The sequence below is a fragment of the Leptonychotes weddellii genome, chromosome 9 (assembly GCF_054177405.1).
Source record: "Leptonychotes weddellii isolate Sample4059 chromosome 9, ASM5417740v2, whole genome shotgun sequence".
NCBI lineage: Eukaryota > Metazoa > Chordata > Mammalia > Carnivora > Phocidae > Leptonychotes > Leptonychotes weddellii.
The window spans coordinates 122,010,115-122,077,259 of NC_138377.1; the positions used below are offsets into that span (position 1 = coordinate 122,010,115).

General features: G+C 58.6%; 3 protein-coding genes and 1 long non-coding RNA gene across 10 annotated transcripts in view; 1 reads left to right on the top strand and 3 right to left on the bottom strand.

Moving 5' to 3' along the window:
* The window catches only part of LOC115938728 (uncharacterized), a 5,993-nt gene extending 4,200 nt beyond the window's left edge, over window positions 1-1,793 (top strand). The window contains exons 2-3 of the long non-coding RNA XR_014148823.1: window positions 976-1,211; window positions 1,442-1,793. This is a non-coding gene — a long non-coding RNA (uncharacterized LOC115938728). The remainder of the gene's footprint in view (window positions 1-975; window positions 1,212-1,441) is intronic.
* Window positions 1,205-19,851, bottom strand: MAN2A2 (mannosidase alpha class 2A member 2). 4 transcript variants are annotated; one of them, XM_081831703.1, is made up of 24 exons: window positions 19,682-19,851; window positions 19,202-19,404; window positions 18,230-18,377; window positions 17,418-17,675; window positions 17,202-17,346; window positions 16,911-17,082; window positions 16,362-16,489; window positions 15,975-16,148; window positions 15,368-15,554; window positions 13,142-13,319; window positions 12,416-12,618; window positions 12,009-12,191; window positions 11,718-11,832; window positions 11,419-11,486; window positions 11,091-11,256; window positions 10,276-10,512; window positions 9,925-10,047; window positions 9,491-9,605; window positions 9,106-9,239; window positions 8,814-8,955; window positions 6,626-6,759; window positions 4,652-4,846; window positions 4,379-4,489; window positions 1,205-4,009 (listed from the first exon to the last, which is right to left on the bottom strand). In XM_081831703.1, exons 3-24 carry the CDS (start codon window positions 18,359-18,361, stop codon window positions 3,857-3,859), a joined length of 3,453 nt encoding a protein of 1,150 aa, XP_081687829.1. In that variant the 5' UTR covers window positions 18,362-18,377; window positions 19,202-19,404; window positions 19,682-19,851; the 3' UTR covers window positions 1,205-3,856. The 4 variants fall into 4 exon arrangements, with proteins under 4 accessions (XP_081687829.1, XP_081687831.1, XP_081687830.1 ...); XM_081831705.1 differs by lacking the exon at window positions 19,202-19,404; XM_081831704.1 differs by lacking the exon at window positions 19,682-19,851 and having other exon boundaries at window positions 19,202-19,575.
* Window positions 19,852-29,841: 9,990 nt separating this feature from the next.
* Window positions 29,842-39,542, bottom strand: FES (FES proto-oncogene, tyrosine kinase). Of its 2 annotated transcripts, none has more exons than XM_081831707.1 (19): window positions 39,297-39,542; window positions 38,600-38,815; window positions 38,231-38,404; window positions 36,809-36,905; window positions 36,512-36,686; window positions 34,989-35,126; window positions 34,795-34,914; window positions 34,579-34,701; window positions 34,261-34,447; window positions 34,056-34,139; window positions 33,237-33,446; window positions 32,788-32,910; window positions 32,320-32,373; window positions 31,735-31,853; window positions 31,369-31,463; window positions 31,164-31,287; window positions 30,792-30,949; window positions 30,573-30,695; window positions 29,842-30,182 (listed from the first exon to the last, which is right to left on the bottom strand). In XM_081831707.1, the coding sequence occupies exons 2-19, from the start codon at window positions 38,804-38,806 to the stop codon at window positions 30,040-30,042; spliced, it is 2,454 nt and encodes an 817-aa protein (XP_081687833.1). In that variant the 5' UTR covers window positions 38,807-38,815; window positions 39,297-39,542; the 3' UTR covers window positions 29,842-30,039. The 2 variants fall into 2 exon arrangements, with proteins under 2 accessions (XP_081687833.1, XP_081687832.1); XM_081831706.1 differs by having other exon boundaries at window positions 36,503-36,686; window positions 39,297-39,540.
* A 750-nt stretch (window positions 39,543-40,292) lies between these two features.
* FURIN (furin, paired basic amino acid cleaving enzyme) lies at window positions 40,293-51,938 on the bottom strand. 3 transcript variants are annotated; one of them, XM_081831710.1, is made up of 16 exons: window positions 51,695-51,938; window positions 47,765-48,098; window positions 47,266-47,364; window positions 47,051-47,146; window positions 46,575-46,703; window positions 46,387-46,463; window positions 46,027-46,115; window positions 45,341-45,513; window positions 44,711-44,923; window positions 44,119-44,219; window positions 43,933-44,036; window positions 43,726-43,843; window positions 43,448-43,627; window positions 42,907-43,031; window positions 42,683-42,789; window positions 40,293-42,476 (listed from the first exon to the last, which is right to left on the bottom strand). In XM_081831710.1, exons 2-16 carry the CDS (start codon window positions 47,936-47,938, stop codon window positions 42,027-42,029), a joined length of 2,235 nt encoding a protein of 744 aa, XP_081687836.1. In that variant the 5' UTR covers window positions 47,939-48,098; window positions 51,695-51,938; the 3' UTR covers window positions 40,293-42,026. The 3 variants fall into 3 exon arrangements, with proteins under 3 accessions (XP_081687836.1, XP_081687834.1, XP_081687835.1); XM_081831708.1 differs by having other exon boundaries at window positions 42,679-42,789; window positions 51,695-51,935; XM_081831709.1 differs by lacking the exon at window positions 51,695-51,938 and adding an exon at window positions 51,137-51,278 and having other exon boundaries at window positions 42,679-42,789.
* Window positions 51,939-67,145: the final 15,207 nt, after the last annotated feature.

The following is a 67,145-nucleotide window of genomic DNA, read 5'->3' on the forward strand; positions in this document are numbered from 1 at the left end:
GGAGAGCTCCTCGAGGCTTCCACACTCCGTGCTGGGTTTTAAATCTTCAACTCTCTCATGTTCCAAGGGCTGGGAAGTCCTCATCTCCCACCCCTCCAGGTCTCCTGTGCCCACAGAGTTCACTTTCAGTTCAGGCTTATCCTCAGTTCGGGGAGGGTCCAAAGTCAGGACCCAGACTGGACAGAGACTCTCTGCAGATCCACTTAGTCCTGGTAACCGTTAAGAAGTTCTGAATTGATTTCCCACAGACCCTAAGTAAAATCAGGGTTTGTTTTGAAGGATCTGGCCTCCTCCTCCCTCACCTGTTCTTGCTATGAGAACTGCCCCTCGAAGTGTTTATGTGTACACAGTTTTGTTAGTGAAAAACAGAGATCTCGATTTTGGGCGGTGAGCCTCGTTCCCCCCACCCGGACTGTGCTTCTCCCCCTCCATGAGGGCGTGAGGGCAGGTAGCCGACTGCTGTGATGGTGGGGGAGGCAGGTGAGCTTCCGCTGAGAGACGCTGTTCTTTCTATGGGTCTCTCTGCCCACTCCCCAGGGAAGCTGAGTCAGAGCACAGTCCGTGCCTGGCTCGGCCTGCACAGGAGGACATGGTTCTTGGTTTCAGTCTGCCTTCCCAGAGTTCCTTTCTTTGCGGAAATGGGGTAGTTCTAAGTGGCTGGAGGGGTGCAGGGAGGAAGAGAATTCTAGTGCCAGGGGTTAAAGTTGCCTCTGTGTCCTGTCCTCGTTCTAATTATGATTATAACCCTCAGAACGGAGGCCTCAGTGCCAGGGCTCCGTGGTAAAGGGCTGCTGCTTGCCTTAAAATCATAGGCCCATTTCCAAACTACTGTATGCAAAAGAATCGCCTGGAAGCTTGTTAAAAATGCAGATTCTTTGACTGCTACCCCCAGAAATGGGTTCAGTAGATGGTGCCCCGGAATTGGCTTTCCCTCCCACACACAACTGGAAGGTCTGTCTCTGGTTCTCGTTATAGGGCTGTCTCAACGAGGCTCGGTCTCTGCTCCATGGGCCCCTCATCCCCACATCCAGGCTGAGGGGCAGCCCTCACCAGGACAGGCCAAAAAGCTGGGCCTGGAACACACACTCCTGGTGATTCTGGACCACATCTTGAACACCGCTGCCTGGAGTAGTTTTAAAAGGCCAGTGTGCAGGATTAAACATTGTTCCTGGCAGATGAATAATTCCATGGTACATCTAAGACCTCCAAAGGTAAGAGCCTTTATTCTGCTCATTTCCGGGGGGGGGGCGGTTCACAGAGTCTCCCTTATCATTTGATTACAAGTCACGTGATACTAGCAAATACCACCTACTGTGATATAACTGCTTAGCGTCCTTTACTAATAAGATTACAGTTCCTATTTATTAAGCTCCTCTAGGTACCGGGCACTCTGTGCTGAGCACCTCACATTGGTAATCTTATTTCTTCCACAACGATTTAGACGGGCTTCCATGTGCCCTGGCCCGACGCTGGCAACAACAGCCCTGGATGATCTGGAAGAACTCTTGTTCGGGGAGTGACTGAGCAGGCCCGGGGGACCCTCTCCAAGGACCCCAAAGCAAGCTTTTCTCCTGGAGTAATTAACTCATCAATATTGGAAGTGCAGCAAACATTTTCTCCCAATCGGTCATTTGTGTTGTAACCATGATGTTTTCCATCATACACAAACTTTCAATATTTTGGGGTGGTAAAATCTGTTTATCTTTTCCCTTATTAGATCTTTTAGGTTTCGTGTTATGTTTAAAACAGAGCCTCCCACACCAGAGATATAATAATCTCCTGTATTTCCTTCAGTAATTTTGTAGTTGGAACTTTTTTGGTTTCTTCCCTCGAACTAATTTTTGTAGCAACTGTGAGTTACAGATCTAACTCTTACTTTGAGGACCAGTTGTCTTAAACCCCAATTTATTAAACAATCCATCTTTTTCCCCCACTTCAAATACTCCTTTTATCCTACTAAGTTCCTGTCTGCCTGGGGGTCTGCTTCTGGACTCTGCCTTTTGTTCCATGAGCCTGTCTGTCCGAGCCCACCCCAGGTCACAGGGGCCACGCCTGGGCAGTCCTTTACCCCCTCAGCGCTCCCCGCCCCTGACTCACCAGCATCAGAATTTAATATTCTCACATATTTACTCTTCCACATGAACTTGAGAACTTATCAAATTCCCAAAGTATCCAACCATGCTGGAATACACTGAATTTATGGGTTGATTCAGAGAGAACTGAGATCTTTCCAGGAGCATCATGTCTACCGTCTGTGTCCGCTTACAGAATGATCTTAGTAGGTCTCCCGCTGACTCTCTTAGATTTTTTTTTTTTTAAAGATTTTATTTATTTATTTGAGAGAGAGAGACTGAGAGAGAGAGAGCAGGAGAGGGGGGAGGGTCGGGAGGGTCAGAGGGAGAAGCAGACTCCCTGCGGAGCAGGGAGCCCGATGCGGGACTCGATCCAGGGACTCCAGGATCATGACCTGAGCCGAAGGCAGTCGCTCAACCAACTGAGCCACCCAGGCGCCCTGACTCTCTTAGATTTTATAGGTCGGCCGTGCTACCGTCTGCAAATAATGACAGTTGTAACTTCCTCTCCTTCCCCTGCTCTCCTGCGGGGGTGACAGTGCCAGGACACTGCTAACGAGTGCCCTAGTTTCCGACTTGTATGGGAATGCTTGTGGTTCTTTAGAATGTCATTAACTGCTGGTTTGTGATAGAGATTTTTTATCTAGATGAGGACGTCTCTTTGTAATCTTAGCTTACTAAGATTTTTAATAAGGGATAGATCTTAAACTTTACCAAATATCGTTTCAGCGTCTATAGAGACGATCAGAAACTTTTCTCTATTAATCGAAGCTGAAATGAAGGCTGATGAGCAGCCGTACTCCCTAATGTACGCTATGTATCCCCAGTCCCCGTGCCAGGAGTCAAACACTTCTGTAGAAGGATGAACCCCCCCACGTAGGGATGGGGCTGAAAGCCTTCTCAAATTGCTCGCACTTACGGGCGCTTGGAGGCTCCACTTTCTCTCCAGGGAAAGGAGGTGTACCAGACCAAATGCCCCCAGGATGGGAAGGAGCTCCCGAGGACAGTGGTGTCCAGAGTTCGGGAACCAAAGAGGGGTCAGGGAGGATGGAGGACCCCCACGTCCCTGCCACCATCCCACACATCAACACACACAGACCAAGTGCCCGCGATGAGGTGGGGGGGAGGTCTGGTATCTGAAGCATCCTCTGAGCTCTGGCCATGACATGGTCTCTCGCGAGTCCTTCCTGCCACCCCACAGCCCCGAGCCGGGGAGGCCAGGGAGCTCTTAGGGCGGAACCGTCACAGAAAGCAGGGATTCCTCTGCTGCCCCAGTGCTAACTCTGGGTCCCCATCCCCCTCCTCCCAGCTGTCACTCAGCTCCTGCTGGTCACATCCGGACAAGCAGTCCCTCCGTAACCGGAGGGTCCCCCTAGAGCCAGGTCCTGCCTCCAGTGACCCCGGCGCTGGGCTGCTACCCACTCAGCCTCCCCTACCTGTTCTGACCCTGCTTCTCCTCCATCCCATTATGGGACAATGATGGGTGCTTGAGCCTGTGCCCAACTGGGCGCCACTCATAACCCAAAGCTGAGGCCGGCACCGCGCACTCTGACCCAGGGCCCTCTTGTCACGATCTCACTAGTGTCTGCCCTGTCTACCCGACACGGGGCTTGGGGCTGCCACCGGACACAGAAGCAACGATAAACAGAAAATGAGGGCGGAGCCCAGCGTGTCACAGTTCTGAGAGGTAGATCGGGACAGGATACCCATCCGGTTTGTCCCACCCGACCTCGTGTAAGAGGCAGTCTCTGTGGATGAACTTTCTCTTCAGGCCACAGGAAGCCCTAGCCCAAGCGGAGGCGGAAGGTGGCGATCTCCATGGGCTCCAGATAGACGTCAGTGCTGTTGGAGGGTGAGGCCAGAGGGTACAGTAACGTCAGGGAGGTCGGCTGCAGGAAACCCACGTCCAGGCCGTGGAAGAGGCTCCCCAGGGCCGCCTGTGGAGAGGAACACGGTACGGGGCTGTGCTGGGCGCTCTTCCTCTGTACGCCCGGTCACCTCTTGAAGAACCTCACGGAGGCGACATGGTGCCTCCCTGCACGTGGGTCCTTTAGGACCACGTCTGGGTCCACGCTGGAGTTTCCCACCTCGTCTGACAGCGGCCTCTGCTCATGGAGCACACGTCTCCGGCTGTATGCCCTGCCCCAGAACGTGCCCCCACCAGGCCTCGCTTGCTTTTCTCTCGTCAACAGCTTCTCCCTTTCTCTCCAAAACGCCCTGGAGGGACCCCCACCCCCAGTCCCACCCTCACTGCCCCCCTCACGGCAGCCTTCCCATTTTCCTGCCCATACCTGGGCCGTGCTCACCTTGCCTTGGCTTGTGGTGCAGTTGAAGCCCAAGTTCTTGGCCTCAAGGCCACAGTCGAACCCCTTGCGGTGTAAGATGAGCGCAGTTTCCGCCGAAGGCAAGGCGTCATCCTGGGTGACAGACACACAAGGGGCGGTGGGGGGGCCGGGGCCACTCAGGGCTCACAGGTGGAAGAGCACCGCTATCCAGCAGCAGTACTGGGCCCAGGAGGAGTCCGGGTGCGGAAAGGCTGGAGCCTGGCCCTGGGGTGCGGAGCGGAGCGGGACACTCACCTCGGCCTGCAGCGTACGCAGGTTGAGTAGGTGGAAGTCACAGGGCAGAGAGGAGGCCAGGGGATGAAAGGAGCGCAGACTGGGGCCCGGGAGCTGCCTCTTGGCTACGGGCAGGGCAAGCACTGGGGTGTTCAGGTACATGGAGGTCAGGTGGCTGAGGAGGGACGGGTAGCTGGTGGAGCGGCCATCCTGGACCTGCAAGGTTGGCCCGAGATGCGGGGGAGGGGGAGGGTAAGCGCGTGCCCGGGTCCGTTCCTCTGGAAAGAGCTTCCCCGATGTGTCTGGGAGGCTCCAGGACCCTTCACACACACGTGGCCACTTTCCATCTCACACAACTTAGGACTATTTACGACTTTTGAGGGTTTTTGCTTCTAGGACATTACCACAAGCACACACCCCATACTCTGAACACCATCTCCCGTCTCGCAGATTCTCGGAGGGAGGAGAATGGGAGTCAGACAGACGTGTGCTTCACACGGATGCAGGGGGTACTCAGAGTGATCCTGCGGTTCCACGTAAGGCCCCATGTCCGCAGCACCGGCCGTGGTCCTCGGGCCCAGGGGTCCCCACAGTTGTGTCCACCGAGGACTGCTGTTTAGGGGGCTGACCTGGACTTTCTCTCAGATCGCCACTTGTCCATATTCCGGACTTCTGTCCCTACCACCACCCTCCTTCCAATCGCCCAGAATCTCTCACTTCCCCCTCCCCTGACCTCTGTCCCCCGCTCAGCCGTGTCCTCACCTCCACCCACAACCTCTCCCTCCTGTGGCTCACTTCGAGCCACTGACATTTCCTGCTTTAAACCATCACCGGCCTCCAATCTCCCTGAAGATCCACCCTGCTCCTGCTGTTAGGGCGACATGCTCAGGGCAGAGCCTTCCTGCTCTGGTCCCTCCCTGGCCTCCAACATAAAGTCCAGAAAGTCTCCCACCAGCTGTTCCAGGCCCACTGCAGTCTGCCCCAAACAACCCCCGACTTCATGCTAGCCCAGCCACGGCCACTAGAACTTTCTGCAAAGACAGAAACACTATACCTGTGCTGGACGGTAGAGTGGCTGCTAGCCACTTGTGGCCGTGGGACACTTGAAACGTGGCTGGTACGAATGAAGAACTGAATTTGGTACTGTATTTAGTTTCGATTCATTTAAATATCCACACGTGGCTAGAAGCTACCACACTGGACAAGCAGCTCTAGTCTAGCTGAGCGAACTCACTGCTGTTCCCCGTTCACACCGTCTCTCTTGCCTTCCGCCCGTGCCTCGGTTCATGGGATTAGATCAGACCCCGATTCACCACAGCTGTGCTTGGCCGACCCGTCCTCCAGAAGCGGTCCTCTGTCCCCCAGCTCACGGCATTCTCTCCCTCCTCAGCACCAGGGGGCATATTTCTACCTTAGTTCTACACACACAGCTTGGCACCCCCCTTCCCCCGAGCGAAGTCCTAGAGAGCAGGGTGAGTAACGCAGATGTTTGTGTCCCTCTCAGGCCCAAAGCACAACAAGTGATCAGGATCTCCTTGGCGAGTGAGGACTGAGCCGCAGACTCAGGGGACTGAGTGGCAGGCCCTGTCATCCGCAGGCTCTGACGCCAGTTACGACTCGCTAACGCTAGTTCCACACCCCATCGCTGGCCCTTACCTCGAGGTTACCGCTCCTGCTGCTCTGAAAGACCAAGTCCCTAAACATGGCTGCCAGTTTGGAGAAAAAGCCAGGCTGGTGGGGGCAAAGAAAGCCATGAGATGAATGCGGCCGGAGCAGAGAGAGTTAGAGGACGCGGTGGGGGTGGGGGGGCACAGAGGATGGCGGGAGAGGCTGTGGGAGACGGAGGTGCCAGGCTGAGATGGAGCAGCAGAGCGTGAGACTCACTCCCCACACCCCCGGAAAAGCCCTACACTCACTACCCCTCGCCCGCCTCTAGCTCTGCCGCCCAAGGGACCAGCCTGACCTGGCTCCTGGGGAGGGAGGCCCAGAATTTACCTCACTGCCCAGGGTTCGCCGCTCCAACAGGAGGCGGAAATGGTTGCAGGTTCTCTTGTTGTCCTTGAGCCCTTGGCCCAGACCCCGGTTGTCATCCTGCATCAGCCGTCGGTCCAGGATCACCTCCAGCTGGCCTGGGGACGTTAACTGTGAGCCCCGGGCCTGCGACCCCCATCCCCAAGCAGATGTCGGGCTTTGGAAGAAGAATCCCCACCACAGGCCCCGAGGGAAACGCCCGGTGAGCTCGCCGGAAGCAGTCACTCGGGAGAGGACACACCCTGGGATCTAGGCTGGAAGGGGGCTGAGTGAAGGGCCAGAGTCACAGATGAGCGAGCAAGAGGCCCAGAGCGGGCAGGCGCGCGCTGTGCCTCAGGACTGGGGCAGGGCCGGGAGCTCAGGCTGGGGACCACATCTGGACTGGCCACTTGCACGAAGTAAGCAAGCGAACACAGAACTGCTCTGGGAGGCCCAGCGCTTGCTGCAGAAGCCTGAGGCCACGCAGCTCGGGCAGACTTTGCTGTGACTAGAACATGCCCGGCCGCCCCTGCTCTACGCTGGGACGGACTCCAGCTCGGCCGCCGCATCCGTCACAAGGGGAGCGCAGACGGCAGGCAGATGGCAGATCAGACACAAGCTCACATTAGGTATCACTGAGCGGTGCCCGGCGGGGAAGAGATGGCAGATGATCGCCTAGGGTTTCTTTGTAAAATATGCTTGGGGAAGGGGCTCACCGCAAAGCTGACATATGTCGGGGTGAGGATTTTTCCCAGCACCTGTTTTTTTAAGAATCTCTTGAGGAAGTCTACTCAGGTGGCCCTATCCCTCTCCCCAGCCGGATTCTGACTTCTGTAGTTCCTAAGTGTTTCTACCCTGAGCAACCTTTTTTTGGAAAGATATCCGGAAGTCCTAAAATGACCCCAGGAGTATAAAACAATAATCCTGGGGCGCCCAGGTGGCTCAGTCGGTTAAGTGTCTGCCTTTGGCTCAGGCCGTGATCTTGTCCTGGGATCGAGCCCCATGTCGGGCTCCCTACTCAGCTGGGGGGTGGGGTCTGCGTCTCCCTCTCCCTCTGCCCCCTGCTCGTGCTGTCTTGCTCTCTCTCTCTCAAGTAAATGAATACAATCTTTAAAAAACAAAACAAAACAACAAGCAATAATCTGAGCACCCTGTTTCCCTAAAGGGCAGAGAGAACCAAGGGGGCGGGGGGACACCGGGCTCAGCTAGCAGCCAATGGCACAGACAGCCGGGCAAAGTCTGACAGCAGGGCGATCCTGGGCGAAGGGGCAGCAGAGACACACTCCTTCAGCAGGGGGTCAGGCCTCCAGTGTCCCGGCCACCGGCCACCGGCCCCCAGCACAGCCTGAACCAAGTGCTCTCAGCTCAGCCCTGCACAAAGGCTCCAACCCAGACGTGGAAGATCTGAAGGCCTCAGAGGCCAAGTGCAAACTGCTCCCTTTACCCTGAGGACACGGAGCCACCTCAGCTTGCCCAGCATGCCCAGCTCCAGCCCAGTACTCCTCATGGCTTTGTTTCAGTTAAGAACGCCATTCTCTCTTTCAATGACCGTTAGTAGGGAAACACTATATGTTTTTCTCCTTTGCTAAATCTTTTTTAATTAAAAAAAAAAAATTTTTTTTTTTTTTTAGAGCAAGAGAGCAAGAGGTGGGGGAGAGGGAGAGAGAGAATCTCAAGCAGGCTCCATGCCCAGCGTGGAGCCCAACATGGGGCTCAATCTCACAACCCCGAGATCACAACCTGAGCCGAAATCAAGAGTCAGACGCTTAACCGAATGAACCACCCAGGCACCCCTGTTAAATATTTCATTATAACGTCAGACGCACTTCTCCGACCGTCCCTACTTCCATCCCTGGCCAGGGGAAGGGGGCTGCACAGCTCAGTTAAGAATCACTGTTCAATACCCTGGTGCTTCTTAAAGGGACCCAACAGGACCCCCACCCCCAGGTCACCTCCATGGCTGCCTCCACTAGGGGACAGGGTGACAGCACGCGTCTGCCTTCCTGCCATGCCGTGTGTGACTGACAGGTGCTGTTAACGTTCTCCAAGCATGGAGGTGACGTGGACTGGAAAGGGGTGGGGCCTGCTGAGAGGAGAGGCCCTGGGACACAGATGGGCTTCTGTCTCGTCCTTCACCCTCCCCATAGCCCCCTAGCTGTCGCTCCCCACTCACCATCGTGCAGGCTGGAGACCCCCAGGGCCTGGGAAGTGTGTAGCGTGAGGCGGTTGTGTGCGTCCTGGATGTAGGCCATGACTGGCATGGGGTAGAAGTTGGCCTGCAGGGGCAGCTTCTTCAGGTAGCGCCGGGGCTGCACCTGGGACAGGAAAGCCAGCAGATCAAGGGTGTCCGCGCACCATTTGGGCCCCAGGGGTTCCCAGTCTGAAGGAGTCCCTGATCACTCTCGCCTCGGACTCCTCTTCCCCCATCAGGGCACACTGATGATTCCCAGGGCCCCGGGAATCACCTGAAAGCCATTGAGGTCCGTGAAAAAGGCACCCTGGCTGTCAATGTCCGTGTGGATGCGCAGGGCCAGCTCCTTGTTGACGTAGTCGCGGATGTCCACCAGGGATGACATGTCCAGAGACAGCCCCTCCACCCCTGGGCAGAAGGACAAAGGGAGAGCATGGAGAGGCCTGAGAGATGGGCTGGGGGAGGCCGCGCACAACCCCCCAGCAACTCCCAGCATTTCTGGAGGGCCTTCACTGCAAGAGAATTAACGTCCTCCCCGTCTCAGATGATCCGTTTGCTGGGAACAGACACATGAGCAGAGAACGGGCAGAAGGAAGAGCGTGGCATAGCCCCGTGCAGCCCTGACCTTTATTCTGACCTTCCTCATCGAGCAGGCTCACCTGGCAGATTATAAAGCCGGACCACCTGGCGGACATGCTCGTAGTAGGCAACCACCTCGGAGAAGAAAGGGCCTTCGGTGACACGCAGCACGGGGGGATCCTTGGGGACGTAGGGCTGGGGACAGAGCAGGCGGCAGCTGAAGCCATAGCACGGAAGGCGGAGTGGGGAGGTACCGGCCCAGCGTTGGCAGAAATACCTGTTCCCAGCAGGCTCCAGCCGGAGACCCCAGGCTGAGCTGGCCCGAGGCCCCAGCTGACGCTCCTCAGCCTACCCCACCTCCCAGAGGCAGCGCGGGCAGAGCCCCCGGCAGGCAGGGATGGCCCTGGGAGAAGGCCCGTGCCCTCCCCCCTGCCTCAGTTCACAGGGCTCCTCGGACCCTCCGTTAGCGGGCCCCCCCAGGGCCTGCTGAGTTTTTGAGGAGTCTTTACGGTACCTGGGCCTCCCCATCAGGCAGGAAGAGGTAGGCTCCACTCTTGTCTTTGGACCCACGGGTGCCATAGATGAGGAACTCCACGTCCACCCGCTGCTCCTGCTCCTCGTCCACCCTTCGGATGCTCTGCCAAAAAACACAGCCCTGACCCCTGGCCCCACACCAGCATGTCAGGCCTGCCCCCTGGGAGGGCACGGACGAACTCCCCCAAGGAGCCAGCCCAGCTTCCCCATGCTGTGCCCCCCGGGAGCCAAGACGGCCCACTCCGCAGCCCCCCCCCGCCAGTCAGGCGGCAGCTCAGCTCCGGCCCACCGCCAGGCACGCCCTCCCCAGCCCCCTGCCCAGGCCCTTTACCTTGAGGAGCCCGGTGAGGCCTGAGAACCAGACCTGCATGTAGCGGTTGCTGAGGGCGAAGTCACTGGCGCCCGAGTCGATGATGCGCAGAGGGAACGCGTCCTGCCTGCTGACGGACAGCTGCCGGCCATGCAAGTAGATGCGCACGGAGGACGGCAGGGTGCGGTGCCCGTCCAGGCCCAGCTGCAGCTGCAGCACGCCGAGGCCCAGGGCCGGCAGGCGCATGGGCACAGACACCTGCCGCGGGAGGGGCGAGGGAGGGAGGGGTGAGGGAGGGAGGGCCGAGGGAGGGAGGGAGGGGTGAGGCAGCGCGGCCCACGTGGCGTGGGCATCCATTCTGGACGCGGGCCTGGGATCTAGGCCTGGGGCATTCACTTCCTCACTGAGAAAGTCCGAGCAAATGCTGATACCTCCTGGGGCCTCGGTACGCACCCCCCCGCCCCGCCTCTGAAAGTGGAGGTGACATCGCTTGCCTCTGGTCACTTTCAGGAGTCTCACCTGATACCTGAGCAACTACGAAGCGGGAAGCGCACGTTAAACTTTCTGTAAACACTTGCTGAACGAAGGAATGGCAGGGCAACCTAGCCCCCATTTCTAGTATTCTCCACGTCCACCCGCTGCTCCTACCAAACTTCGCCTTCCTTTCGAGGACAGACTCAAGTCCCAGGAGTGACTGTCCTCTGGGCAACCCCCTCCCCAGGACCCCTGTCCCCAAGCTGGGCAGAAGTGGGAGGGTGGGAGGCTGGTGTCACAGGCAGAGAGAGGCCCCGGGTCAGCACCGAGGGCTGGGGCCCACCCTGGGGGCCCCTGCTCACCTGGTAGACATCAGCGACCATGTTGGTGGCAGAGCTCCAGTGTGCGCTGATCTGCACCGCCAGGGGCTGACCCTCCTCTGAAAGGACACGCACCCGGGGCGAGCTGACCAGCAGGGACACCACGCTGAGCCGCTCCTGTTCCAGGGGGTTGAAGAGCACCACATACCTGCGGGGAGAGGCAGGCTCACCTCGGAGGCCACTGCTCCCGGGCACCCACGGGAGTGGTGGCACCCACACCGAGTCCTGCGGTGCTTGGGCAGGTGTGGGTGGGAGATGGTGCTGGGAGCCAGAGTGGCTTCGCCTCCGCGCCTGGCCTGGTCTGGCTCACCTGGGTGAGGAATCCAGCTGGATCACTGTGCGCTCCGGCAGGGCATCGTGATTTAAGCGGGTGTCATCCTGGGGTTAAATGGGTGGGAAGGAAGAACCGTCCTGCGGTTGGCCTAGCTCAGAGCCTTGCCTCCTCCCCAGCCCCTGCCTGTCCTGGCTGTGGACCACCAGCCGCACTGGGCACCGATCTTTCACTCCAGGGCAGGCGGGAAAAGGAGAGCAACACCCTCATACCGCAGCTCTTGGATGGGACTGCACGCTCCCGAGAGCGCCCCGAGCGGATCGAGAAGCGGGTCTCACCATTTGGAGGAAGGGTGCCTCGGCATCGAAGTGGTAGGTCTCTTTGTCCCCCAGCACCAGATAGTGAGCTGCATTGATGATGACCTGCTTCAGGTTGACAAGGGAGCGCAGGAGCCTGGGGGCGGGAGAGGGGGCAGGGGGTGGGCATGGAGAAGACAGCCACCGACAGACCGTCCGCCTCTCCAGCAGGAAGAGCCCTCAGCAGGCCTGCCCGCTGACTGCCCAGCTCGGCCTTTCTTTAGGACAGCGGGCCGGGGCGTGGTATCCGACGCGGAGGAGGACAGCCCCCACCTGACGCCGTAGTCTGCCACGACGGCCTCCTTGGCCGTGCCGGTGATGGCATCGTGGTGCTGGAAGAGGCCCAGAGTGCGCCGGGCTTCCGTCAGGAGGGCGAAGTTGGAGAGCGGGTACCGGCTAGCCAGTCCGGAGCGGCGGGCGTGAGCGACAGCGAGGCTGTACAGTATCTCTGCCCCCCTGCCCAGAGAGGGGTCAGTCAGCCTCCCGCCCACACGACTCCCAGGCCGGCCGCGCTCAGCAAGCCCCGCCCCCGCTCAGCAAGCCCCGCCCCCTTCTTTCCACCACGTCTCTGCCTGCCTTGTCGCCAAGCCCTTCCGGTGCATTCTGAGCCGATCCAGCTCCTCCTTAAACCCCAAAGGCTTATTCTCCTCCCTCCGGCCTGGAAGGGGGTTGAGTCTCACCGCAGGTGGGCTTCCAGGACCCGGTCCAGGCTCTTGTAGAAGGGCCGGGAAGTGTAATAGCCGGTCCAGTAATGGTCCTCCCGGTCCGCATAGGAGAAGAAATCCCCGCTCAGCACGGGGAACCCTGGAGGCCGGGCCCCTGGCTCCACCCCGGTCCTCTTGTACAGAGCGTCAAAATAGTCAGAGAGGGTGCCAAACTGGGCCTGTGGAGACCCCCCAAACCCGCTCCCATCAGTTCCAGAGTTTCTAGGACTTGTGGCCCCGAGTGCTGCAGCTGAGCGCCAGGAGTAGGGACTCTGCCTACGCACAGGCAGTCATGGCACGTCCTACCCTGCTGGCCCACACGCAGACGCGGGGGGACCAGGAAGGAATTCTGACATAAAAGGGAGACCCTTGGGGCGCCTGGGTGGCTCAGTCGGTTAAGCGTCTGCCTTCAGCTCAGGTCATGATCTCTGAGTCCTGGGATCGAGCCCCGCATCGGGCTCCCTGCTCTGCAGGAAGCCTGCTTCTCCCTCTGCCCCTCACCCTGCTTGTGTTCCCTCTCTCGCTGTCTCTCTCTCTGTCAATTAAATAAATGAATAAAATCTTTAAAAAAAAAAAAAAAGGGAGACCCTTGCCCAAGAGTCGGGCACAAACCCCTGCCCTGGAGCTGGTAACCTGCCAGGCCAGGCTGCAGCACTGCAGAGGGACCCCCCACCCACCCCCCAGCTCGGCGACCCCTCCCACCTGCACGTGGAGATCGGGCTTGCTGTTGAGGAAGTCAAAGAGCCGCTGGTAGTTGAAGAACTGGGCATCCCACTCCTGGGGCTTGTCGTATCGGAAGTCGTCGCCCAGCGGCACCAGGAGGACATTGCTTCGGAACAGCCGGGACTTCTTCCGGTACTGGTCCAGGAGCAGCGTGGCCCTGCGGGGGTGGGGGGAGAGGGCCCGGGCCCAAGTGGAGTCTGGGCGGAAGAGGAACCGAGCAGAGCCAGCCGCAGAGGGCCCCTGAACACACCCAGCGAGGAGTCACGGGGCCTGCGGCGGGCATCTCCCGGAGTGGGAAACCTGTTCCCGGGAGCCCCGTGTTCTCTGGACGGTTCTGACAACAGGGGAGGTCTTCCTAGGCTGGGCTGCAGTTTCCGGCTACAGGTCCCGGACTCCAGGGCCGCCCCTGGACACCACGCAGAACGCAGCACTCCCCTCCCCTGGGGTTCTCCTTCAGACGTATGCAAGACGTCCTCTGTGCCTCCCCTTCCGGCTCCGCAAGCCCAGCTCCTCCGTCGCCTGGGTCCCTCCATCTCCAGCGGTTCCCCAGCACCCTGTGCCTGTGTCCCTCAGAGCGCAGGGCCCGGCACTGGATGCAGGCGTCCAGGTGGGCCACCGCTGTGGGGGCGCATCAACGGGGGCGTCTCTGGCAGCCCTACGGTCACCCCCGGGGCTGACGTCAGCCAGCGTGCATGTTTCCCATGCCTGCGGTTCAAGTTCCTTCTCATCCTGAACTTTTCTATGCTGTTTTCTGAGGCTAAGAGGGGAACCTTACGTTTATATCTAGTAAATCTCATCTGGTTAGATTCGACCCACATCACACACAACCTGTTGAGATCTTGGAGGATCCTGATCCTGACACTCCAGCTTCACTTTGCCCACCAGGGAGCAAACACAGCACAACACCAAAGAGCCTAGAATCAGAGCCAGACTATGCCAGCTCCACACGGACTAGGCTGAGTGACCCTGGGCAAGTTACTTAACCTCTCTGGGCCTCAGTTTTTATAAAATGAGAATGTCAGTACCTACCATCATGATGTTATGAAAATTAAAACAGACTAAGCGATTTAATATATATTAAACACTTAGAACTGTGCCTGACTCATAGCAGAAACTATAAACACACATTCATCGTTTTCTTTTTCAGTCAAGTTACTCGTAAAATCAATAAAAAAAACAGAGCCTTGCAGCCTCTCATTAAAGCCCCTTTCTCTTTTCAGACCAACCTAGTAATTGGCACATCGCGGGTACCATGGTTCAACCAGCCACTGATCTACTTAACTGTGCTGATCCAGCTGGTACTTTCCTACTTTGCTCTCGAGAGAGGACTCCTTGAACACCATTTTCCCCTAATTTCTCAGCCTATTAAGCCTTTCAAAGGAGAAAACGTAGTTACTCTCGTGACTTGCTCTCCGCAAACCTGGGCTGGGATCTGCAGGTCACAGATGCGCTTTGGGAAATACCAGGCCTTAACAGCCCTAGATCCCTGCTTAGAATCGGCATTCAGATTTCTGGGTTTCAGAAACAAAAGACCACTTTTTTTCCCTTTGGTCACATGTTTCACCTCTTGGACATCATGGAAATCAGAGTTACTGCAACACGAAAACCAGTTCAACTTGTTATATTCTCAAGGCCAGTCGGTTCCGGCCAACCCACTGTTCTAGGTCACTCTTAACCTGCCCTTTCCCAGGGAGGGGGCGCTGACTTCAGCAACAGAGACATCTTGAGGAGTCCCTAACGACCCTCAAGAGGGCAGATGGGCTTTCTCTGAGGCTGGGGGCCCTTGGGCAGGACTGAGTGGGATTCCAGGTCCACGACCGCTGGGGATCGTGGCCAACTTTGGGCTAAGGCAGGATGCCTGCGCTAAATGAAGGCACATTAGGCCACAGGGCAAGGAACTTTACCTGTTTTGAGAATTGTTCACTTCTGAGTCAGTCAACCAGCTCTGGCTGGGCAACATACTCGTTTGGGAAAATAAAGCCATTCTGGCAAAGGGGGTTCCCTAGGGCAGCTCTAGTTTTCCAGGGAGGCTCAGAAAAGTGCTGCACCGTAGCGGCTGTGGACCTGAACTCACCACCTGTGCCCACCCCCCATTCTACAGAGGTATGACCCGAAGCACCCCCGTACAGCGGAGCCTGGAGCGAGGCCAGGTCTCCCGGCTCCTCCCTGCAGTGAAATGGCCCAGCGCAGGCCGGGGACAAGTACCTCTCGGCCACGTTCGCCTCTGTGACCGCCCGGGGTGGCACCTTCCAGGGGCAGTTGATGCGTCCGCCCGGCAAGCGTTTGAAGTCAAACTGGCAGCAGACCTTGGGATCCGGGCCACAGGTGTGGGGCACATCATAGCTGTAGAAGGGCATCATGTGGCAGAAGATGTCCGTGTCGGAGTCCGAGTCTGGAGAAGACACAGCGGGCGGTCGGCCACCAGCAGGCAGCCTCTGGAGCTGGCCGTGGGGGTGGCAGCAGGGCGGGGATCTGCTCCAGCTACGGGAAGCTCTGACATAAGGTGAGGCCTGAACCAGACCTCAGGCTGCAGAAGATGTGCGGGCCGAGGCTCGGGACACAGGGAGGGCTCTGGGGCCCACAGCTCCTCCAGGGGGTGGGACGCTCAGACCCTCAGGCCAGAGAGCAGGCCCCGCAGAGGCCAGAGGTCAACGTGACCCTTGACCTCCCCTGAAGGAGGAGAGCACTCTGGCTGTCTGCACTAGTGCTCATGGGCATGCTCCGAAGGACACCGGGTCTTATTTCTCATCCCCCTGTCCTTCCCCAGGGAGAGCTATAACCCCCGCCCCCCCTCCACCCTACCTGGTCTTACCCCAGGTCTGCCTCCACATGAACTCCAGACTGTGGGTGGAAGCAAAGTGCTTCTTGATGGCGTAATGCACCCTCTGGATCAGCATGCTGGTCAGGTTGGCACGGCGCAGCAGGTAAGGAATGGTGGAGCTGTGTCCAAAGGGGTCCACTGCCCAGCCAGAGCGCGGAGTCGCACCTGAGAGGACACGGGAGCCAGAGGTCCTGAACACTTCAGGACCGGGCCTCCTGTCCTGGGGACCCAGCTTTCTTCTTGCCATCACGCCAGGCCCAGGCTGGTGGAATCAGCTTACAAAGGAATCCCCTACCCCCACCCCTGCGCCTCACAGGCCCCTGCTGTCCCCTCGGCCCAGCTATGGGAGCAGACTCTCGTTCCTGAGCCCAGACTCACCGAGGTTTCTCTCCAGCCACTGGTGTCCCTCAATGAGCTGGTCAATGAGCGCAAAGTAATGGGAGTTGGCCTCGTCCGGCATCACCCAGCCTCCTGTCACAATCTCCAGCTGCCCATTTCCCACCAGCCTGGAGTGAAGGACGCACATTCAGCACAGGGCAGGGATGCTCTGCCCAGTCCTGCCAACCAGGATGCCAGGACCTGTGCGCACTGGCCTCACCAAGCCCGCTCACCCGACCCCAGGACCAACCAGAACAAATGTGCACCCTCCTCTCCCCACATACAACCTCCATGCTGTCCTGGCCCTGCCTCTCTCTGGACCTCCGTCTGCGCTTCCCAGGGCCAGGCCCCGTGCTCCTTCTTCGCTGTGACTCTGATTTCTCCCAACACCAGTGACTGTCTTCTTAGCCTCGGCCCCTCTACTATCACTCCTCCCTGCCCTGCTCCCCCTTCCTCTCCCTGCCACCCTGGCACCCACAGCTTGGCCTCCAGCTGCTCTGGCACCCATCCCGGGGCCCAGAGGGTAGGGCCTCCCCAATGGGCACTGGCCTGCGGACTGCTGCTTTCTTTTGGGCATTGATGTTGTCCCACCACTTGGCAAAGAAGGAGACTTCTGCCCAGAGGAAGCGCCGCCGGGGGTCCTCCTGCAGCTTGGACACCATGCTGTTGAGGATGTGCTGGGTTTGCTCCGTGTAGTACTTGTCAAAGGTCTTGATCCAGCCTGGGGAGCCAACACAGGGTCCCCTAAGGACGCCAGCATCTTCGTTGGCCCCTCGCTTACCTCTGCCACCGGAAAGCCCCCTGCACAGCCCAGCTCCCAGGGCTCTGCTGGGTCCTCACCCGGGTCATTGTGGGAGTGAGGCACCACAAACACCTGCAGGGCTTCAGTGTCCCAGTCGTGCGGGCCGTAGGAGATGTCGAAGCCTTGCTTCCACACGCCGCCATCCACGTTGTCGAAGGGCAACTCCTCTGATATGGTCAGCATCTGCCAGGCCAGGGAGCAGCTCAGTGCCCATCCATATCCACCAGAGCTCCCCACCAGCGCTGACCCCCTACCTGCAGCTCTGGCTTCTGGCCCCGGCCCCCCAAAGCAAACTGGCAGTCTTGAGGGGAGATGGAGAAGAAGCTGGGCCGGGGCTCTGGGGGCACCACCCAGGAGCCATTGGCCGTGTAGTAGGGCAGCAGGGCGGGCGAGCCCTCCGCATTGGCTGTCAGCTCCAGCACCGAGTCCTTGATGTGGCTGATGATCTCATGGTTCTCCTCCAACAGCTGCTCCAGCTGCTCAATGCGGTTCTGCAGCACAGAAATTTGGCTCTGCCAAAACACCAGAAAGCAATCACCCACGGCTCCTGGTGCCACAGGGAGGATCTCTGCATGGGGCCCACCACCCGAGGCCTGACTGTGATCCTTCCCTCCCCAAGTGCAGGCAGAACCAGGAGCCTACGGGCCTGGATGGCTCTGGCCAGATGAGGGAAGATCTGCAAATCACTACAGAGGACCCCAGTCCACTTGGCTGGGGAGTACCCTCACGCCCTGGCTCCCAGAAGGGCGAAGATTTCACCTCGCAGGCCTATTCTCCACAACCGGTGTGGCCCGTCTGGAGCACTGTGCTGACAAGGACTGCATCCGGGCTTAGTGGGAAAGAATGCTGCAATCCATTAGCAATGTCTGCCAAGAATTCAGGAGGACAGAGCGGCAGTACATGTTTCTCCTTCCTTCTTCCTTTTTTGCTATCCTTGTTTTTACCTTCGCGTGTCTAGAAAATCTGCCGATCGGGAAGAAGTGTTCCTGTCCTGGGCTGACACTGACTCTCGACCTGAGCTCAGAGGACTTGTATATGAAGAGATTAGCAAGCAGGCATGACTCACCCGGGGGAAGTTCCCGCCATTCTGGTGACGGGTGGGATCATGCTGCACTCGGTCCAGCATGAGGTAGAGCGAGAAGACGGCCACACAGAAGATAGCGGCCCCACATACTGTCACCTGCTTTTTCAGCTTCATGCTGGCCTCCACACACCTGGCAGGAGGGACACCATATGCGGCTCCAGCAGGCAAAATCCCTTTGTTGGTCTTTCCACCAAATGCCCCAAAGAGTTCCTGAGTGCTACTCTCAAGGAACACCTATTTGCCTGACTCCGAAGAAAAGCGAGTTTCTAAGCACCAAATCCCAACATTGGCTGTGGAGCCTCCTCTCTTGGCTGAGACACTGGAAAGCGCGAGGAGCACATCTGAAGCACGTCCTGCCTGGTCCTGGTGGCAGCTCAGCCCCTAGGATGCAGAGGATCCTCCTTCCCAGGGTAACACGACTGGATAACAAACGTCCCAGCTCTGACTCCAGAGTGCACCACACAACCTCCTGATTATGACTAGCTTCCCGTAGAGCTTGCCTACAGGAAGGACACAGCCAGTCAAAGGAGGTGGGTGTCCAGCCTGCTTGGCCACGTGCTTCTAGTTTCAGAGGACTAAACTGGGATTTAGTTTGAATTTAAGGAAACGGAGAGGGAAACCTTTCTTCCTCTTGGATCAAACCGGTGCTCACCAGAGAGTGCCTGGCCCAGCACCTCTCTCATTAAGAAAAACAGAATGAGTTTACAAAGCTGCAAGAGCAGCTTGTTTCTAACATCCAGCGGGCCCTGCAGTCTTCTCCCGGCTAGTTCCGATTCCTGCAGTGGGTAACTTTCAGCCTTCGCTTCTAGAGCACCGGGCGGACCCCCTGGGAAGCCAGCAGTGATTGGTGCCCAAGGTCCCCTGGCTAGGGAGAGGCTGAGCACAGCTGCTCCGCTGTGGGGCAACTTCAGAGGACCAGTGCCCGCTGCCACCGCCCGCGGGGCCCCCACTTGCCTGCTCGGGTGGAGGGAGGCCGCTAGCTGCTGGGCCGAGCGTGGGCGGAACCGCCGCTCCGGAGACTGGCTCCCGCCCTGGGGCCGAGGAGCTCTGTCGCCTCTGTGCGTCGTGCCCTACTTAGCACGATCTGATTCCGCTCAGAAGCCTCCGGGCAATATTTTTAGCCCTTGGAGGCTGGGTCTAGGCCAAAGTGGGTGGAGCTGCGGGGAGAGAGCTGGGTCACAGGGTGGGTAGGCACCTGCCATCGGGTCTTCGGTAGCCCACCCGCCGGCCGGCCCAGCCCCCTCCCGGCCCTCCCTGCCCTCCCGGCCGCGGCCCTCGCCGACCCTCCCGGCCCCGGAGACCGCAACGACAACGGCCGGGTGCGGAACCGCGGGCCGCCTCCGATCCGAAGCGCCGCTCGCGCTACTGCCGCCCACCCCGGCCGCGGCCCGGGGCGCAGCCGGAGCCCTCCCCCGGGTCCGCCCGGCGCGTTACCGTCCGCGGCCGGCCTCCGCGCCGCTCCGGGCCCCGCCGGCCGAGCTGCGCCCCTCACATCCCCGGGGCCGGCGGCCCGCGCGGAGGCAGCGACGCAGGCGAAGGCGGGCGTCCGCCCAGCCGTCGCCGCCCGCTCCGCGCGCCGCAGCCACGCTCCCGCGGGGCCAGGGCCGCCCGCACGCTCCGCCGCGCCCGCCCTCCCGCCTCCCGCCTCCCGCGGCCGCCCGGCTGACCAGCGCGGGGGGCGGAGACAGCCGCGCCGCGCCCCCTCCGCGCCAGCCCCGCCCCGCCCCGCCCCGCCCCCTCCCGCCGGCCTGGCGCCTCCCGCGCGCTCCCCGCCACCGCCCCGGGGCGCCGGCAGCAGGGCCGCAGTGCGCAGCCGCAGCCCGGGCCCGGCCTCGGCGCGCTGCGGAAGCTCCGCGAGGGGCGCGCAACTTTATTTTTCTGGCTCTTACTAGCGTCAGCGCATTGCCAAGCAGTAGTAGAAACATTCCTCCTCCACTTCAGCTGCCGAACGGTGAAGCCCATTTTCCGGGCCCGCCCTGTTCCGCTCCGGGTCGCCTCAACTTGATGCGGTTACGCTCCCCAGGCCAAGGGGTGCTGCCTCCCGTGGGTGCCCTGCAGTGATCACGATCCCTTTCCGTGCTTGCCACCCCGTCAATAAGACATCATTTTCGTGGTGGTTCTCCTTTCCCTGGGCATCTGTGTGGTTCATAATTTTGCAGCATCATAAACCATACCGCAGTGAACATCTCCCTGAATTCCACATTTTTCTTTTTATAGTATTACCTTAGGACAGATGGGCGACAGTGAGGTTACCTGGGCTTTAAAGATAAAGACCGATGTGACTGAGTATACTTGGCGTTCTATTGCTCCCCCAAAGGATTGTGCTATCAATGACAAACTGTTGAATATTGCTTACACAGTTTATTTGATTAACCAGATTTAAACTGTCATCTCATTGTTTTAACTCCCATCTCTTTTATCACCACAAACATTCTTCTAAGTTTATTTACGAACTGAAAGGCCTGGTACTATGGTGTTAGACCTAGGCTAGGTTCATGGTCCCCTATGTCTCTGTGTTTTGCCCTGTGTTCTGGGAAATTTATCTTCCAACCTTTCTGTGGAATTTTTCATTTTGGCGATCATAATTTTCAAGACCTCCCGTTTGTTCCCTGGTGATTTTTTTTTTTTTAATTGACATATAATTCACAGTCTGTGGCACAAGTCTTAAGTGTACAGCTTAGTTTTGATGAATGTATGCACAAGGATAATCACCACTCAGATCAAAATGGAACATTCCCATCAACCCCAAAATGTTCCCCTCTGTCAAGAGGTCAAGCAGTCCCTAAGCACAGCATGGTGGCTAACGAGGGTCACTACAGAAGCTGCTAGGTGGGCCTGCCACATTTCTGTAGCCTCAGCCAGTAAGGAGACTTGTCGACAAGCCCCCATGGATCCAGATAGCCTTCTACTCACGCAGACAGCAAAAGCAAAACCAGCATGGTGTCAGCTTTCCCCAGAGGACCAGAGTGAACTGGAGGGACCAGATGATAGGCAGCGAGGTGGTAGGTCTCTCTGTGGCTAAGGAGCCAACTCAACAACAATCGGACACTTTCACGGCCTGCAGCTGCCCTCGAAGTGGAGGGAGGGGCCGGGTGGAAAGCCTGGCACTCAGATGAACCAGGAGGAGGGCTGGGAGAGGGCCTGGGGGCAGTGTCCCCACACTGTCAGGCTGCTTCTGTCCTCTGGCTCCAGGGGGAATCATAATGCGTTCTGCCAAGACTTGGGTGGTTCTGTGGTCAAGCCTCACCTTCGTGGCCTATCGGCAGCTGGACAAGGGCATCAGGGCGCTGTGTCGGAGCTGCTTCCTACGACTCTACTTCCTGCCACCCCAACCTTTCATTTCTCCAGCTAAGAATTCTTTTCAGGAGCATAGCCACTCCATCAGAGAGTTAGTTGTACTGATGGGAGCTTGGACCAAATCCTTTCTATTTGTCTTAACATCAGATGAGAGTGCCCGCAACTGTGCCTCTCAGTAGGGTGATCAGGCCCACGTGGAGGACCGACCACAGCCAGGCTCCCTACTCGGAGCCAAACCACGATATCCCAGATGCCACCGGGGATCAACCTTAGAGCCGAGAGATAGATCACTCCACCTGTCCTAATTCATTAATTCAAGAGCAGCAAGAGGTGTTAGAAGCCGTCAATATGCTGCCTTGACTGGCTAGCACAAAGTTCGGGGAGCAAAAGAACTGTCCATCACCACTTGTACTACAGACTTTAGACTGGTTTGTGTTTGGCAGGCCAAATATAGGCCTAATGTCCTCAGCCATAACAAGGGCAGCAGGAGAAACACCAGGTTAGGATCTCCCACCCCCGGCTCTTCTTTGCTGCGGTAGGTCCCAGGAGCCTGGTTTCCTGGAGGCAGGGATGGGAGGGGAAAGAAAGAGTAAAGGAGACCAGTTGAGGCCTCTTTTCTCCCTCTCAACCTTATAGTTAAACACTATCTGAGTGAGAACTGCCCTTTCCTGGAATTGCCACGTTCGGAATTCACACCGCCTCGTCTCAAGGGTGGGCTCCATTGGGAGCTGAGCTTCGGCCGTCTACTTATCTTTTTTAGTTTTTCCTTTAAGAGTACGTTCCTTTTTTTGTTTTTTTTTTGTTTGTTTGTTTGTTTTTTAAAGATTTTTTATTTATTTATCTGAGACAGAGAGAATGAGAGAGACAGAGAGCACATGAGAGGGGGGAGGGTCAGAGGGAGAAGCAGACTCCCCGCCGAGCAGGGAGCCCGATGCGGGACTCGATCCCGGGACTCCAGGATCATGACCTGAGCCGAAGGCAGTCGCCTAACCAACTGAGCCACCCAGGCGCCCCACGTTCCATTTTTTGTTGGCACCTGCTCCCTGTCGGTGATACAGGGCATGCAATGTCTGGGGAATGCCACAGGTAGTTACCCACTGCCCAGTGTTCTTGGCTATGAAAGCACCACTGTCTGATTGGATGTGTTTGGAGAACCCAAATGTGCAACACGGCCCATTTAGGAGTCTTTAAATGGTAGGGCCCACATCTACCGTGCAGACAGGAATTGTCCATCTCTGGAAAAAGCTGCCGAGAACAGTTGTTGCCCAGCAGTACCATTGAGCAGAAAGTAGGAGACGCATCTTGTCTATTTGTCATGACCAGCCAGGTTCGGTGCCCCAGACTACATGCCCCAGAGTTCTGTCACTCCACTGTATAGCCAGTAGTCCAGGCATATTAGCCAGGCCCTGGGTTACAGCTGTGCGGCCACGTCCTGTGTGATAATGGATCCAGGTGGCTGTAGTCCTTACCTGGGTGGTGCAGGTCTAACCAGCTTGTTGGTTCCACTGATGTTCATGGTCAAAGGGTCCTTTTCCGTGGGTAGCCTGTATTAGCCAAGATTCTCCAGAGAAGAACCAATAGGATGTATGGATGTGTCTGTGTGTTTAAAGGAATAAGCTCACGCAATAATGGAAGCCGGCAAGTCAAAAATCTAGAGGGTAGACCAGCAGGCTGGAGACCCGGAGAGGAGCTAATGCTACACTTCAGTTCTGAAGGCTGAGACCCTGGAGACCCAGGGAAGAGCCAATGTTGCCGTTCAAGTCCAAAGGCCATCTGCTGCAGAATTCCCTCTTGATTGGGCGAGGTCAGTCTCTTGTTCTCTGCAGGGTTTCGGCTGATTGGATAAGGTCTACCCCCGTTATGGAGGGAAATTTGCTTTACTCAAAGACCATCAAGTTAAATGTCAAGCAACTAAAAAAGCCTTCACAGCAACATCCACAATAATGTTTGACCATGATCTGGGCACCATGGCTCAGCCAAGTGGACACACAAGATAACCACCATGCTTTCCATGGGTTGTGAACAGGAACATGTGTTCCACGCAATCTGTTGTCATAGTGCTCTTCCTACAGGAGTTAGGACTGGTGGCAAATCACAGGGGAATTCAGCTAGTCCTGTGGCATCACTGTAAAGGTGTATTGCAACCCAAGCCAATGAAGGCAAGATGATTTTCATCCTTTGGATGTAATGGGATGCTAACAAAGGCATTAGCAAGCAATGTCCACCACCACATCCCAGGTGTCTTCAGTCTGTGCCATGAGCTCTGTGACTTGTAATAATCTGTGATGCACCACAGGCAACTGGCCTTTGTTAGTGGCCACTTAGAGCTATTACAAGGAGATATCAGGTCGTTGAGCCCCCTTAAATCTACTAGTTCCTTCATCGAGACAGTAGTTCCCTTCTTCATGCCCCTATCCCGCTCTGCTTCGGGGTAACCACTTGGCTCCATTAGAGGAGGTGACCCCTGGTCCCTATCCTAATGACCATGATCCTGATTGTGACATTTCCCCATCGGGAACATCCCTTACAATCAAGAGACGTTAACACACATACTCAAAACATCCACTCCCACAATATATCCAACAGTATTAGTTACAACCACCTGGGTGGGTGTTGGCTCAAAAGGACTCACCCCAAAACTACGGCAATCCAGCGTCCAGTTTGTCCATATCTAGTGAGGGAAGCTTTTGGCCATGCCTGAGAGTATGTCCCAGTATCACAGAGGCCCACAGGAGGCCTGTGAGGCTTTGGGAATTTTCGTTGCTCTCAGTTTTCTAATTCACCTTGGCCACTGCATAGGGCCTCTGGTCTCCCCTGGGGACGAAAGGACCTTGGCCTCCAACCTAGCCCCAGTTTGTCTATGAAGGGGGTCAAGGATAGTGCAGAAAGTGTTGGGTCAAACCACAGTCTGAACAGCACAAACCTCAGTGGGGAGGTCAGGGCTTTCTTGGCGTCTCTCCTGTTTGCTCACAGGACACACCAAAGCCGGCCCAGTTACAGCCCACATCTTTAAGTCCCATGGCCATCCCGTGGCATGATAACCAGAGATAATTTTTTTGTCACAGTAAGATTATCACTTTCCTCTTTCGGGAACCCCTGGCACAATAGCCAGGTCCAAATGGCCTGGTTTCTCTCCCCTACCTTGGCCTGGGGTGCATTATCTTGGCCTTTGCCAAGGCTTCCATTCTGGAAAAATTATCATGCTACTAGCTGCTGAATACTTTCCCGGAGACATCCTCAGAAAGCAAGAGAAGGCTCCATTTCTCCCACAGCCTGGTGGTGTTGAGCAAATGTTCCAGCTGACTTTGGGTGACTGTTTTGTTTTCTGGGCACTCACGATCTCCATTATGAATCCAGGTTCCAGGGCACTAAAAGGAAGGGGTAGCCTCTCCTAGTACTATCTGAGGGTGCTCATTGGATGACAGGAATTCATCCTGGATAGGCCACCATTTCATTATAGCTGTGAAGACCCCCTGCACAAGCCCTGATTTATCTTTATATTGTCCTCCCTCACATCCATGACATTAGCCGGGATGGTTGTAGCCGGGTGGGGGCTTGGAGTTTGGGGTCAATTGTGAAGCACCCGAATGACTTCCATTCCTTGTCAGCCTGTGGAACTTACATAGCATCCTCATTGGCTAGTCAGATGAGCCATGCTTCTATGGTTTCATTGGACTTTTGTTCAAATCTCTCTCTCATTTCCTCCTTTCTCACTCACTGTAAGTGGATCCCAGTGGATTTTGGAGTGGCGGACTGCCCTTGATCACCAGGGAGTGTTCCATCCGTAGTAACAGGAAGAGAGTGAGCAGTAATTGCTCTGTGCTTTCTTCAGTTCTGCAAGAAACTCCCTCTTTGGCTTCTAACTCTAAGCACCAATGGATGGGGCTCCCGGCCGGCTCGGTCGGTAGAGCCTGTGACCCTTGATCTGGGGGTTGTGAGTTTGAGCCCCATGCTGGAGGTAGATATTACTTAAAAATAAAATCTTAAAAAAAAGAACACTGATGGAACTCATTTGGGACCAGGGATGATGGCCAAAGACCACCTGTCTCTGATGTCACCAAACACGTCGGCACGAAGTGGACACTAAGTGAGGCAGAGTTCTCTCCCATACTTGACCTGACAGTCCGTAGAAGCCTGTCTCTTCTCCAAAGTGAGATTGTGGCCTTATCGGCCCCACAGAAAATGCCAGATTGGTCAGGTGGTCAGGTAGTCCCTGAGGGCAGTGTGGTGGCTAACAGGGCCACAAGGGTCACTATTGCTGTCACAAGGCCCATAGACCGCCTCACATCATAGACTCAGCCAAGAAGGAGACGACAAGGCCCAGTGCATCCAGACAGCTTTTTATTCACAGACAGCAAAAGCAAGACCAGCATGGTGCCAACTTCTCATACCCCTAGTTCCACAGGACGACATTGAACTGGAGGGACCGGGACAGGAGGTATGGGGTAGGTCACTCTGTGGCCAAGGAGCCAACTCTAAACTACAGCCAAGCAGTTGCATGGCCTCAGGCTGCTCTCTACGAGGAGTGGGGGGCAGGTGAATAGCCCTGTACTCAACTAAAACTAGAGGAATGGGATGAGGAAGGGCCTCATGGTGGTCTCCCCCAGATGGGGAGGCTCCTCACCCGGCTGCTTAGGGCCCCTTGCTCCAGGAGGAATGGTAGTGCATTCTGTCAAGACTCAAGTCAGATGCCTCAAGTCTCGCCTACACAGCCTACGTAGAGATGTGCAGAGTTGTAAGGACACTTGGGTGGGGCTGTGACCCTGCATTCACACCTCTTCCCATCGGTACGCCTCAGACCAAACCACGAGTCTGACTTCTCTATAGCTTAGTTTTGCCTGTTCTTGAACTTCATAAAATGGAATCCTAAAAAGGTACTCTTTCACGTCTGGCTTCTTTCCTCAACATGTCTTTGAGGTTTGTCAATGTTGGTGCAAGCAGCTGTGGTCTGTTCTTCCTTATTCCTATAGAGACATTTGGGTCATTTCCGGTTTATTCTGGTCCTAACCTTGTTCTCCTTCTGGAATATCCATCACTCATATACTGGAATCTCATGTGTTTTTTAGGCTCTGCTTTCTCCAGTCTTTTTTTTTTTTTTTTAATTAGAGAGAGAGAGAAAGTAGGGGGGGGCGTGCAGACAGAGAGGGAGAAAGAATCCTTAAGCAGACTCCCCACTGAGCATGGAACCCAATGCAGGGCTCTACCCCTGGACCCTGAGTTCATGACCTGAGCTGAAATCAGGAGTCAGATGCTTAACCGACTGAGCCACCCAGGTACCCCTGCTTTCTCCATTCTTTTATTTTTTTTCTCTCCCTATACCTCAGTTTAGATACCTTCTATTCTGTCTTCTGTGTCTAATTCCTATGGTTGTGACTTTATGCTTTAGTCCTATGAGCCTTTATAAAATTCATGCAAGGAGCACATGATGCCAGAGATGGCAATTTTCAGTTCTACCTGCTCCTTTGGTTCTTTTTAAATAGATTCAGTCCTGCTAAAATTCCCTATAATTTGCTCCTATTTGTCTTTTCATGCAGTTAATACATTAATCATCGTTATTTTTAAGTCCTTGTCTGCCAACTCCAATATCTGGATCATCGGTGGGTCTGCTTCTATTGTTTCTTTTTTCTCCTGTTTATTGGCCCCATTTTCTATCCCCTTTTGTGCATGTTTTATAATTTCTGATTGTAGGTTGCATGTTGTGTATAAAAGAAGGGTATATTGATGAGCACTAAGTAATATACAGAATTGTTAAATCACTATATTGTACACCTGAAACTAATTTAACACTATGTTAACTATACTGGAATTAAAATAAAAAATATAGGGCGCCTGGGTGGCTCAGATGGTTAAGCGTCTGCGTTTGGCTCAGGTCATGATCCCAGAGTCCTGGGATCGAGTCCCGCATCGGGCTCCCTGCCTCTCTCTCTGTCACTTATGAATAAATAAAATCTTTAAAAAATAATAATAAATAAAATAAAATAAAATAAAAAATATATAATAACCTTTATGGGGCGCCTGGGTGGCTCAGTTGTTAAGCGTCTGCTTTCAGCTCAGGTCATGATCCCAGGGGCCTGGGATCGAGCCCCACACGGGCTCCCTGCTCGGCAGGAAGCCTGCTTCTCCCTCTCCCTCTCCTCCTGCTGTGCTCCCTCTCTCACTGTGTCTCTGTCAAATAAATAAAATCTTAAAAAAAAAAAAATATATATATATATAATAACCTTTAAAAAAAAAAAAAGGGTAGGACTTCAGACTATGTTATTCCTCTCCCTTATCCCCCATCCCAGGGGAGCCAGTCACCTCGATGTAATCAAGTATTGAGCTGAGTTGGGGCAGAGCTATAGTTCTAGTAAAACTCAATCCTTTTCTGGATTGTCCCTGTCCCTTAGGAGTGGCCCTCTTGGATTTGGCTTTGAAAGCCTGGCCAGCCTATATCTCTCTAGTCCTTCAAGTTCTCTTTTGAGACATTTTTTTTTTTTTTTAAGATTTTATTTATTTGTCAGAGAGAGAGCACAAGCAGGGGGACCGGCAGGCAGAGCAGGCAGAGGGAGAAGCAGGCTTCCCACTGAGCAGGGAGCCTGATGTGGGACTCGATCCCAGGACTCTGGGATCATGATCTGAGCCGAAGGCAGACGTTTAACCGACTGAGCCACCCAGGCGTCCCTCTCTTTTGAGATTTTGAGGTTAGCTCTTCAGCCTCCAAGACCACCCAGGTTCAAAATCTGGCCAATATCTTGAGGGGGGAGACCAGTTTTTGTTTCAGCCCCTCTCCCTCTAAACACTGCAAGACTGTGGGACTTGCCTTTCCAGCCCACCCAGTACTCAGCTGCCCACGGTGCTCCAGAACTCAGCAAATCTTCTGTGGGGAAAACTGGCTTGGCATTCCAGCCTCCTCTAGTGCCCAACCCACGACAGTCCCTGCAAGAACCACAGACTGTTCATTTCTCTTTTCCTCAGTAGAGTCTCCCTGCTCGGGGCAATGCTGGTCATTGGAGATGCCCCAGATCAATGAATGTCTGAGAAGAAAGTAACCACCCATCATCAGCTCACCTTGGAAGGTCTCTTTCCCCCTGGACATTTTGTTCATCTGGTCCTTATTCCTTCCACCACTCCTCATTCTCTTTAAAAATGATGACTTTCAGGGCACCTGGGTGGCTTAGTCGTTAAGCATCCGCCTTTGGCTCGGGTCATGATCCCACGGTCCCTGGGATCGAGCCCTGCATCGGGCTCCCTGCTCAGCGGGGAGTCTACTTCTCCCTCTCCTTTTGCCTGTCTCTTCCCCTGCCTGTGCTCACTTGCCCTCTCTCTCAAAAATAAATAAGATCTTTAAAATTTTTTTTTAAAAATTAAAAAGATGATTTCCGTCTCGTTTCCTCCTAGCTGTTGCAACGGGAGCAGTGGCCTGTGGAGACCTACCACATCCTACCCAGAAGCAAAAGTTCCTTGGTTCTGCTTTTTATCACTTCCAATGATAAAGACTTTTTAGTATTTTTTCTTAATCACACTCTAACTTGATTTCCTCTTGTTCACACAAGTTATAGTGTTTTTATCTCCTTCCTACTAAGGAAGTAGATGTGATCTACTTCCTTAGCTTTCTTGAGGGATGGCCATTTTACCTCAAAGTTCTTGTTGCTTTGTTCTTTGGTGCGAGAGATCTTTCCTGGTTTCGGTTTTTCAGTTTGTTCATACCTCTTTGTCTTCTTGCCCTTCTCTGGAGCTGCTGGGAAGGTTTCTGATGATTTTATAGATTTCGGGGGGCCTTTATAGACTTAGAGGAGGAGGTGAGCGCTCCGCGCTCTGCTGCCCTGTTGCTCAGTAGACTTGTCTTGATGGATGAACTCCCTGGGGAGCATGTTCTTTCTCTTCAGTCACCCCAGTCCCCTTTTAGGGAAACTCACTTTCCCTGACTCCCTGCCCCCCTCTCCTGAATCTCCTAATGACTGCCGCACACACCTAACGTTTGTCCGCTAAGGACTTCCCAACGCCGGTGGCCGGCCTTTGCCTCCATCTGGGCTTCTGGACTTCTGTGTCACACCTACATCCCCACAGGCCCCTCAAACGCAACGTCTCCCACCTCCCCACTCCTCCCGCAGCTCTGCTCCTCTGCCTGTGACCCTCTCCGGGTGCCAGAAGCCCGCACACCGTCTCCCTCTTCCCCGCGTCTCGCACCCAGGGGCTGCCGGCTCAGGTCCGTTCCGCCCCGCGAACACTGCCCGTCCTCCCCCTTCCCACGGCCACAGCACGGGCCCCCGACTCCTCCTCAGACCTGCCGTCCGGAGGAGCGCACATGCCAAGAGCACTCAGTGGGCACAAGTGGTTTTTATTACTTCCGCCCGGAAGAGGAAGGGCCGGCCAAGCAGAGCCGCATGGCCACCGGCCGCATGGACGCCAGTGGCCGGGGTCCAGGACGGGCAGGAGCCGTCCGGCCATGTGAGCCACACTGCGTGGACGTACAATCTTGCCTGCAGAGGCCACTGGCTTGAGAAGGAGGCCCGGCCTCACCGATGCCGCTTCCGGATGCTCTGCAGCTCCTGGGAGATGGCGCTGAAGCTGGGCCGCTGCCCGGGCTCGTAGGCCCAGCACTGCTCCATGAGCCTGAACACGGCGTCGGGGCACAGCTCGGGGCAGGGCAGGCGGCCCCCTGTGGGCACAGGCACCGCACACACGGGCTGTGAGGGCGGGCGGGGGGACCCGGCAGCCCCCGGGGCCATTCCTGGAGCACTGGGAGCTGCTTATTAAGAGGCACTGTTCTCGGGGCGCCACTCTTCGAGGGCCCCAGGGACACAGAGGCTCGAATCTCGGTCCCACCGTGTGCCAGCTGGGTGACCTCTGCAAGGCTGCTTGTTCCGGCTCTAAAAGGGACGTATTAAGCCCTCCCTCCCTTGTTGTGAAGAGTGGATGAGATATGCTGGCCTGGGGGCTCGCTCAGCGGCAGCTACGCTCGGAGGACTCTCGCTCTGCGCCCGTGGGCGGTCAGGGGCCTGGGGGAGCCCGGCCGGAGCCCTGGGAAGGCGGCGTGGCTCGGCCTTACCCTTTTCCACAAACTCCCGGGTCTGCTGATTGCTGAGGTTGGGGTAGGGGGAGGCCCCCAGGCTGAAGGTCTCCCAGAGCAAGATCCCGAAGCTCCACACGTCGCTCTCAGAAGAGTAGCGTCCTGCAGGGAGAAGAGGCGTGAGTGGGCTGGCCACGTCCGCTGGCCAGAGCGAGGGCCCTGGCCTGGGGACAGCCGGAGCGGGTAAGGCCCAGGTACCGTAGTTAAGAGCCTCCGGGGCCGTCCACTTCACGGGGACTTGTCTGAGGCCCCCTGAGGCTGCATAGATCCCATCGGCTTCCTCCCGGGACATCCCGAAGTCACTGATCTTCAGGACGTTCTTTTCCGTCACCAGGCAGTTCCGAGCAGCCAGGTCCCTGGGTAGGGCACGAGAGCGTCCACGCGGTAGCCGCACCTGCCCAGGCCGGCGCTCCAGGCACAGCCACGGACAAAGCTGCTCCCCACACCCCTGGGACTACTGGTCCACGGGGACAGGCAACCACGAGGTCTGCAGCATGTGCCTGCCCTGAGGGGAGCGGCGGGGTGCGCCAGGTGGTGGTGGTGGGGCTACAGTGGGCGCCCCTCACTCACCGGTGGATACAGCACTTGCTCTCCAGGTACTCCATGCCCGCAGCCGCGTCCCCCACCATCTGCAGCAGGGTCTTCATCCTCAGGCGGGCGCCCTCAGTCCGCAGGAAGGTCAGGAAGTCGCCGCCTGGGGGTGGGCAGGGGAAGCTGGGGTGAACCTTAGGCAGCAGCCTCCTCCCCACCCCCGCAGACCAGCTTCCTTGCTCACCTTGCACAAGCTCCATGACAATGTAGATGGGCTGCTTCTGGGTGCAGACGCCAATGAGACGCACGATGTTGGGGTGGTTGTACTGCTTCAGGATCCTGGAGAGCCCCGGGAACCCCAGGGAGACCGAGGGAGGATGGGAGAAGGCAGCAGAAGAGGAGAGCATGGCCTCTGAGACCAGCAGACCTGGACATGTGACCTCGGGTGGGTCACTGAGCCTCTACCCCTCGGCACTAAGTGGGGGGGGGGGTACCACCTGCACGGTGCAGGGGGCGGGGGCATGAGAATTAAGCCAAGCACTTTACCTCATGCCATGCACAGAGGGACCCTTTGTATGTGGAACTGTGGGATTGTTACTTTATCACCCACCTCGCTTCCTGTAGAAACTTGGCCTTGAGGTCAGGTGGGAGTGTCTCTCGACAAGACTTCACCGCCACCAGAGTGTTGTCGGCCCTCAGGCGTCCACTGAACACTTCGCCAAAGTTCCCCTGAAAGGGTCTCGGGCTCCTACCAGTCGTCCCTGGACCATGGTCCTCTTCCTCACTCCCGGGGACTTGTCCTCATCTTGTCGCCACCCACCCTTCACTGCCCCCGCGCTCGGACTGCTCAGCCATGCTCCACAGGAGTTTACCCCCTGGGTGGGGAGCCAAGGGGGTGCACATGGGATAGGCAGAGAAGGTTACCTCGGACTTGCCACATTCACCGGGAGAAGTGACACAGAAAACCCCAAAATCTCTTTCACTTGGGTTGAAAAACCATTCTGATTCTTAAGAAAGTGACTTTTTTCCTTAGCAGGTATTTTATAGCTCATGTGAACAAAGCGTACTACCCCACGCACATGAGAGCAACCTGAGGAGAAAGGGCCTGGGTCGCGTGAGGGGGCATCGGGGACGCCGGCGGAAGTGGGGGAGGGAAAATCAGGCAGCCAGGGGGCCGGCAGGGCACTCGACTCACCCGCCCAATCTGCTCACCCAACACCAGGTCCTCGTGGTTTAGCACCCACTTGTCCTGGCAGAGGGAGAGGGTGGGGGGGTCGGAAGTCAGTGAGGGGAATGGGTGCTGGGCCCTGCAGGGGACCAGACATCCCCCACCAATGCTCTTGTTTTTCGTTTCTTAGCACCTCGGTTTGCTGGTCTGAAAAATGAGGGTTGGACAGTATCAGGATCACACTTAGATGACTTTGGGGACCAGGCGGGGGCCCCTAACTGAGGGAGTATCAGCTCTGCGTGTATGTGCATATGTGTGTGTGTCCCACGGAACGGGCGTGGCCTTGAGAGTCCAAACCTAGAGGGAAGCTGGCCCCCTGAGGAGTGAGGAATCACGCTGCAGGTCGTACGGAGGCAGGAGGCAGGAACCGGGGGATCCCCTCCTGCTCTGACGCTGCGTGGCTTAGCGCGTGGGTGGGGCTGGGCGCAGGCTCACCTTGGGCACAGCCCTGTTCAGGACAATACCGCTCTTCTTGGTGAGGGGCTGCTGGGAGCGCAGCAGGTGGTCGATGAGCAAGGGGATGCTGGGAAAGCCGTCCCCTTCCAGTCGGTACAGGTTCTGCGGGGCAGGGGAACCCAGGGTCAACGGCCTCCTCTGCTGGGGGGGCCTGAGCCCTGGGAGAGGAGAGACGGGAGGCAGAGCCGGCAGGGCAGGCGCTCTCTGAGGCCGCGCCACGGCCTGGAGCCCTCCTCGGGGCAGGACCCACGCTGGAGACTGTGCCTCTGGCTCGTTGCACGGACTGGGTGCTCTCCGGGGCCCCTTGCAGCTCCGCCAAGCAAGCGTCGGATGTAGCAGCAACTTCCTCCCCTCCCGAGGCCGTTCCCCTGCTGGGGGGGGGGGCGGGGGGGCGAGGCAGGGAAGGCCCGAGGGCAGGCCCCACTCACGTCAGCCGACTGGATGATGAAGTGCCGGGGCTGGCCATCCCACAGCACAGACAGCACGTACTCCTGCTTGCCCTGGCTCTCCCGCACCAGGAAGTCCCCGGAATGTGTCAGCAGCTCAGCCACCTCTGCCCGTGGAATGGCCCCGTGGTACCACAGCTGCTCGTGCAGCGGCTTCTGCACCTCTGGCACGAGCTGCAGGGGTGGAGGGAGCTGGCGGGGGCAGGGGCGGGGGAAGCGAGGAAGGGTCATTCAGCCAGTTTGCCAGGGGAGGCCACCGGGACAGACGGGGTCAGCTGGGTGGGGTCTGTCTCACATAAGCCCCTCGTGCTCACGGACCACCTGCGTGGCGTTAGCGCCTCCGAGCAGGCACCAGACTGAGCCGGGCTCGCTCCAGGCAGAGCTGGGAGGGGGAGCCCAGGCTGGCTGATCTCAAACCGGGCTTCTGCCTTCTCCTCCAGGCCCCCGCCGCCCAACTCCTCCCTCCGTAGCCGGGGGTGGGGGGTGGGTGGGGGGGGTAGGGGGGGTGGGGAGGTGGGGGGGGTGGGAAACAACAAGGTTGCAGCACACGTTGGGGTGGAGGGGAAGGAGGGGCTGACTGGCAAAGACCTGGGGACATACGCAATCTGGAATCCCAGGGAAGACGGGGACTCCCCGATAAAAGCGGTCCCCTCTGGGCAGAGCCGCCTCTCTAGGGCAACGCAGTGATGAACCCCAAACACCCTGGTAGGAGGGGCTTAGCGGGTACGTGTCGGAGACCCCTGGCCTGGCCCCCCCCTTAGAGAAGGGCAGAGATGCGGGCCCAGGCTGGGCTCCACTCACCGAGAACTTGGGGCGGAAGATTCCCGAGATGTGGCTCTTAAGGATCTCCAGGGTGGGTGTCCTTCCCCCTTCTCGCTCCTGCTCCTGAGGCCAGGGACAGACGTCAGCGGGTGGCCAGGCTTGGGGAGGGGGAGGGCAAAAATGAGGAGCGCGCCCCGGGCGGGCAGGCGAGGCTGGTGGCGGTGGGCAGTGGCAGGCAGCTCACCGAGGACGACGTGGAGTGGCGGTCATCCTGCAGGAGCAGCACGGGTGGAGGCTCCCCAGGGCCCAGCTGCTCCAGCTTGGCCTGCAGCAGCTCCTGCTGGGCCTGCAGCTTGGCCTGGCTGCACAGAGCGACCTGCAGCCCCTGTAGTGCCTCTCGTAACACCTGCTTCTTGGCCAGCAGCTGCACCCTGCAGGTGGGGCCGGGCGGGGAGGGGGGGCGGGGAGAGGGGCTCAGCCCGTAGCTGGTGGCCAGCAGCAGGTCGGCCGGCAGGCGAGAGGGGGGGCGGGCCAGGAGGCTGCTGTGGGCGAACCGGCTCACCGCTCCCGGGGATGGGTGTTCTGCTCCTCGTTCCGGAGATCGCGCTGCAGCTGCGTGACCGCCTCCTGCCGGCTAAGCACCGTCTCGGTGGCCACAGCCAGTTCATCTGTCACCGAGGTCAGCCTGTGCCCGGAGGAAGGGCGGTGTCCGAGCCGTGCCCCCAGACGCACGGCCGCGCCCCCGGCCGCCCCGGCCCAGTGCCCAGCCAGCACGCACGTGTGCTGCACGCTCTCCACGGTCAGCTCGTTCAGCTGCAGCTCCCCTGGCTCCAGCGGTTCGCCCTCCTCAAGCAGTGACTCGTCGAAGGTGACACAGGGCGGGATGTCGGGTGCGGACCTTCAGGGGGACGGTGCCCCGTCAGCGAACAGGCCAGGAGCCCTGGTGCCCGGCAGGATCAAGGAGGGGCTTACCCATACTGTCGCAGGAAGCCTTGGTACTCGGTCTCGGGCTGGATGCGGGCGACAGCGGCAGTCATCTCCAGGTGAATAGCCACCACCTCGTCCTGCACCAGGCTGCTAATCTCCAGGTACTCCTGCAGGATCTCCTTCCTGCCCCCGGACAGGAGCCCTGGTCAGTGGGGCCTCGGGCTGGGCCGGGCTGAGCAGCACGGGGCCCCTGATGCTGCGTTTGGAGGAGTCCGTCCCGGGGGGTTGACCCTTCCTCTCCCCCTCATCATTTACCAGCCAAATGACCACAGGCAAGTTACTCAATGTCTCCCTTATCTCTGCTTCCTGGTGCGTATGATGGGGACGCTGGGCATGGTGACAAGGACCCGGTGAGAGCTGGTGTGCAGAGCGTGTGGTGTACGCGGACGGCTCGGTGAATGGGGAGCACAGGTGCACCTGTCCCGGGCAGCCAGCCCCACGGCGGGGGCTCTGGGCTCCCATGTGCTGCTGGCCCTACACCTACGTGTCCAGTCCCAGGCCCTCCCTGAGCTGCAGCCTCACGCGGCCACGCACAGACACCAGCGTCCCGCCGGACGTCCCTTGGACACCCGAACTCCGTGAGTTGCAACGTCAACGCCTGTCTCCTGAACCCGTCTCTCTCCTTCCTGTCCACGTAAGTTAGCAGGAGCTCCATCGTCCCTGGCTCCATCTCACACCTCACTTCCGGTCCGTAGAGAAGCGGCCCCGGCTCCACCGTGGGAGCACACCCAGGAATTACCACTGGCCCAGCGGTCCGCGCTCCCGCAACCGCCCCGGCCCCCTGGAGTGTCTTCTCAACACAGCAGCGCCCAAGTCCTCACAACGGCCTGCCGGCCCCTCCGTCACCAGCAGCGCCCCAAGCCCCGGACCCGAGCGGCCTCGCTCCCACTCTGCCCTCCCCGCCCTCTGCCTGGGCTGCACTCGCCGTCCCGCTGCTCCTGGATTTCAGGCACCCTCCGCTCTCCCACCCCGGGGCCTGCGCACCTGCTCTTCCCTCTTTCTGGAACGGTCTTTCTCCAAACACCGCCCCCCCCCATTTGCTCTGGTACCTCTGAGGCCTTCCCAGAGCACTCTACTGAAAGCTGTCCCTCCTCCCTGCCCGCCCTGCCGCCCCTGCCTCCCCATTGCCTTTCCTTGTCTGATTTTTCTCCGTAGCGCTTACTGCCTCACATGCTACCCATTGTAGCTGCTCTCTCTTCTCTCTCCGATACCACGAATAACCCTAGAGGACAGGCGCTTTCGTCTCCGTTGTCCCCGCTGTACCCCAGAGCCTACACTGGTACTCCATACAAGAAGAAAACCTTGCAACGGGAATTCTGGAATAGCACGGCCCGGACAGGAGCTGACGGGCTCCACGCCTTGGCCCAGGGCCCGCTCCCCCGTGACTACGCGGCCTTTCCCGCTCGCCCGCTCAGGGACTAGGTTTCCCGGCCCGGCCTCCGGGCCTGGCGGCAGGGCCGCGGGGCGCTGAGGGGGGCGGGCTGCGGCCGCGGGCTTACAGGACGCACGCCATGTCCTGGTGCAGGTCCTGCAGCGACTGCAGCAGGCCAGGCAGCATGAGCTGGTGGTGGTGCTGATGATGCAGCTGCGCGGCCCGCACGCCCAGCACGTAGCGGTTGTGGTGAGCGAAGAGCTTCCACAGGCTGCGCACGTACTTGTCCTTGGCCTTGTCACGGTCCTTGTCTGCCGGGGGAGGAGAGGGCCGGTGGGTGACGGCTCAGAGGCCCCGGGCGGGCCCCACTCCCCGGGCACCAGGTCAGGACTGGCTCGGGACTCCTTCTCTTCCAGGAAGGGAAGCCGCGCACCTTTGCTCGCCTCCTGGTACTTGCGCCTGGCCTGGGCGCTGTCCCGCGCCAGGGCCCGGTACTGGCTCTTCAGCTTCTCGATGTCCTGGCTGTGCGTCTGGGGAGAGAGGAGGGGCCGGTGTCGGGTAGCGGGTCCCCGGGGCACAGGAGAGTTCCGCCTGAGGCGAAGCCCTGCTCGTGTCCCACGGTCTTGGCAGGCCACGCATCTAAGTCTGTCCTCCGGGAAGGCCCCGGAGGCCTCTGGGGCCCAACCTCTGCTGCTGAAGTTAGGTCAGAGGAGCTGGCTTGAGGGACAGGCCCCTGGGCGAGGCAGAGAGGGGGGCCGGGCGGGCCACACCTGGCCCTCCTTGACCTAGAGTGGAATCTGGTGGCAGGGAGGCCCCAGCTGCGGGCCCATATGGCCTGGGCTTGATTTAACGCTCTGTTGATGACATCTTGAAACTCTTTCATAATTTTTTGACAACAGGCCCCGCATTGTCACTTTGCAGCAAGTCCTGCAAATTACGTTCTGGGTGGCAGGAACAATGGATGGTCAAGAGCGAAGTTCTTATCCCAGTTCCCCTGTGTATGCACTGGGATCCTTGGGGTAAGTTCCGTCCCTGTCCTCTAAACCTTAGTTTCCCCGTCTGTATAACAACTTAATGGAAAGACGAGATGAACCTTTCTCTTGAAAGGCCGGATGGTAAACACTTTAGGCTCAGACGGTCTCTGCTGAAATCACTCAGCTTTGCCGCTCTAGCTCTGTAACAGCCCCAGGTAATAGGAAACGAAGAAACAGGCATGGCTGGGTTCCAGTAGAAATACCCCATAAAAGCAGGCCGACCCCGGAATTAGATGCGCTTCTGGGGAGAGCGCCGGCGGGTGGACAGTGGCCACCAGGGGCCGCTGTGGGCCCGTGGGAAGGTTGGGGTTGGCGCAGGTGGAGGGGTGTGGTGCGCGGTGCGCGGGGATGCAGACCGGCACACTGCACCGGGCAGGCTCAAGCCGAACAGCTCCGACCGCCGGGCCTCCAGACGGAGCAGCAGGGCGGGGTTCAAACGCAGGCGGGCCGACTTCACACCTCTGTGTCAGGCGGCCACACCGTTGCCGTTCGAGGAGCCGACTCCTCCCCCAGGCCCCAGAGCCCGCCGGCGCCAGGCGGGAGGGGGGTCACCGATCCTGCGCACCCTGCAGCCGCCGGCTGGATCGCTCACCTTTACTCCCCGTGCTTTACTGGGGCGCACGGTCAGGGCGCAGAGCACGCACGGAGAGGCCTTGCCACAGGGGCCCAAGTGCAGGAAGGCAGGACGGAAGCTAGGGCAGGCCTGCGGTCAGGGACTTGCACTTCCCCCAGTGAATCCAGGGGCTCTTGTGCAAAAGCAGCCCCTTAGAGTCAGCCTTTGGGCAGCAGGGGCCAGGGGGAGCCCAGGGCCCCCGACGCACCTTGGTGAGCTCCTGCTGCAGCTGCTGCCACTGCTCGCTGTAGGTCTTGCGCAGCTGCTGCCGCTCCCGGATCAGCAGGCCCAGCTTGCTCAGGGGCCCTGAGTTCAGGTCCTCCGCGTGCTGCCTCAGCAACCGGCTCAGGCCCTCCGTCTGGCTGGTGAGCTCTGCCCAGGACTGTGTGACACAGGACGGGCGAGACAGGGAGTGGGGGCACAATGGCTCCCCAGCCCGGGCCTGCCGACTCCCCAACCCTGCCCAGTGGGCTCCGGGAAAGGAAGGGGGCGGGCGGACAGAACCGTCACCCAGAGGAATTCCTCAGTCCAAGGCAGGAAGGGGATGAGGAGGCCTAGGGTGCCGCAGAACCCCCACCTGGCTGATGGGGCTATTGGGGCTCATGCCCCGGCCTCCACTGTCCTGTAGGGACATGTGATGCAGCAGCCCTGCATACTCCCGGTCGCTCTTGACCCGCTGGGCCATCCACTTCCTCATGCCCTCCAGCAGCCGCAGCTCAGCCTCCTGCATCTGCTGCACCGCCCCGTGGCCCTGGGGGCTGCACAGCTCCGAAGAGAAGCCCATGGTGCCGTCCTGGGGACAGAGACAGGGCAGCCCAGCACTGGGTAAGGCAGCAGCCGGAGATGGAGGGGCCAGCCGGGGAGGCTGGGGGCTGTGGGGCAAAGAGGAGCTGCAGACAGACAGGAGGTGGGGTCCTGTCCTGCTGAAATGCAGCCCTAGGTCCAAAACGGGCAACTTGGCCTGGGACGGGCCCGCATTGCTTCCCGTGTCTCGGGCCAAGGCCTGGCGCCAGGGGACCCCTCCCTCCCCAGGCCCTCCCACCGGGCACCCTTCCCTTGCCAGGGGCTCGGCGTGCCCGGGACCCTCCGCCGGGCTTCAGGCAGCCACAGCCTGAGCCGGGCCCCTGCCCTGCCACGCGCACCCCACCGTGGGGGGCGGGGGGGGGAGTGTCCCCCCTCTCGGCACCCCTGGCCGCCGCTGCTCCCCGCCCCCACCCGCCCCACCCCCGCGCGCGCGCCCGCCCGCGCCGCCTGGGCCTCGGGGCAGGAGTTACCCGCGTGGGCAGCTGCTCCGGGGCTGCCGAGGACGCCTCGGGGACGACTGCGGCCCGGGCGACCCTGGCCAGTTCCTGATTCGGCTTCCTCCTGCCGCGGTTTCAGTTGGCCGGCCGGGGCGGGCCCGGCGAGGGGAAGGGGCGGGCGGGAGGGCCGGCGCCCCCGACGCCTGCCGGCCCCCCTGCCCAGCGCGCCGCGCGGCCGCGGAAACGGAAGGGAGGAGGGGGCCGGGGAAGAATGGCCGCGCGGAGAGCCGCCTGCCGGCGCCCCCAGGGCCTGGGCAGCGCCCGGGAGCGCGGGGAAGCGGCCGCCGCGCGGTGGGGGCCTGGCGCCCGGCCCGGGCGGCCCAGAAGGGGAAGGGGGAAGCCTGCTCCAGGCCTCCCCACCCCATCGGATTCCCCTAGGAGAGCTCAGGCGCCAGCCAACATTTGAATAAAATTTCCAAGTAAATATCCCCGAAGAGAGGCCTCCTTCTCAGGCGCAGGTCCTGGGGAACCGGCCACCACTCCCCTACCCGAGGCAGGGGCTTCCTGTCCCAAGGGAAGCCAGGGGAGGAGGGCATGGCTGGGATAGGGGAGTGGACAGGTATGGAGTTTCCAGACTGGACAACCGGCCAGCAAAAACCATCTATCTTGGTTCAGTCCGGCTCCACCATAGACCTCAGCCCTACAGCCAAGGGAGATCCTGAGCAAAGGGCGGGGGGGGGAACCACCCTGCTGGAGACCAGGCCTGTGGGGGTGCAAGCCCTCCGCTTGTCCTACTCTTGGGGCTCCCATGTCCCACAGCCTGGGGCTTGTCCCCAGCTGCTGCCTCCTTCCACAGCCCACTGCTCCCCCAGGGAGGCCCTGGAACTCCGTGGGAGACGGCCTTTGGAGTCCTGACTTGGGCCCACCTAGAGGCAAGCAGGACATCAACTGGCCCCAATCCCCGCCCCCATCCCGGATGCAGTCCCAGGGCCCTAGGAAGAACAACATCACCACACTGGAGACCAGGCCTGGTTTGCATAGTCTGCACGTTTAATCACTTTAAAACCTCTAACATTATCTCGTGTCCATTAAATAGAACCAACAATGCTGGGCCTGTTTAAATTACAAGAAAAAAAAAAAAATCACTGGGCACCAACCCAGTATCTTACAAAATCAGCCAGGCTGGCCACAAGGGTGGGGGGATGGGAGAGGAGGGGACACCCCTGGGCAGGTGGCTGGGTGCCAGGAAGGGCTAGGGGAGAGAAAGAAAAGAGGGCTCCCAGATGGGAGGGGACTGATTGTCCTAATGGGAGGGGTGCGAAAGGCACGTCAGAAGAGGGGGACTTAAGGGGGCAGAACAGGTCAGTGCTTTCTCCACAAGGGCACAGTGTTGGAGGGGGCTCAGTGCCACCACCTGGCCGCCCCTGGCACTTGGAGAACCAGTGACCCATGAGCCCTTGGCACGATGAGCCCCATCTGAAACACGGATGACAGCCTGCCCCTCCCACCACGATCCCCTTTCCTAGGGCCCACCTGGCTTGCCCGCCTGCCTCTTCAGGACTTGGGGCTCAACTCCTCCTCATTCCTCAGCAACATGCTGCAGCCCCCCGCACCTCAGGGCCAGCGTAGCCGGGGGAACAGCAGAATGGACAGTGGGTGTGGGAAGGTGGGTGGTCCAGCTGCTACCCCCATTACAAATACAAAAAAACCCAAAAAAACCCAAAATCAGCATCTAAAGTGAAATAATCACAAAGTGAAAATATATCCTCAAACAGCCCCTGAGATCCCCACAGGGGAAAGCAGCATCGGGTGGGAGGCGGGAGAGGCTGGCTGGGCCACCGTCCCTCCCCACCACCCACCCAGGGGCTCCGGGACTGTGAGTGCCAACAGCCCAGGCAGCCCCGGGCTCAGAAAACAGGGACTTGGGCCCTGGCGGGAGGGGAGGGGAGGAGAGGGGAGGGGAGGGGGCCCGAAAAGGTAGGGTGGTCAGGACACCAGCACGGGGCTCGGCGGGCAGCCAGTGGTGGTGGAGGTGGGCAAGGGGACACACACGCGCGCGTGTGCTCACGGGCCCACCCTAAAGCACCTGCCTTGCCTTGGTCGCTTCCTTTGATCGCCACTTCCTCAAGAGGCTCACCAGACGTGGGGGACAAGGTCGGGGATACAAAAGCCCTTGGAGAGGTGGCCTCCTCCTTCAAATACCCCCTAGGCCAGCCTCCCTGCTGCCTGGATGGGGACCGTTATTGCTTTAGAGGGAACAGGGTAGGGAGAGAGCTGCAGCCCGGGTCAGGAATCCCCAAAGAGAAGGGCTGACCCTCTTCACTCCGCAGAAAACCCCGGCTGGGGCCTGGACCTTGGAAAGCTGCCCTAGAGGTTCCACTCCTTTCTCCACACGGAAGGGGTGCTGGAGGTGGGGGTGAGGCCCTCCCCGGCTCCCCAGCTGGTCCTGGGGCCCCACCTCAGGCAGCCAGGTGGCCCGAAGGTAGGGTGGGAAGCAGTCTCTGCCCCTCTTGCCTCCCAGCTGGGGTCCAAACCCAGTCCCAAGATAAAAAAATACTTTGGTGAATTAAAAAGTGCCCAAGGAGGGGATGGGCTTGAAGGGGCAGGCAGTAGGCGCTCGTCAAAGGGCGCTCTGGTCTTTGATAAAGGCGGTCCTCTCGCCCCGGCCCTCGTCCTCTTCTGAGTCGGATGGGCACTCTTCCTGCCAGGCTTCGGGGGGCAGCCCCTTGTAGGAGATGAGGCCGCGGTCCATGGTGTACACCTTCACCCCCCGGAAGCTGAAGCCGGAGCGCAGCTGCAGGACCAGGAAGACAGTGACGAAGACCAGCACGATGAAGGCGCAGCTGAGGCCGGCCACCACCTCGGGCAGGTGTGAGGGCGGCAGCCCTGCGCGCGGCCGGGGCTCCGTGTCCACCTCGGCGGGCGGCGGCAGCGGGGGCCGCTGCTGGGGCGACTCGCGGCTGCTCTGGCTCTGCCGGGAGCACGTCTGCTCCACGGGGTCCAGGGAGGCGTGGCTGGGGCAGCTGAGGCAGTCTGTGGGGGCCAGCCCCTGGCACGTGGCGCACGAGCTGTGGCAGGGGGCGCAGACGCTGGCCCGGATGATCTCCACGTCGTTGTCCGTGCTGTAGTGAGTCTCGAGGACTTGGGGGGTGAAGCCGGGCGGGCAGCGCTGCACGCAGCTCTTCTGGAGCAGGGAGAAGCCCTCCTCACAGACTGCCGGCGTGGGGGAGGAGGTGCGCGTCAGCTCAGGAGGCGTGGCGGCCCCCAGCGGCCTCCAGCCCCGTAACCGCGGCCGCCCCGAGGTCTCTTCAAACCCCCTTTCCTCCTAGCCCCGGGCGTCAGCACAGGTCCCCTCTGTGCGCACCCACCCCCCCAAACCCCAGGCCCCCAGACCCCAGCAGCAACCACTACTGACCCACACAGGCCTGGCTGGTCGTGAGGGTCTTGCAGCCGCTGCTCTCGGGAGGCGGGTGCGACCCCTCGGGGGCCGTGCCATACAGCACGAGGGTGAACTTGGTCAGTGTCCCTGTCCCGGGGTGGGGGAGGAGGCAAGAGTTAGGGAGCACTGGCACCGCTCCTGGGATCCCAGGGCCCGCCGGCTCCCGTCTCTGCTGCCCCCTCAGTCCTCAAACATCCCCAGTACCGTAGTTGTTGGCTTCGCTGGTGTTTTCAATCTCCAGGACCCACTCGCCAGAGGGGTCCTCATCCCAGGAATGGGTTGTCATGAAGGCCCAGTCGTTAAACCCATCTGCGGAGTAGTCGTGGGGCCTGCGGGAGAAGGGTGCCCATGGCTGTTGGAGGCCTCCGGGAGACCCCGGCCAGGGGACACCAAGGCCACAACACGTGGACCACACACCCTCCCCCAGTGCAGTGCCAACCCCACTGGACCGGAAATGCCTGTGGCTGTTGTTTGCCAGTAGGCCAGATGTTCTCTGCCAGAAGACTGGTGGAAACGTGCAAGGTGCTTGCTACACACGGGAAGGCACGCTACTGGCAGGTAACGACTAGAGGCCAGGGATTCCTTCGATGCGGGACAGTCCCTTAGGACAGAACCATCCCTCCTCAAGTGCCAACCCACACCGAGAAGAACCTGGTGGCCACTAAGACCCTGTGACAAGTCCAGGAGGGTGAACGTGTGCGAGTGTGAGGAACGGGACAAGCTGGGCAGGGGAGAGGGCAGGCACCTGGCGGCCAGCAAGGTGGAGCGGGTGCCCATGGGGCTGACCAGGTGGATGGCCAGGTCGCCACGGCGATTGTAGGACAGGGTGAGGCGGGCCTGCGCGTGCTCTAGCCGTGTGATGTGGCTGGGCTCCCCCAGGCAGGCGGTCACCGTCTTCCGCACCTCCAGCCGCTTCCCGATGTCCCTGTGCAGACAGCAGGGACAGTCTGCCGGCCTGACCCCCCCCGACACCCCGGCCCCCCCCCTCCGCCGCCCCGGCACCAGCCCCGGGCCAGGCCTCACTTGGGTTCAGTGAGGATGTCGATGATGCATTTCCGCTGGGGGGGCACCGTCGTCCAGTTCTGGGCCAGGGTCACCATAGCACCCGCGTCCAACAGCCCGTAGCCGTATGAATGGCTCACTGCGGGGGCAGGGAAGGCAGGGTCATCTGGGAGGCAGAGGGCCCCCCTACCCTCCCCCAGCCCGCGCACTGGGCCACCCTGTCCTCACCTTTCCGGCCCACACCGTTGGTGGCCCAATCGTTGGCGTTGAGGTGGGCGGGCTTTGAGGTCTGTACCACCAGGTGCTGCATGTCCCGCCAGGTGAGGTTCTTACTGCAAAGGGCGGAGAGTGAGGCCCGGGGCTCAGGCCAAGGGCTGCCCTGCAGGGGGCACTGGTGGGGGCGAGGTTGCTTACTTGGCTTCCAGGGTGAGAGCGATGATGCCGGCTGCCAAGGGGGCCGAGGCCGAGGTGCCCGTGTGAGACTCGGTGCACTTCTGCCGCAAGTCCGTGGTCACCTGCCGGGAGGGCGGTGTGTTGGGCCCGTGATGAGCGCAGGGACTAGAGGGGCCACCTGCCCGCCCCCTGCCCACAGGCCCAGAGCACCAACGGACGGCAGGGGAGCCGGGGCCAGGACACCTCAGGCCCAGCTGCTGCCTCGCTCACTCGCTGTGAACAGGCTAACGCCTGGCCCTCCCGGGGCCTCAGTTTCCCAGTTTCCCTGGGCTGAGCTCCAGGCTGGAGACCATTCAGAGCCGTGCGCATCTTCCGAGAGTCTGCGCCTCTCAGGGGCTCCGCACAGCCCCGTGGCCCCATTCCCAGTCTCAGAGCGCCCCGGCTCCCGTCCCACGACGACTGAGCCACCGATGCCCCAGCCACACGTGGTCCGGGAAGGGGGCCCAGAGCAGAGCCAGCAGGCGGCCCCACCTCCCGCCCCGCCCCGAGCGGAGCCAGCAGGCGGCCCCACCTCCCGCCCCGCCCCCCGCCCCGCCCCCCGGGCAGGACTCACGATCTGCTTCTCGTTCTGGTTGCCGCTGCTGTAGGTGGTGGCCAGCGTGGACGAGCAGGCCTCGCTGTACCAGGGCACGTTGCCGAGCTGCGTGGCGCTGCTGATGGACAGCGTGTAGATGCTGTTCGTGTAGCCGTCACAGTTGCAGCTGTCGTGCTCCCGGCCCCCGTTCCCCGAGGCCCACACGAAGATGGAGCCCAGCCCCCCGCGGCCCTGCGGACAGAGCGGGCTGGGGTCACTCGCAGACGGGGCCTGGGGGAGGCCTGGCGGGAGGCTGCTGCCGGGGGACAGGGCCCCTCTCCGCACACGCCGCCCCGCCCCGCACCCCGTGAGACCCCTGCTGGGTCGGGCGCTTGTGCAAGTCTGTCTGTCTGCGCCGAACAACAGACCCGGGCTGCCACCGAAATGCCCAGACCGGTGACTGCGGGGGCTGGAACGATGGGTGATCTCCACTTATTTTTCTCTTGTGCTATCTGTCTGGTCCATTAGCATTTTAATAAATAAGCCTTGTATAAACTAAGGTGTAACACAAGAATAAACGAACAGGAACAGAAAAACATGGGGGAAAAAACTAGGGAGCAGACAGCGCCCGGCCTGGCCCGCAGGGCTGCGCAGGGACCCCCACCGCACCTGGCTAACCCCCCGGAAGAAGGCCTCCTCGGCGAGGCGGGCGGGTCCATCCACGGTCTTGCCGTCGTCCTCGGGGCCCCAGCTAGCGCTGTAGATGTGGATGTGGCTGGGGTTCAGGCCCAGTGAGCGAGCCTCCACTGCGTCCGTCACCTCGCCGTCCAGCATGCGCACCCCTGGCCGCGGAGGGGGGTGAGGAGAGGGATGCTGCGTGGGTCTAGCCGCCAGGGGCACCCCCAAAGCACACCCAGCCCTGCACCCGGAGGATGCGCAGGGGAAGGCAGAGGCCAGTGCTGGAAGCCCTGAGCCCCTAGCCCCCGGGGCCTCTCTGCCTCTCCAGGCCAAGAGCCCGAAGGGAAAAAGAGAACACACCCTGCCCTCAACCACAGAGCCTGGCTTAGAAGGAGCCTCTGGGTTCCCTAGGGAGTGTGGCGATCAAGGCCTGCCCTGTAAGGACGCAGTGGGGGTGGTGGGGATTCAGGGAGGCTCCTGCTAAGAAGCCCTACCCTGCCCCGCCCCGCAGCACAGGGGGCTCAGTTCTGAGCTGTCGAGAAGCCTCTAAGGAACAGCCACGTGGCCAAACGGATCCACGGATCCGCGGTGGGAAAGTGACAGGCACTGGCCGGATGGGAGAGAATCCCACCCGCAGGGCCCTCCCCACGGATAGGGTGGCCAAGGCCCACACCCACCTCCGATGCGGGCGTTGTAGGCCACGCCTACACCGCAGACACCGTTGTTGGCCACGGCGGCCACCTCGCCCGCGCACCGTGTGCCATGCCTGCCAGGGCCAAGAGCACAGCGTTAGCGGCGGACAGAGCACGGCGGGCGCAGCCTGAGGGACAGGACGGGCCGGCACGCCCCTCCAGCCACGACCTCTGTCCCCTCCCACGCTCTCGGCTCTGTGGCCACCCCTGTTCTGACCAGAACTGCAGCAAGACCACGGAAATGTCAGCCTACTGGGGGAATGGGTCTTAACCCGGGCTCGACCCTGCTTCCTCAGTGGAAGGGAGGAGAAGGCAGGCAGGGGCCGGGGCCCTGCCGTCGCTTACCTGTTGTCATTCATCTGTGTGTACCGAGGCTGGGGGTCAGGGTCCTGGTCGTTGACGTCAAAGCTGGCCCCGGGATCCTGGAGAGGACATGGCCATCGTCAGGAACAGTCTTGAGCACACCGGCAGAACAGGACTGCCCTGAGACACCCCTCACCGGGGATGGCTGCCTCCCTCCCCCACCTCCTCACATAATTGCCTGCCAAGTCTGGATGGTTCTTCTCGATGCCATCGTCCAGAATGGAGACCACAATGCCACGCCCCGTGTAGCCCTGAGCCCAGGCCTCCTTCACGTTCAGGTCCCGCTGGGTGACGCCGGACTGCAGAGACACCCACCCCATCACCCCAGCACTTACGAGATGTGGTTGGCCGTGTGAGGTCAGGGGTACCCTGAAGAATCCCTTCACCACCCCTGAAACCTCTTTCTCCACCTGCCCCCGTGCCCACAATGCCATCCCTGGCTGCCTGGGCTCTGTGGGAGTGCCCAGAACTCTGGAAGGGCAGCCCCCAGGCTTAGCGGGAAGGGGCAGGGAGGGAGTGCTGGGCAGAGAGAAAGAAGAAGAAGGAGGGGAGGCCTCCACATCAGCCTCAGCATCCCGCGGGAGCCCTCAGTGGCCAGATGGATGCCGCCGGGAAGGAGTACCCACGACCCGAGGCGGCAACGTACCAGGTACCACTGCTGGGGAAACTTGGGGTCCGTGGGCTCCTGGTACACATCTCGTTTGGTCCTTCGCTTTACCACCTGCTGCTCCAGCCACTGCACCTGCAGAAGTGAGGGGGGCCGGTGTGGGCGCGGGGCGGGGGGGGGGGGGGCGGCGCTCAAGCGGCTCCAGAGAGCGGCAAGGGAAGGGTGGCAGCCGGAGGGGCTGGGGCCACACTCACTTGAGGCTCCCTCTGCAGCCGGCTGTGCCGCAGGCGGTGAGGCGACAGGGACCGCTTTGTCACCGCTCGATGCCAGAAGTGGTAATAGTCCCCGAAGATCTGCAACAGAGCAGGGAGCCTGGGCTGGGCTTTCCATCTGGCAGTCCCCGGGAGGCAGCGGACGGGGGTGGACAGCCGGCTGCAAGGGGAGGCGCACGACGCCAGGGGGTGGTGGGGCATCTGCTCCCTGCCCAGGCCCCGGCCAGGGGGTGCAGGGGACGGAGAGGGACGCACCCTCCCGGGCAGAGTCTGCTCCCCTGAACAACCTCTGTTGGAAGCCCAAGGGCGGGACCAGCCACGGCTCCCGTCCCCCTGTAGCCACCCAGAACACGCCTCCTACCCAGATGGCCCTGAGAAGATAAGCCCACAGTCCCGGTCCCGCTGCCCGAACCCCTGCCCTCGCTGACCCCACCCCTGGCAATGACCCGCGCCCAGGCCAGCCGGCAGTCGGCGCACCTACCTGGCCCAAGTTGAGGAAGCCATGCTTGCGCGCCAGCCTGTCAGCCACGGCCGGGCCTCCGGGAACGTGCACAGCCCACGTGTTGGTGTAGACCTTCTGGGCACGGGCGTCGGCTGCCAGCAGGACCAAGGCTCCTGCCACTACCACCCATAGCAACCAGGGCCTCAGCTCCATGGGGGGGGCCGGTGGCCGGGACCCCGGAGCCCCCGTCTCCTTGGCCTGGTCACAGGGCCTCGGCTCCCGCGTGCCTGCTCACTGCCTGTGGCCCGGGGCTGACTGGCGGGGGCATGGGGCCGAGCAGGGCAGGGCTGTGCGGGGAGGAGGGCCGCCGGCTCTGAGGGGAACAAGGGAGGAAGAAGGGTAGACAGTCAGTCCCCCCGCCCCCGCCATGTGCAAAGGCCACCCCCGTGGCCCAATCTAGGCCTGAAAAGGGCCCCCGGAGGAGACGGGTGAGAATCCAGCCCCCCCAAGGTCAGCCAGCCAGCCAGATGGACCCCCCCTACACACACACACACACACACACACACACACGCACGCACACACGCGCGCGGCTCCCAAGCCTCTCTCCACACAAGAATACGGAAGTGGGATGAAGAGTATCAGGCTTGAGTCATCCAAAATCAGAAACAACAACAGAATAAATGTTCACCGCAATCAAAGTGAAAAAGAGATGGGTTATAAAGCAGTATGTATACATGACCCCATTTTGTTTTTAAAGAACTATTTATAAGTGTGTATTTATATATAACCACAAAACAAAATCTGGAAGGACACATGCTAAAACGTTAACCAACGATTCTCTCAAGATGGTGACGATTATGAATAACTGTTATTTTCTTCTTTGTACCACTGTATATTTTCCAAATTACCGAGGTCTATTTTATAAAATGTTGGCTTTTCAAAGTTTTTTAATGGGTGGTGTCTACTCAGCTCACCAGGGGTTCCTGGTTCAGCAAAGCAGACCTAGCCACAGAGAATTACCTGCACGAAGACCCACAGCCCTCTGGGAAGAAACAGCGGGTGACCTTAGGAGGGATGGGGCTTTGGGGGCTGAGCACAGGGGATCCCAGTGGCTTCACCTCCCTCCACGGGCAGACCCCAGACCAGTGTCCGTCAGCAAAGTCAGGGGCCCAGACTCTTTTGAGGCTGTTTCCTGGGGAACACTGGGGCCACCCAGCCCTGCCCTGCGCAGGTCCTGGGCGCAGAGGCCCCTGGCAGCCCCCGTGCACTCCACGCCCACCAGCCTTGCGTAATCCGAGCCCAGGCAGCCAGGCCAAACACTGGCTGCTGAGCCAGGAGCACCAAGGTGAGGCTGAATCAATAGTCTGCGTGTTGTTTTTCCTCCTTCAGCAAACAGACAGCGGGACCTCTCTGCTCGGGGCCACATAACTGTCCCCACAGAGGGCCCCTGACTAGCCAGAAGCCAAGCCCCTGGGGTGGGGAGAAGCTGGGGGAGGCCCCAGTGGGGCTGTTGGAGGTATCCTGCCTCAGTGCCAAGCTCACTGAGCAGAGGGCCTGCCCACAGGGCCCCGGATGCCCCCACCACTCCCAGCCCCAAAGGAGGCCACTCTGCCAGATGGCTGAAATGAAGCTCCCCAGCTCACCCAGGCCATGGGGAGCTGGGCAGGCGGGCTCGCCACTGGGAAACCTTGCCCCTCCAGGGGCTACCCTCAGCCATAACCAGCCTTGCTGGCCGCTCCTACTGCAGTCCCACCCTGCAGCCTGGGAGGGACTCAACACACAATTCCCAGGGTATTTTCAGTTTACACCAAAATAACCTGACAGCTGATGGCAGGAGGCATCCACAATACGGCTCCTCCTCACCCTGGATGGGGCAGAGTCCACGGGGCTCCAGGACAGGCCCATGATGCCTTGGGCATCCAAGTTCCAGAAAGCCAGTCTTAGCAATGGCTGGGTGGCCAAACATAGGCCCTAGGGTGTGAAGAGACCCCATGCCCCTCATTTAACAGAGGATGCGGGGCCCTGAGGGCAGAGCCACGTAGGAACAAGGCCTCTTCTGCTCTTCTGCCCACTGCAATAGCCCCTTCTTGGGTCCAGATGGCAAGTAAAGCTGCCCCGGACCACAATGCTGTGAGCCCCGCCAAAGCCCCCAAATCAAGATGGGCTCATCTGGGTCTAGCCTGGGTTCCAGCACATTGTGAATGGAGCTGCAGCTGCTTTGCCTTAAAGGTGATTAACCAACTAGTTAATTACCCTGCAGCACCCAAAAAGCAAGCAGGCTTCCGGCACAACCCAACTATCCCCCAAGAAAGGGCCTGCCTCCCTCTGCCCAGCATCCCTAGCCATGGTGAGCTGTGGATATGGCTTCCACAGAGCCCAGAAGACCCCCCCCCCTCCAGCCCCACCTCAGCATCCTGGAGGGAGGGAAGATTTCCCACCTCCCTCCCTCCCAAAAGAGCAGGCTCTGAGAACAATGAATGAATGGGCTTCTCCCCACCCCCATCCCAGACTCTGACTCACCCTCTGAGTCCCAGTTCAGCTTAAACACCCCCCCCCAACCAGGCTGGCTGTATTTCTAGCCTCCTGCGATGCCCCCTCACATGGGACTGAGCTCTGGGCTGTGGCCACAGAGAGCGCTGGGAGTGCTCTTCCTGGCTGTGTTCTTAGGCAAAGCCCTTTCTCCAGAGGTCCCAGGAACCTCGGACACCGCTCTGAGGCATCAAACTGAACCGACCCCCAGGTCCGGACGCTGTTTCCCACGCACTGAGGGTCTGGTGTGTACAGGATCCAGTCCCTCTTTCTAGCAGAGACACCAAGCCAGGTCCTGTTACAGGAACTGAAAGGCTCCCCTGAAATTCTGATTTCGTGTCTGCTCCACTACTTATTTGCTGTGTGATCGCAAACAGGTTACTTCCTCTCTCTGGGCCTCAGTTTCCTCGGTGGTAAAAACTGCTAGATATGAGATTTTCAAACTTTTTTTTTAAAGCCACATAATCCTTTAAAAAAAAAAAAAATAAAATCTCACGTGAAAGCCCCATATAGGAAACAGTAAAATTTGGGTTGCTCTGGTTGAGACGCGGCAAGCTTGGCTAGTCTCCTGCGCTCCCTCCACACCTGGCCAGCAGCTGCCCAGCCCTCACTAGGCCACATCACCCGGGTTCCCCTCACGCTTCCCAAGTCAAAAATAGAATTCCAACACCCTCTCGCGGCAGAGGGTCTGCGCCCCCTCCCCGGGGCACCCGGAGAGCAGGTACAGACCAGACAAGTGACTGCTGTCAGACCTGTCTAGCGAGCAGGCAGCCCCGCAGCACAGCCACCCCACGGGGGCAGCAGGGGCCTGCGCCAGGCCTCGGCGGGAGGCAGCCCCAGCACCTACCTGAGCCAGCCTCCCGGAGCCCGCAGAGCCCGCACCTGCGTCTCCGTCGCCCAGGTGTGCGGACGGGGGCGAGGCCGGGCCGGGGAATAATCCCCTCCGCCCGGCGACCAGCCGTTCCTCCCCTCCCCGGCCGCGGAGTGGGTGAGCCGGCGGCGGCCCCCGGCGGCCGGCGGGGAGGCGGGAGCACCCGGCGCCTCTGGAATTCTCTCCCCATCCCGCCCCCAGCGGGGGCCCCCGCGGACGCTTCCTGAGGTCAGAGGGCTCGCCCCGGCCCCAAGCGGAAAAGTACCCGCACGGGCAGGGGGCCGGGGGCCGGGGGCCGAGCCGGGCCCGGCGCGCTCAGGTGGGCTGCAGGGCGCCCTTCCTGCTCCCCGCGGCTCCACCCTCCGGCCGGCCCGCGAGCCAGTTCCGAACGCCGGGCGGAGCAGCCGGGGCCTGGGGGGGCCCGGGTCAGGACGGCCCCGACCCTCCCCCGCCGGGGCGCCGGGGCCCGCTCCCGGGGCACAGCGGCCCAGGCCGGCCGGCTCTCTCCGGGCCCGGCGCCCCCGCGCCCCGGCGCGCTGCCTCCCCGGGCCCCGCGCCCTCCTGCTTACCCGAGGGAGCCCGGGCGGGTAACTTTTGCAGGCGAGCGCCGCGGCGGCTCGGGCGCCCCTCGGCCGAGCGGAGAGCCCGGCGGCGGGGGCCTGGGCTCGGCGCCGTCCCCGCGCCCAGCAGCAGCGTCACCGCGCGGAGGCGGGGAGGCGCGGCGGGCGGTCCTCGGCGCGGCCCGCGACCAGGGACAGGGCTCGGCCTGGGCTCGGGCTCCAGCGCGGGCGGGGGCAGCGGCCGGGCCCCGGCGACGCTGCTTGTTTACTCCCGTCGCTGTCAGCGACTGCGGCGGCCCGGGCTCCTCCTCCGCCGCCGCCGCCGCCGCGCCCCTCCCCCTCGCGGCGCCACCTCCGAGCTCCCGGCCCGCCGCCGCCGCCGCCGCCGCCGCCGCCGGCCCGCCGCCCCCGCCGCCGCCGGCCCGCCGCCCATGTCGCCTGCGCCCCGGCCGGCGATCGGAGCCGGGGCCGCGCGCACCCAGAGCGCCGGGCCCCGAGCCCAGGCCCTGCGGCCTTCTGGGGCGCCCGCTGCCTCCGGCGCCCGGTAGGGGCAGGTAGAAAGTGGGGCCGGAGATCCTAAAGCCCAGGCGGCCGCCCGGCGCGTCCCCACACCCCCACCCCCCGGCCCCGCTGCCCGCGCCCCCGCCCCCGGCTCTGCGCGCCCCAAGCTCCCGGGGCAGGCGGCAGTGGAGACCCGAACTCGGACCCCTCGGCTTGGGCTGCCAAGGGCTTGAGGAGGCACTCCGAGCTCAGTGTCGGCTGCATTGTGGGGGAGCCGGCCCTCTCGTCCCCAACCCCCCACGACTGCCCCATTCCTGAGCCAGGAATTTGGGCATGACCCAGTTAAGTGTCCCGGGGTGACCGACCTGGGGTAGCTCCCCCTGAGGTCAGACTTCAGCGAGGCGAGGCACACCTTCCCAGGCCTACTGTTAGGGGAGTCACGACTGTTTGCATCTATATAGACAGGTGGATAAGCTGAACCAGCAGCCCACGCCTCTTACTTTTTTTTTTTTTTTTTTTAAAAAAACACCAACCGCGGGCGAGGCACTGGGACAATCACTTTACGTTACCTCCTTCTTAAGCACATTATTTAATCCACATAATCCCTCTGGGCCGACATTATTAATCCCATTTTACAGATAAAGAAACTGAGGAGCACACAGTTAAATAATTTGCCCAAGGTCCCCCAACTAGCAGGCCTCAGAGCCTGGGCGAGATCTGGGGCTTTGGCAGAGCCTGAATCCAAGCTACTTGCCATATACCAACGGGCTCCTCTCCCTCCCTGGGTCCCTGCCCTAGAAAACGTCTGTGCTACTTGGCTGAGGCCGCCACTGCTTGAGCTGAGAAAGAAAAGAGGGGAAATGTGGCCAAGAGCTCCCCAGGCTGGGTTATTCCAAGGTCATGGAGCAGTCTCTGCCCACCCCTTCCTGCTCCCTGTGAGGTTACCTGGCAGGACAGTATTATCCTGTGGTGTCCTCAACACAGGGGGTAATGACAAAACCGAACACCGCCCAGTGCTCTCTATAGGCCAGGTGCTATTCTCGGCTCTTGTCCATGCGTTAACTGACTTCTCTCTCCCCACAAACCCCACCAGGTGGGTACAATACATTTTCCTTTGGCACCTTTCATGTAGCATATATGTCTACATTTTACAGAAGAGGAAACTGAGGCCCAGGGAGGTCAAGTAATATCCCTAAGGTCACTGCGTGGCAAGTCAACTGGCAAGCCCGGGTCCAGATCCCCGGGGCACTGTTGCATACCCCGCCCCCTTGGACAAGTTACTTCCTTCTGAGAGCCTCCATTTACTCCTCAGTAAAGCGGAGATGATCCTCAACGAATGGCATGAGGTACCACCGGGAACCCTTTCAGATGCCGCGGAAACTGGAAACTCGGGTTGCAGTGTGGGCTTCCGAAAGTCGGGCTGGGGGCTAAGTCTGGTTCGCTCCCGCTCGGGGTGGGAACTTCCCTCCCAAGGAGCTGAGACTCCTGGGGCCACCCTGGGGTAGCCCCAGCAGCAGCAGAGCAGCAGTTGGGAGAACAATTCTTGTGCAGTCAGACTGAGGCAGGAAGTGAGTCATGGTTCTTCCCTTGTCTATGAGCTAGAGAACCCCATTGAGAGGAAATTTGGACTGCGCTAGCCCCACCTAGGCTCGGAGTTCCCTAGTGCCCTTCCCACTTGTCCTCTGGCCTTGCAAGAAAGGTCACCGCAGGGAGAGAGCAATCCTGGCCGCCTGGAGGTGCCCCACCCATCCCGGAGGCTGGCCCCAGGGGCGCTGCGGCGGGTCTCAGGAGGAGGAGGGGCTGGCCCTGTCTCAGAGGGCTGCCCCCCCCCCCCCCCCCCCCCCGGCAGGGCCTGCCTCTCCAATCCCACCTTGGGCAGGAGGTGGAACTCTTTTCAGCTGTGTTGCTCAGAGGTGCATCACTTGAGGGGAGGAGGGGGGGCGAGGACTGAGCAAGTGAGCACCTGTCCTTACTTTGCCCAGAGCATCTTTACCTTCTTCCCTCTCCAGTTTGGGAGTTTCACATACAATCGTATTTTACAACAGTCCTCTTCGCTAAAATGAATTTGGAAGCCACTCCCCTTGAGACGAGGCCCCTCCGGAGAGAATCCCACCTTGCCACAGCTGGTGACCGTTAGCCAACTTCTTCCTTTATCTCCCCTGAAACAAGTCCTGGGGGCATGTATTGTTCTTTGGATCATGCCCAAACATTTACCTGAGGCCTTAACGCCTGAGGGAGCTAAGCGGCCCCTGAAGCCCAGGTGTCACACCCCCCCCTCCCCCCACCGACTTAGGGCCTTAAGAGCCCAAGGGTCTCTGGATCCGTTTATCAGTTTTACACAGCAGTTGATAAGATGGTAGTACCACAGGACAGAAGCCTGGAGTACGAAGCCTTGGGGGGTGGGGGTGGGGAAGCAGGGCCTGCCGCGTAAGGCCCGACAGACGAAGGGGCTGTGAAGGGGGTTCCCACCTTCCCAGCAAGGCTCTGGGAGGAAGGATCCAGCCAGCCAGGCCGCTCTTTATCTTCAAAGTGGGGCCAATCTGCAAGGCTCCTGAGGGCAACCACCGTCCTGTGGCTACGTTCACCCAGACACTCCCATATCCCCTGAGTGCTCCCGGGGTGGGGGTCCTCTTCTCCCCAAATCTCCTCCCCGCTCTCGGGCACCTCAGAGCCCTCCACAGCAGCACCCACACCTGGTTTTAATCAGACCCATTCGTGCGTGCATGTTAGGGCCCCTGACGAAATAACTGGTACTTTCTCTGAAAGGGTGGTATTTTGAGAGCTTTTTTTGTTTTCTTCCTTTTTGCTTACCTGCATTTTCAGGAATGTCTACAGTAACTTTTCTAATAAAATAATTAAACCTTGAAGTCATGCAAAAGTGAGTAAAGCATGCCCATACTTCACCAGCTAGCGCCTGAACACCTGGGGTCCATCCCGAGCCCCTCCGCCACCCGCCGGGGGCGACAGCCAGGCTCCTCCTATCTGGTCACAGGGCAGGGCCTCTCCGGTTCTGGCTAAACCACTTTGGGAAAACCTCCTTTATATGACAGGCAAACAGGGTGTCTGTGGGTGGGGGGAGGAGCCAGAAGTGATTGGGTGCTGACATCTGAACCCAGCACGGCCAGCTCTCCTCATTTTCCTAGTTATTGGGGTGGGTCTGCCACGTCCCCAAGTCATTACCGGCTTAATGGCTTCTCTCTGCCCACTTTGTGTCTCCTTCCTTGCCCTCAGTGCCCAGCCAGTGTTACCCACAGTTGGGCACGTGACAGGTGCATTGGGTGCAGTCTAGCCTGGCTGACATTCATTGAGCACCTGCTGCGTGCGGGGTCCCGGTGCCTCAGTGCCGAGTCCCTTAGAGCTTGTCCTCAGGAAGCCAGCGACCACCTCTGCTAGGGTTGGAAGGAGGTGCCTGTGAGGACACCAGTGTCCCCGAAAATCTGCACCCTGCCGTGCCCTTGCAGCTCCAACAAACCCCTGCCCTTCCTTCTCCCTCAGTCCATTTTCATGACTTCTTGTTGAGTTTTCCAATCAGTGTGTCATCATCCAGAATGGGGTTTCTCAACGTCAGCACTATTGACCACTTGGGCCACCGGATCATTCTTTTTTTGCGGGGACTGTCCTGTGTATCGTAGGATGTTTAGCACTATCCCTGGTCTCTAAACACTAGGTGCCAGGAGCACCACTGCCCCATCGTGACAACCAAAAAAACATCCCCCAGACATTGCCTAATGTCCCCCGGGGTTGGGGGAGGGGCAGAGTCTCCCCCAGCAGAGAGCCACTGGTCCAGAGTGAGGAAGGGGAATGGTGCCGGAGGCGGCTGGTGAGCCCGGGTGCGAGACAGCAGGAGTTGTCTATGTGCCGAGACAGTTGGCAACAAGGGAGAAAACTGCCAGGCCCCAAACCGCCTGTCATAGCAGCACAACAATGGGGCCATTTAGTGTCCAGGGCAAACAGTCCTAGGTGTTTCTACAGCATCTCTTCGGTAACATTCGCGATAACGCCGAATCCGAGTAAGAACAACCACGGTGATCACACTGTTTCCTAAGGTCGGGGAGACAGCTTTGCCGTAAATATGTGTTTAGAAAGCAGACTGGTAGCTGCTTGGGGAGGAGGGGCCAGGAGGGGCCGGAGGAAACTTTCAAGAGTGACGGGACAGACTTCATTAGCTTGATTGTGCGGAGGGTTTCATGGGTGTGTACAGACGTCAAAATGGATCAAGTTGTACCCTTTAAACACGTGCAGTTTATAGTGTGTCGATCATATCTCGAGTCATCTGTTTTTAAAATGTATTTGTTTCAAGTTTTAGTGCTTGAAAGGCAGTATTTTGAAAATTTACTAACACGCACTAGCCTGCTTCTTGACCATGACAGATAAATTGAGGGTCCTTAAGATCAATGTGGTACTTAAGAAGAAAACAGAAAAAAAAAGAAGACGATCACGGGCCTCAAGTCTGACCTAAGAAAGGAGGGAGAGCCAGAGTGAAGCCGGTGAGAGCCGGTCCCCCCGCTCAGGGGAAGCGCAGGAGTTCTGCTCTTGGAGGATGCTATCAAACCAACGTGTCTGGAACCGTATTATCAGGGGCTTGGGGAAATGAAATGACAAATGTGGTGCTGGCTGCCAGGAAGGGAACAGATGATTCTGGACCTTACGGGCTCCTCCACTAACTTTAATCCCTAAAACAAACATTGCTGGGGAGAGTCAATTAATACAGGAGGAGGGTGGGCGCTACCGCTCAGTGGGGCATGGTACACCCGGGGAGCAGAGAGCCCTTACGGGGGCCACCTGCCCATTTGTGTTCTCTGGAACACAAATCATAAAGACGGCAATTCGGTAGTGCCTGGGGGAGGGCGACGGCCGCTGTCCCTAGGGTGATCAGGGAAGGCTTCTTGGAGGAGGTGATATTGGAGCCCAGGCTCAAGAAGGAGGCAGTGATGTGGAGATCTGGAGAGAGGGCGGGAGGCCTTCCAGGTGTGCTGGTTGTCCGTCCAGATCCCGCTCTGAAGGCCCCCCTGGGCAAATTACGTCACCTCTTGGGGCCCCAGTTCCCTCCTCTGGAAAATGGGATAAAAATCTACCCCGAGCATCAGGTGATACCTGTAAAGTGCTCAGCCCGGCACCTGGCCAGAATTGATGGCCTCTCTGATTAAGCGGCCTCCTCCTTCCTTCCGAGGCAGGAATGCTTCCTGATGCTTCCACACTGGCCTAAAACCAGGCTCTCAGGCACAAATTCTCTGCCCTCACTGCAGCTCTTCTGGGGCTGTCAGACTTTTTTTTCTCTTTCCTGGACAGGAGAGTTGCTAGCCTCCTCGCACTGCTGTCTGTGCTCGAGGCGGCCTTTGGGGTGGCCTGGGCCCTGGGTGCCCCGTGAGGTGACTTGTACCCATTCTGCAAGCTACCTGCTCCTTTGCCCTCTTCTCTCTGAGGTCAGAGACCTGCAGGCAGTCTTCCTGTCTTGTTCACATCATGACTCGCAGAATATGGGGGCAGCCTGCTGGGGCAAATGGACCAGGCTGGTTGGGGCTGGCGGGGCCTTGCCGACAGCAGCCACCCCACATCCTGATGCCTGCCTGCAGGGCTGTAGGAGCCATTTCAGGCACACTAGAGGGCAGGGCTCTCGAAGGGGCACCTGGCGGGCTGGCCACATGGGGCACAGGTGGCCACACCCCATCTCCCAGCACCGACCACAGCATCGTGCTTTCTGGGCTCGCTCTTCAGAGAGACCTGCCAGGGCTAATCTTCCTGACCTTCTCATTGTTCAGAAATAAGGAATACTTCCAGATAGTATTCTAGGAAGATAGTTCTCCTGGGAAGCAACAGGGCCCTTTATCATCGACAGTGTGCCTCTAATACGAGCCTTGTACATTCCCTTTACGGGAGAGAGACCCCTGCAGCCTCCCCAGTGCTGATTGAGGTACATTATTTTTGTTCTATTAGGTGTACATACCTTGTCACACTTCTTATGCAGCCATCCATCCAGAATGATCCAAAGGTCAACACTGTACAGAAAAGTACACAGAAAGTGATCCCACCTCTGCCCCCTCTATACGGCCCCCCACTACACCTGAGCACCAGTTTTTACTAGATCTGATTTATCCTTCCAGAAAGAAAAAAATATATATATATGTGTATATATATATATATATATACACATACACATTCATCTTTCTCTCCATGTATATTCTTGTACTATCCCCTTCTTATCCCCAAAAGGTAGCATGTAACAATTTGTTTTTTACTTAGCAATACATTCTGGAGAAACTCACATAATAAATACAAACAAAACTACAAACTCGATCCAATTCAAAATGAACATTTGTCTAAAGGGAAGGATGATGTTGTTTGGCTGAAACCAATCGCCGCTTGTGGGGACGTGGGGCTGACCAATGAGAACAGCGCTCCTTTTGGGTTTGAGATGCCTACGGATGCTGCCATGTGCTGCGGATGACTCAGTGCTCCCACTGCTTTTCTCTATTTGAATTACTGCAATACTTCTGTTTACACAGTGGGCTGTTACATCATTTGGCCTTCACTTGGCTTCAACGCATCATTTACGCATTAAATCCGCCTCTGTTCTGTTCTTGTTAGCCAGCAGCAATTAAAAAGGACTGCTTGATGCCAACACAATCATAAACACAAACGCACACTCGGGCAGTGAAATCCTGTGTCAACAGTAGATTGTAAGGTGGTCAGGCCGACAGTAATGATGATGAAAATAATCGAAATGGCCAACACTCACTGAGTACTTGCTGTGTGTTCACCGTGCTGAATCCTTTACATGCGGGGCCACATGTAATCCTTTATGGAGGAAGCACTACCCATTTTAAAGATGAGAATGTTTGGTTTTACAGAGATGAAATAACTTGCTCAGGGTCACATACATGTACAGGAAGTGGTGAATCCATGTCACTGACCCCAGTGACCACTCTAAAGGCTGGGGGCTGAGGCAGGGACCTTACTAAGCTCTTTGACATCAGATCCTGGCCATAATTGCGCACCTTGGCCAGGCCCTGCTGGGCTGCGCTAGGCAGGATATACGGGGCTAGAGCAGAGGGCGAAAGGGGACCATGGGGGTCACAGTCCCTGGTGGGACCTGGACTCCCAAGGGGCCCTCTCCCCGAAGTCCTGGGTAAAAAAGTGTGCTGAGCCAGTGATCCTGCCTCCTCTCTCTCAGTATCAAAGCAAATAAACACAAGCCAAAAATACCTTTTAGGAGAAAACGACCTATGTCCGTGACTGTAACAATGACATGTTGTCAGGTCCTGGCGGAGGACTGGGAGCTCTACATGTTCCCGTGGAGTCCCTGGCCAGCTCTGCTGGGCTGGGGCCGGGCAGGGGCTAGGCAGTGTTTAAGATAAAAGTGCAGAAAGAAAAAAAAAAAAGATAAAAGTGCAGACTCTATGGCCATCACCTCCCCATGGCCTACTATTTACCCCAACTCCTGCCCTGTCTCACTTCACCTCCTACCCCTTCTGTCACACTACCTGTTTGTTCTTTCCCTGTCCTGGGCCTGACCTTGCTCCCCGTAGCTCCGGGTCCAAGAGAGAAGGTGGTCAGGTAGGCCCGGAGCCAGAAGCCTCTGCCCAAGCCTAGGGATCAGGTCACAGGGCATGTCTGAGCTGCAAAGGCTTCCTGGCAATGGGCAGCAATAGTTTGATGATGAAGAGGATGACCCAGTGAAGTCCCCTCCTCAATGGCCGCCCCAGGGTGGGTGGGGGTTTAGCCCTGAAGGATCAGGACCCTCAGGGCCAAGCAGGCTGCTGGGGCTGATTCACTGGAAGGTTCACATAATGAATGCCTGGGCCCTCTCCATGTCTAGGTATTCCCGCTGTCTGCCAAAAACTCTCTCTTGGCGAGGGTCCTGGGAGGCACGCCCAGGCCCAAGGCAGCCAGGGAGGGAGGGTACTATTCCACGCCCACCTTTGCACCCTTCCTCAGATCCAGGCTTGAGAACACTGACACCCTCCCCCGGCCCCCACTAGGCCCAAGGAAGCCCAGCCCTTCCTGTGAAGCCTCTTACCAAATTACATAATAATTTGGTTTCCATTTTCCTATGTCAATATAATTGTTTATAAAACTAAGTTGCCCTGTCTCTTTGGCTCCACATGACGTGCCAGGCACTGTTGGAGTTCCAGAAATGCTGGTCCCATCGTCAGTTCCCAGTGTGGTCTTTACTTGGTTCGCCATGATTGGATCTGGGTATTCTTTTTATCTGGGTTGGAGCTTCTGCTAGAGTCTAACCCTTTCCTATTTAAAAAATTTGGCTTCTTGCCTTACCAAAGCCATACATCTGCAAGCACCATCTACTCTACCCCTGGGCCTTCCTGACCCCATCTCATCTCCCATAGTTCTCCACCTGGCTCATTTGGCTCCAGCACACTGGCCTCCCTGCTATTTCTCAGTCTCTCCAATAGCACTCCTACCTCAGGACCTTTGCACTGGCCATTCTACCTGGACTTCTCTTGCAAAACACCCATGTGCCCTAGACTGGTCATCTCGCTCAGGATTTTGCTCGAACATCACCTTCACTGCCTACGGTATGTTAAAATGCAAATGTAACACTCCCATTCCCCCTTTCCTTGCTTCATCGGACAGACTGTCTTCTGTTCACGTGTTTGTTTGTTGCCTTCCCCCCCCCCCGCCCCCACTGGATTGTCAGCTCTAGGAGGGTGGGATTTTTGTCTCTTTTGTTCACTGCTTGTCCCCAGTGGCTACAACAGTGCTTGCACTGTGGTAGGCACTCCGTTAATTTGTTGCATGAATGGTTTCCCTGTAGAAAACGGGAATCTACATAAAGACACAAAGAAGAAATAAAAGATGCCTAGAATTTCCAATCCTTCCAGTGGAGCTCCTCGTCTTTGGAGGCATGGAAGTGGAAACTGAGCATCCATTTGGTGAGGAGTGGTGGCAGGGATGTGGGCACTGGGTGGAGGCGGGACTCTAGTCTCAGGAAGATTTTGGGGATCCTGCAAAATGCTCTCCACCACTCTGCAATTTAGAGCCACCGAGCAGCACAGGACTTACCTTTGGTCCTCAGCACTGGGTGGGGAGCCCTATGGCCCAGAAGGCTTGGGGAACAGGGTAGAGTAGAATCACCTATCACAGCCAAACAAGACCGTCCCAGGAGAAAATGCAACAGAGACCTGCAAAACAGTGACAAAGGTGTGGTGAAGGCCTGATTGATTCGAGGAATGTCGGCCCATCCCCACATTGCCGGACACGTCCCAACTACCAGCCACAATGTCTGGAGTTCCTTCATTAGAGAGACTTAAGTTTCTGCTTTTTAAAATGCACTCCTGGGGGCGCCTGGGTGGCTCAGTCGGTTAAGCGACTGCCTTTGGCTCAGGTCATGATCCTGGAGTCCCGGGATCGAGTCCCGCATCGGGCTCCCTGCTCGGCGGGGAGTCTGCTTCCCCCTCTGACCCTCCTCCCTCTCGTGCTCTCTGTCTCTCATTCTCTCTCTCGCAAATAAATAAATAAAATCTTAAAAAAAAAAAAATGCACTCCTGGGAGGGTCATGCGTTCGGCCACGTCAGCCATGTAAACCAGGTCCGAGTTTGCACATCAGCCCCGAACGGGTCACGAGGCAGTGTGAGATTTGGTCCCGGGGGCATTTAGAAGCAGGGTGCTGCCTGGAAAGAGAGCAGCCTGCAAGCCCTGTTCTCCAGGACAGGAGTCCCCAGAATCGAAGAGCTCAAAGACAGCAGCGTGACATCACAGGTCAGCCGTGGTGCAGGTACTGGAGCGAGTTATCTGGGACAGGAAGTGGCTATGAGAGGCAGGAACCAATGCAAAATCCCCTCTCAATAGCTGCGTAATTTCTCCAAGGAGCCTGTCTTCACAGAAATGAGGTTACTGGGGCACGTCACCTGTGGGGAGCACTTGGGGAACTCCTTGAGGGCTCACTTGGGACAAGACACTTGGGGATCACAGCTATGGCAAACACACAGCACACGCGCTACCACTTCTTTATCCTTGCCCATGGCAGACATTGCTAATCCATCACCACACAGCTGTGCAATCCTTCTCTCTCCCGAGTTCCAGACAGTCACTGCTAATCTATCGGCACTCAGACACAAGAAGTGAAACATAATGGCTATCGCTGGTGGGAGGGCCATGCCTGAGGGGGAAGGTGGTGGGCAAAAGAAATGTCTTCACCTTGCCTGCCCTTCGAGAATCATGGGGTTAGGATTCCTCAGATGAGGAAACCAAGGCTTAGGGAGGGAGGCAGACCTGGCCCAGGTTACGCTGGACATTAGTGGGGACAGGTGGGTCTGGAGGTCTGGTCTCCCCGCTCCTCACCTGGAAGCTATCACCAGTGACTGGACAGTTGGTCCAGGAGGTGGAGCACACGCGTATGTCCCCACGCCCACGTGCCCAGCGGAAAAAGCCGCTCTAGCCCTACATGTCAACAAGTGCAGAGAATGTGAAACCCCAGGGTGCCTGGGTTGACCTTATAAAATGTGGACTTTTTGGGCTCCGTGAGTCAGCGGGACAGCAGTGGGCAGATGTTGGGAAGGCCCCGTGCCCGGAACATGGCTGCTGTCTGGATAGGCCCATTTGAGCCTTAGTCCCTGGCCTATATCCGGGGCAAACTCCCAGCATCCTCAGGCAGAGGGAGCCGGGCCCAGTCCAGGGGACAAGACTTGCTTTGGGATGGTCCCTGTCCTGGGCAGGCCATCTCTGCTCCCTTGGCCTCAGATGCCTGATCCATCAGTGAGGAAGCTGACCTGTGACTTCACCTTGCTGAGGCTCAGTTTCTTCATCCATTAAATGGGGATAATGATACCTCCCTGCTGGGATGTCACAAGAAAGGGATGAACTAATTCTATAAAGTGCTTGGCGCAATGCCCCGCACACAGCAGGTGCACAGGGAGGGCAACTGGAATCACCTGAGGACTTTTCCAGCTGCCAGAGCCCAGCCCGTGACCCACACCTTCCTGTGGGAAACAGGCCATCTCACGCTGGCTCTGCAGTCACCAGAACTAACACACCTTGGCCACGCTTGGAGGGGGAGAAAATTGATTTCTCCTGGATCTGGGGAAGGGCAAGAGGGAAAACAATGCCCTCTGTCTGCAAAGCAGCCCAGGAGGCCCCAAACACCTGCCCCGGGGTGCCCTCCTTCTGTGCTGGGAGCTGCAGACAGAGGGCCCCTTCCATTCATGGAGGGGACTCCCCATGAGGCCGGCTGGCTGGGGATTAGGCGGACAGATCAGTGAATCTCCTGTTTGGAAGCCGGTTCTGGCAAAGACAGGGTGTCACTCTGCCTACCTCTGGCTTCCCAAGAGCCCGTCCCCAGTGACCTCAGCTCCCGCGTGCCCACCCACATCACACAGGCCATGCTGGGGGACGGGGGCCTTTGGCGCCACTGGGTGGGAGAAGGAAGGGCTGGTTTTGCCTTGTCTGTAGTGTTTGAAAGCACAAAGATGGCCCATACTGAAATTTTACAAGATAAAAAAGGACCAGGTTATAAAATAGTACGTGTAAATGGAGTTTACGTTTGCACGTTGAGCCACAGCTAGAAGGAAATATGCCAGCAGGCTGAGAGCGGTTGTCCCAGGTGATGGGCTGGAGGCTGGGTTTTTAGTTTCTTCCTTATGCTTTCAAACTTTTCGACTGTGAACACGATTTGCTTTTATCGTCAGAACAGCAACAACAAACCCCACTACCCTTAAATGATGTCCACGAAGCCTACGGCTTGGGCCCCAAAGCGAGCAGAGGGCAGACTTCCTCAAGCCGCCCCCGCCACCAACACCCCTGTGGCTGGTGACGCTCAGGCAAGAGCCGGGCCAGATCGGCTCCTGGGGAATGGTGAGATCTGGTTCTCTGGCCCTCAGGCTGGGGGTGGGGGTGGGGGGGGGCACCTCCTCCCTGGGGAATGGTGAGATCTGGTTCTCTGGCCCTCAGACTGGGGGGGGCACCTCCTCCCTCTTGCTCGTGGGTCAGATCCAGCCCTCTCCCATCCCCCAGTCCTGAAGGCGGCAGGGGTCCCGCGAGTTTGGGTTTGGCCCACACCTCTCAGGGGGCTGCCTGCCTGCCTGCCGGGAACCGGGTCAGGCGGAAGGACATGGTAACAGGCCCCGGTGACATTTCCCCCACTTCCTTTACCTGCCCCACTGCGTGTGCTGCTGAATCAGAATCCCTTTGGGGACTGACCAAAGGAAGTGGCATGACACAGCAGGATGTGGTGATGCTCTGGGCGGTCCCTGAGGGCTCGGCAAGAAGTCCCAAGGAAAATGAGAGCAAGAGCAGAGGCATGGGGCGCCTGGGTGGCTCAGTCACTGAAGCATCTGCCTTCGGCTCAGGTCAGGATCCCAGGGTCCTGGATCGAGCCCCACGTCGGGCTCCCTGCTCGGCCAGGAGTCTGCTTCTCCCTCTCCCACTCCCCCTGCTCATGCTCTCTCCCTCTCTGTCAAATACATAAAATCTTTAAAAAAAAAAGGAAAGAAAGAAAAGAAAAAAAAAAACAAGAGGAGAGACATTTTGTGTCCCTGTCCGTAGGACCACGTCCTGGTCCTAGAGTTGGTTCTCCGCAGCCTCTCTTCTCGGGCCTTGGTCACGGGCCTGCCCCCCAGACCCTCACATCTGTGTGTGCATTGGCCTGAGCGCATCCCAGGCTCCTGGCTGCCGCCCGTGAGGTAAATGTGGTGGCAAACGCCAACCCATGTTTCCAGCTCCCCGTTTCATTGCTTCCACTCTAGAGACCGCAGAGCTTCGGAGTTTTTCAAAGGGAGAGAGGTGCTCTCGGCATCGTGAGGGGATAATCCTTCATGTACAGGTGTTCCCTGTGTTGCCGTGGCCCCTTCCACTAGATGCCCAATCACTGTGATGACCTGATATGTCCCCCCAACCCTCCATTTCCAAACACCCCATAGACGCTTAACCGACTGAGCCACCCAGGCATCCCATGGAAAGCTTTTCTAAGAGAAGGGACAAAGATCCTCTGTCCCAGCTCCCAACCAACACCAGCAACACACACATCTGGGCTTCTCCACATGAGAAAAACAGAGCCTCTGTTCTGCCAGCGCTACTGAGTGTTGGGTCCTCGGTTACCTGATGACTAACACGTTCCTAAGTCCACATGTGGGGAAACAGAGACACAGAGAGAAGGAGTCACTCACCCGAGGTCTCCTGCCTGGCAAGGAGCGGAGGCAGGATTCACACCCGGACACTCTGGGTCCAGAGGCCCCACATGTCGTTACCACTGAGCTAGGGGGACTCTGAGTGCCCTGGGACTTTCAGCCTCGGTTTGCACGCATGTGCCTGAGTGCACTTTCTTTCCCCTGAGGGGAGGGTTCATTCCTCCCACCAGATTCTCGAAGGATCCACAACTGCATACGAGCCCTCCTCTCTTTATGTTTTTGTCCCACTCATTTTACAGGTGATACAAGGCAAGCCCCAAGAAGGAGAGTTCCTTGCCACACTGGTGACCAAGCTGAGATGATCAGTGGGCCTCACCCGCAATCCTGTCCCCTCCTCACAAAGGCCTGGACTGGTGCAGCGGCCTCCCCGTGGGCCTCCCTGCCTCTTGTCCTCCCTGCCGTGCGGCCTGAGAGGCTCCTACTCTTCACCTGCTGCGACTCTGCCCAACTCATTCCGGCTTGAAATACGAGTATTTTCCTATGTCTACTGCCTAAAAATGGCCACAGAAATCTTTTCAGTCCCACGCGGTCTGAAACCTTGCTGCGCCCCCACAGGAGGTGGAGGTCATTTCCCCTCTCCTTGAACCTGAGCAGGCCTTTGTGGCTGACTCGCTGAGGCAGCCGTGGGTGGCAAGGTCATAAAGGCCCTAAAGATGATAAGGCTGCGGCCTCTCTCTGCCCTCCAGTCTCTCCTGACCTTTGAACCCATTGCCATGGTGCGAGGACGTCCCCGGCCGGGCCCCGCGGAGGCTCTGGCCAATGCCAAGCCAAGATCTCCGCTGCTGGATCAGGATTCCAGTTTTTGCTGTCGAGTCTTCCAGCTGAGGCCCCAGGTGTGGTGGGGCAGGCACGGCTGTCCCCTCCCGTGGGCCCTATCCAAATTCTTGAGGCCAGTAACAGTTAACTCCCTTGAACGGGAGACCCCTACAAGCTTGGGCTCAGGAGTCAGGAGCCATGGGGGCTGCTGGATGCTTTGGAGTCCTATGGGCTTTCTTTTCCTGTGAGGTGTTTGCTCTCAACTTAGGCTGAATTTTCTGTTGGGTTGGTTTGTCTGTCTTTTTGATTTGCAAAAGTCCTTTACATATTCTGAAAACTAATCTCCTGCTGGTTATATGTATTGCAAATATCTCCTCCGAGACGGTGGGCATATCCTACCATCTTGGTTATGGTATATTTTGTTGAAGATTTGAATGTAAATGTTATCAGGCTCATTTAATATTTTCCTTTATGGCTGATACTTTTTGTACCTGGGATATTCTTCCTTATCAAGAGGCACCACGGGACTTTCCAAGTTGCCAGCTGCGTCCTATTTCTTGGCTTGAGCGCTGGGTACAAAGCTGGGTTCGCTTTGTGAAATTTTACTGAGCTGTGCATGTATGACATGCACTTTCCTTTATGCATGTTGTAATTAACAAAAAGTTTTTTTTTTTAATAAAAAAAGAAATCATTCCTTACCCTGAGGTCATAAAAATATTCTCCTAGGTTTTCTTCTAAACGTATTAAACGTTCATTATTCACAGGTAAGCCTTGACTCCACCTGGAGTTGTGTGTGTGGTGTTAGGCGGGGATCTAATTTTACTTTCTCCATATGGATCACCACTTGTCCTGACGCCATTTAGAAGAGTCTCGTCCCCACGTGGGTGATACCTCTCTGTCACGTAGCAAGTTCTCACTTACGCACAGTTGTGCCTCTGAGCCCTTCTTCGGTTCCCTTCACCTCTTTGTAGCCTGACGCCAAGGCTGGTGGGCTTCGTTTCTTTAACAAGCTTTAATATCTGGTAGGATCCAGGGGAGGACGTGAAGGCCTGATAAATGACTGA

Excerpts from the sequence above, each read along its gene's own strand:
- MAN2A2 (XM_031022695.2), bottom strand. The coding sequence starts at position 18,361 with ATGAAGCTGAAAAAGCAGGTGACAGTATGTGGGGCCGCTATCTTCTGT. Across the intron at positions 17,676-18,229 it reads ATGGCGGGAACTTCCCCCGG|AGCCAAATTTCTGTGCTGCA; the intron begins GTGAGTCATGCC and ends GTGTTTTGGCAG. Across the intron at positions 4,847-6,286 it reads GCAGGAGCGGTAACCTCGAG|GTCCAGGATGGCCGCTCCAC; the intron begins GTAAGGGCCAGC and ends CCAACCTTGCAG.
- FES (XM_081831706.1), bottom strand. The coding sequence starts at position 38,806 with ATGGGCTTCTCTTCGGAGCTGTGCAGCCCCCAGGGCCACGGGGCGGTG. Across the intron at positions 36,687-36,808 it reads GTACCAGGAGGCGAGCAAAG|ACAAGGACCGTGACAAGGCC; the intron begins GTGCGCGGCTTC and ends CTCCCCCGGCAG. Across the intron at positions 32,374-32,787 it reads TGAACAGGGCTGTGCCCAAG|GACAAGTGGGTGCTAAACCA; the intron begins GTGAGCCTGCGC and ends TCCCTCTGCCAG.
- FURIN (XM_081831708.1), bottom strand. The coding sequence starts at position 47,938 with ATGGAGCTGAGGCCCTGGTTGCTATGGGTGGTAGTGGCAGGAGCCTTG. Across the intron at positions 44,037-44,118 it reads GCTCTCACCCTGGAAGCCAA|TAAGAACCTCACCTGGCGGG; the intron begins GTAAGCAACCTC and ends CGCCCTTTGCAG. Across the intron at positions 43,628-43,725 it reads GACATCCTCACTGAACCCAA|GGACATCGGGAAGCGGCTGG; the intron begins GTGAGGCCTGGC and ends CTGTCTGCACAG.